Consider the following 60,948-nt stretch of genomic DNA (forward strand, 5'->3'; position numbering starts at 1 on the left):
CATGACCTTCCGGTCAGTAGGTCATGTTGTAGAGCGCTGCCCCGATTAAGCAGATGGATTATGGTTGGATTCGGTTAGGAGAGGGTTCCTGGCATTTATTTTCCAGTTAAATGGGTTAATGGCTGCATCTGCTGGCCAGCGTTCGAGCACATTCATGCAACATTAATGCAAACTGACCTGCTTGTTATTTCCATCACACAGGAGCGCTGAGTAATGACGCTCATGTGGCTTCGGTGGTAAAAACACCTCATCATGGCAGGTTTGATTACCTTTTTAGACGTAGGGAAATACCCCTATTTGGACTTGCACGTAAAGGCGAGTTGTATTTGAATGCCATGATTGTGGCGTGGTTCAGGTCTGCAATGTTCTGTACTCCGTATCGCAAGGGAACGCACACGCATTCGGTTCGTGTCTTACTCTGGCGCTCGCATCGCTGCAGATGCGGGGGCTGTGCATTGTAAATAATCTGGACGACTGGCTGCTTTGTGCCGAAACCAGAGACGATGCTCTCCGAGAGACATCTGTTATTTTAGAGCATCTTTACTACTTTGGGTTTTTTTCTGATGTACTTCCAACCAGGAAAAGTGCTCTCTGGTTCCCCGGTAGACTTTTTTTTTTTTGCCCTTCGACTTTCACACAGGCCACAAGAGCACATGTTGGAGTCAGAGAATCGCTCCGTTTCAGACAAGATGATGCGTTTAATGTAAATCCAAAGGGTTCTGGCCCATATGGCTGGCGCTTCAGCTTCTTCTCTAACATGCATGAAGCTTTTACTAGGTCGAGGGCAGAACGCACACTGCGGGGGGGCATTTACCATAAATACATTTTTTCGTAAATCGTTCAAATCATTTGCATAGAAGATATGGTATACAGTTAAATGTTCGTGTTCCATGCAGGCTTTTAAATCATTCATTTATTCAGTATATGGACAAAAATGTTGTGGAGACTTTCTGGAAATCCTAGTTCCTATCTTCTGGGAAGATGTTTCAAAAGTTTTTGTGTTGATCTGTTTAAGTTTCATTCAGCCACCAGAGTGTTAGTAAAGTAAGGTATTGATGTAGGTGAGGAGGACTGGGGTGCAGTCAACGCACACATTCATCAAGTTCAAGAGAATTAGAGTATATATAGAGTGGATGGAGAGTTCTATAGCAGGAGATCTTCCACTCCAGCCCTTGTAAAGCTTATCTTCATGGAGCTAGCTTTGTGGAAAAGGGGCAGTGTCATGCTGGAACAGGTTTGGGTCTCCTAGTATTCAAGTGAAGGGTAAATTTCATGCATCCAAAGACGTCCTATACTGTGTCCCTCTGACTTTGTGCTAAAAGTTGAATGTAGATGCACAAATGGCTGGAAAAGTCAGGCGTCCCGATACTTTGACTATTTGGTGTTAAAGCAACAAAACAAATCCGTAAATATGCACCAATAAGAAAAAACATTTCGGGTTAGTGATGCTCTGCAGTGGCTGAGCTGCTTTATTGTATGTAGTACAATACAATAAATTTGAGGGTTTCACTCATTTGTTGTTGTTTTTTTTAACATGTACGCAAGTATATCCATCAAATCTACGTGAGAAAAAATGTACACACACTTCTACTCGACCCTCTCCGTCAAGCAAAAACTCGGGATTGTAAATCGTAGAACTGAATCGCATCTGATTTTTCACACTTTCTTCCAAGTGGAATTTTACCTCTTCGCTGGCTTTACCCTTCACAGCGACGTGAGATAACTTCTCCATTCCGGTTCTAGCTAGATGCTGACTAAAAGGGAATGATGGGTGACTAATGTAAGCCGTTCCCTAAAGGAATGTCGCTCGGCCTTGTTATTAGCTCGGTAACCGCATTTCCTGGTACGAAACCTGCCGCATATTGCGGCACTTATTTATGCAGATGGAAAACAGCGAGTTCCCGTGCGACGAGCGAGCATGCTAATGGAAATGTTCAGCTGCTCAGAAACGACTCCTTTTCGGCAGAAATTAATGGTGTTGTCGTGACATACAATAAAAAAAATAATAAAAATGTATAAATAAATAAAAATGGAAGAGAAGAGAGGCTGTTCGTGAAAACGCAAATTATATGCCAGGGAGGGTTTTAAAAAAAAAAAACCTGACGGATGAAAAAGTGAATCGCAAACAAATGAAAACGGAAAATATGAGAAAACTAACGCGGCGGATGTTACAACACGGACAGGCTGCAAATGAGCTCGCGTCCGCAGCTGTCTGCTAAACGAGTGCTAACTTTGAAAAACGTGTCATCCGGAAGGACCGTATACGGGTTCTAAATGTGAGCTTGCTAACTAAAACACGCGTTACAATCCGCATGACATCGACACGTTTTAATGTATATACGTGGAGCGGCTGTCAAAAGTGTGGCGTGTTTTATGGTTTTTCCGACACGTGCATGTTCCTTCAGTTTCTATGCAGCAAAACCCAAAAACAAAAGAAGTGGACAGTGACTGAGTGGATAAAAGTTCTGAGAGACAAAAATGTCTCATTTGGACGCCAAACAGAAGAACTTGTGTAAAACGGAGAACAGGAGAGAAGATGTGATCAGACTCCTTCACACCCACACTCACACATGGAGGTAGAAGTTTAATGGTTCGGGGTTGTTTTGGAGCAGAGAAGATTCTGGAAAGTGGAAGGAATCCTGATACAACATGTCCCCCATTCCATACTTCAGCACCATGCAGTTCCGTCTGGACTCTGGGTCATTGGAACCGACTTCACCGTACAGCAAGACGATTTAGAGAGCAAACAGTCGTCTGGACCTACTTCAGTCCTACTGAACTGCTCTGGGATGAACTGGATCGTAAAGGAACCATCAAGAACATGTTTTACAAGAAGAACTGCAAAATATTTCAGCTAATGTTTGGAAAAATGAACCGTTTCAAGAGTGTGTAAAACTGTTCTTCACGCTAAGTAATTTTTCAATGACGATAAAGTGGAACATTTGTACATTTTATATATTTGTTTGATCAAAAGATAAATACACACTCGACTACACACATTCCCAGGCCAAAAATACACCCTTCATTTCTAAGCAAAACTCACTTTCCTTCCTTCATCTTGGCAGATGTTTCACATTTGGTGTTGAATGAAAAATGCATGTTTGACTGCATCTTTCCTACTTCTCATTAACATGACATGCCGGATTTACTTCAAGAGAGGAGGAGAAAAAAAAGAGAAGCAGAGCGGCTGCTGAGGAAACGTGTTTCTGACTGATACAGGCGAGAACCTAATGTTATTGGGTGGACATTAAATGTAACAGGAATAGAATAAAGGTTGTGTTGTTGCTTGTAAAAAAAAAATTTTAATGTGTTTAAAATAATAAAAAAAATAGTTGTAGGCAAAATAATCATCTCAATCATGGAGTCATCATGGAGTCATTAGTTAGAACACTTCTTTTCCCCTTTTGTGCATTGGAACGGATTCAGATTCGACACACTTCCACTGGAACAGAGAATGTTAACAAGCTAAACTTCTGCAGGAACTCGGTGTACGTTCTTATCGTCATCGTTATCACATTTAACACACAGAAAAAAACACTAAGATATTTAATATATCAACTGCTGTTTTGTATTCGGCTTTAATTGCTTAAATACTCAGGAGGACACGGTGTCATTTTCTCCGTCGCTCCATGCAGCACCTGCAGCACATCATCTCCGACTCCTGAGGCTCTGTGTGCAGGCTGAATAAAAAACGACGATTAAACAAGAAATTTTTCCTTAGGTTTCATCCTCACTGATTGCTTTTGTTTGGCGCCGATTATGACGATAAAATAATGATTTATAGCACCGGTGATGCTCGAAACCTTCAGTGAGCGGAATCTGATCTTTACACTATATGTGAACCCCTAACAAACCATTAGACAAACCTCCACTCCTCTGGGAAGATGTTCCCCTGTTTTCCTCCCCTCACCCACATCACCTGACTTTACTAACATCATTGTGGCTAAATGAGCACAAATCTCCACAAAATGTATCGAAACATCTTCCCAGAAGAGTGAAGAATCCGATGTTCAGCACAAGCTTTAGCTTGCTGAAAGAAAAAAAAAGGAAACGCACAGCCACGACGCCACTGCTTCTAATATATAGGTGGTGATATAACATCACAGAACGGCGTTAATTCTGTTTTTGTGGATAAACTCAGGAAAAAAAAGTTTTTCTCTCTCCCTCTCTTTTTTTTTCAGACCAAGAAATCTACACAAAAATCTCGGAAGGCGTCTCCATCGTAGTCCCTTTGCATAACTGGGAAAGCAGTGAGAACCGTCTGTCCACATTTCAAACCATGTTCAGATGGGAAATCAGTTATTAAAACAGGCTAGCTTCGAGACAGGCACGTACCTCCGAATATGTGCAGCTCGGAAGGAAAGCGGTAACTGTGTGTGTGTGTGTGTGTGTGTGTGTGTGTGTGTGTGTGTGTGTGTGTGTGTGTGTGTAGGCCTCATCCCATCCAGCACTCAGATGTTGTCTTTATGTTGTGTTTGTGGATTACAGCAGTGAGCAGTTGGGATTTGTGTGTGTGTGTGTGTGTGTGTGTGTGTGTGTGTATATGTGTGTGTGTGTGTGTATATGTGTGTGTGTGTGTGTGTGTGTGTGTGTGTGTGTGTGTGTGTGTGTAGGCCTCATCCCATCCAGCACTCAGATGTTGTCTTTATGTTGTGTTTGTGGATTACAGCAGTGAGCAGTTGGGATTTGTGTGTGTGTGTGTGTGTGTGTATATGTGTGTGTGTGTGTGTGTGTGTGTGTGTGTGTGTGTGTGTGTGTGTGTGTGTGTGTGTGTGTGTGTGTGTGTGTGTAGGCCTCATCCCATCCAGCACTCAGATGTTGTCTTTATGTTGTGTTTGTGGATTACAGCAGTGAGCAGTTGGGGTGTGTGTGTGTGTGTGTGTGTGTGTATATGTGTGTGTGTGTGTGTGTGTGTGTGTGTGTGTGTGTGTGTGAGACAGAGAGCGAGAGACAGAGACAGGGAGAGAGAGAGAGAGAGAGAGAGAGAGAGAGAGAGAGAGAGAGAGAGAGAGAGAGAGAGAGAGAGAGAGAGAGAGAGAGACGGACTGGTTTCTCCTCACTCAGTCCGAGAGCCTGTTTTTGTTCATACACCAGACTCTCTGGAAAAACATGCACCAGTAGCACAGATGAACATGAATATGAATATAAATATGTGTATGTGTGGGGAAATGTGCACCTTTCGAATGTGCTGACGCAATGTTATTCCTCTCTCTCTCTCTCTCTCTCTCTCTCTCTCTCTCTCTCTCTCTCTCTCTCTCTCTCTCTCTCTCTCCCAAATAGGAATCTTCAAAAAGAAAACAGAAAAGTTCAAAGTGAATGTGAGATGCAACAAAAGTACACTGTATGAACCAGAGATTTGTGGACACACCACCATAACATTTTCTTGGACATCACTTTCCACACTAAATCCCCATTTGCTCTTATAATAAGCTCCACTCATCTAGTGGGTTAGTAAAGGCAGTTACTGGTGTAGGATAAATGAGGTTATGGAGCTCTTGGATGGAGTTCAGAGCACTATAGCAGTAGATCTCTAATCCCTGTCAAGCATATCGTCATGGAGCTGGCTTTGTGCTGGAACAGGTTTGAGTCTCCTAGTCATGTTACATCATCGGAAAGCATACTATTCAATTGTGTGCCTCCGACTTTGTGCTAACAGTTTTGGGAAAAAGTAGATATGGGTAAAAAAATTAAAAGTTGTGTGCCCCAGTACTGTTGGCCATATTGTGCATTTCTCGTTGGCTCATTTCATGTTTGATTACATTGAATATGTGATATGTATATGTTATAATTCTATTGGATTCTGACCAATGTTTGCAAAAATGTCATATTTTTATATAACACGTCGATTTTTATCTGTTCGAAATGTTTCTTAAATTAAAACTTTACAAGTTTTTTATACTCGAATCAACATGGAAAAATAAGCCTTTTTTTTATCGCAAATGTATTTTTATTATTACTGAAATGAACTTAACATAGAGCATTAAGACAAATATATTCTTGTAAATGTTTTCAAGTAATTATGGCGGTCGAAATGACGTAAATAATCAGGATCTACTTTATTTTAATGTTTTATTTATTTATTTATTTTTTTTTATAATTTTTTATATCCTTACATTTTATTCCCTTTGTACTTAAATGCTGAGCAGTTGTTTAAAGCATTTCACTGCATGTCGTACTCTGTGTGTATGTGATGAATAACATTTTTATTTGAATTTTGACACCAAACAGAATTTTTGCTATGTTTCCACACGGACGGTTTTAATTGCCGGATGTGTGAGTCGTGGTGGATTTTGGTGCGCGATCGTTAAAACAAATGTTTAGTGATTCAAAATTATTTTTCGGTGTAGTTTTAAATTTTTATATATATATATCCGACTAAAGAAAGGACTTCGTGAATAAATGTATGTCGCCGCCTCTTTTATACTCATTTATTTATATTTATATTAAAAATGGTGCACTAGTCGCACGTTAATAAAATTTGTGCCGTTAAAATGAATTTGCGTTAACGCTTCATTTTGACAGCCCAATCTGACATATACTGTATATAGGCAGAGGTTCATTGGTCTGATTTTTGGGGCGTTATGGGACAAACAGCTTTAAATGGCCGAGGTTTAAGCACAAGGTCAAAATTTGCTAGAGGTTTCCAATGGTGGGGGAAAACCAGGTTATTCAGTTTTCAATCCAGAGAGTAGCATGACTATAAACAAACTTTATTTATTTGTTTGTTTGTTTGTTTTTACAATTCTCCAATCGAGTCGTTCCAATTAAAAGCTAAAAACAAAAAAAAATCTAACTACGTCCCAAACATTGTTTCCTCAATAAACTCTGCTATTCATTATAATATGTGCAGCATCACCTCACACTAACCTTCATGCAAACACAATCAAACCCGAAATAAGCACTTTTGAGGAATCTCATATTTATGTTTACAAAAAAAGAAAGAGAGAAAAAAAATCAATGATGCATTTCTCAAGAGACTCTATATTTGCATCTCGCCTTTGAATTCGTAAAAAAAATTACTCATAATTTAATAATACGAATTTGACCTATTTTACATTCAATTACCATACGCCACTTCTTCCAGCTTTTCGGCTTTGGAGAAGAAAATAAAAATGAAGCTGCTGTGAAAATAACTTTTTTTTTCTTTTTTTTTTTTTTGGGCTGGTTTTATTTTAATGGAGTTTTTAGAACGATACAAATTAAAATAATGTCCTGCTGCTAGCAGGCTGCCTCCAAACAACATAATTAGCTGGAACATCTAGAAATCAAAATTATTCAGTGTGTTTCTGTTCTTCTGGTGGGGACTAATGAGATACAAGGGAAGATGTAAACTATATTTGTGCAGCGAATAATTTCTCCAATGACTCATAAAGCATGCAAGCGATGATTTTTTGTGTGTGTGTGTGTGTGTGTGTGTGTGTGTGTGTTCTCTTAAGTGCATGCTATAATGCAGAAGCAGGACTGAGCAGTATACGCCTTGAATCTGTAGTGTACATTGTCTGTATATTTAAAGAGTCCTCACATCTGCTTTAGATTCAGGGGAACACTACTGAACGTCTTTCAGGAGAAGAATGGATGCGGAATATCATTATTGCACTGTTGAATATATCTATAGCAATGTATCATTTTCCATAGTAATTGTTACTATAGTAACTGCTAAATCGCACTGATTCACAACCGTGTTGTTTAACAACTGATTCAAACATCGATGTGGTTTACGAGATGTTTATTTAGGATTCATGGAAGGAGTCTCCACTCTTAAAGCTTTAGAATTGTCAGAAGGTTTTCTTAAGTGAGTTCTGGGTTGAGGTAAGAGCTCCATAGGAGGAGATCTTCCACTCCAAGAAGAAGAAATGGGTGGAAAGGTAGTGTCCCAATACTTTTGGAGTTGCCTCGGGACAGAACCTTGTCTACTTTCATCCGAATGTACGCTCACACCTGTCAATCAAAGCTACAGAGCAGCTTGTACCCTCTGGATCTTATTAAGAGCCGTAAGATGGACATTAATCTGAACGTGAGAAGAAAAGAGACTTTAGGAATTAGACAGAGATCTTCTCACTTCCTCAAGACGCCTTACATTTTGAGGTCTGCTCAATTAGAAACCACAATCTGAGAAGGTTCTTCATATGAACAGCCTAAAGAACCATGAAGAGGAATTGGACTGTAAGTAATACAAACACTATGCTACAGTGCCTCAGGGCTGCAGTGGACATGAACAGTTTTGAGTCTATCAGCTGATAAACTTAACAATGAGGAATTATAATGAATAGACATTTGGGGTCTCCTAGATGAGAATGAGGTTCCATTTCACGTCTGGTTCCTCTCACGGTTTTTTCCTCATACCATCTTATGGAGTTTTTCCTTTCCACTGTAACTATTGGCTCCTCCTCAGTGAAGAATTTATAGAGAAAATATTATAGGTTTAAAAAATGTACGTTTGTAATCTATGTACTTCTGTGCAGTTGCTTTGGGACTGAGTGCATTGTTAAAGGTGCTTTACAAATTCAAATGAATTGAATTTCAACCACTTTAAACTTCAAACAAAGACGAATGTAAATACTAAGCACACTGAACTCTTTGATGGAAAATGCTCTTGGCAGAAATTTCAAGGTTTTTTTCTGTAAAAATGCTGAGAACTCTTAACCAGTCATTGCTAAAGCCTGCTAGATGGATACTCTGTTAAGGAGATGCTTTATGTTTAATCTTTTTATTGAAAGTTGTAATTTGTAGTGTAATTTAGATTATTTTGTTATGTTAGTTTAGGTTACTTCATGGGCTCAGGTTTGGTTATGTCATGGCTTGAGTTACTTTATTCAATTAATGTTAGGTTACTTCAGAAGATTGAGTTACTCATTCAGTTAGCTTAGTTTAGGTTTGGTTAGATTAGATTATTTCAGTAGGTTAGGTTACGATAGGTTAGGATAGGTTAGGGTTACTTCATTAGGTTAGGGTTAGATTACTTCGTTAGGTTATTTTAGATTACTTGATTATGTTAGGTTAGATTAGTTTATTAGGTTTGGTTAGATTAGGTTAGTTAATTAGGTTAGATTAGGTTAGTTAATTAGGTTAGATTAGTTTATTAGGTTTGGTTAGATTAGTTTGTTAGGTTTGGTTAGATTAGTTTGTTAGGTTTGGTTAGGTTAGATTAGATTAGATTACTTCATTAGGTTCGGTTAATTTATTAGGTTTGGTTAGATTAGTTTACCTCATTAGGTTAGGCTTGGTTAGATAACTTCATTAGGTAACATTAGGTTAGGTTATGTTAGGTTAGATAAGATTAGGTTAGATTACTTCATTTGGTTAGGTTTGAGTACTTCTTGGGGGAGTGGTGGCTCCAGCGGTTAAGGCGCTGGGTTGCCGATCGGAAGGTCTGGGGTTCAAGCCCCGATATCGCCAAGCTGCCACTCTTGGGCCCTTGAGCAAGGCCCTTAACCCTCTATGCTCCGGGGGTCCCTTACGAGGGAAATATCAAGGTCCGTGACGTCAGAGTGACGTAGGGCCGCCTTCCCGTGGGCTCACCACCTGCAGGAGGGACTGTAAGGGACGGTGCTGTGAGGATTGGGCAGCAGTCAAAGGCGGGGGCCTGCTTAGACTGCTGCCCCCGCGACCCGAATTACGGATAAGCGGAGAAAATGAATGAATGAATGAATGAATGAGTACTTCTTTATCTTGGGCTAGATTACTTAATTCAATTACATTAGGTTACTTTATTCGGTTAATTTACTTAATTAGGTTATGTTAAGTTACTACATTAGGTTAGATTAGATTATTTTCTTAGGTTAGATTATTTCATTAGGATAAGTTACTACATTAGGTTAGTTTCAACACGAGTCATCGTAGCTTCTGTAGCAGAGCCTCTGTTCTGTTTGGCCAATCACATCTATTCATGACGGATATTTAGTTGAAGGCAGTAAAAATATTTCTAGATATGAACCAATCACTAATTGCAAATTCTTGTACATCAAATGTAACTCTGAACATTGAGGTTTGAGTGATCAGATCAGTGTGATACACTGACAAGGTTCCTTCTCCATTAGCAATCGTCTGGTCGGTGCTGTGGCTGTTTAGATGAAGCTGTTTGCTAAAAAAAAAAAGAAGAAGAACTAGCAAGAAAAAACAAAAATCACATCGAGATAGAAACAAACAAGCAACAACAAATTATCAGTCCCATTCATGTTGAGCCTGATTGCTGAAAGTATTTTGGTGATGTAGCTGAGGTTCAGGAACGGTCACATTTTTTTGTTTTGTTTTAAAAAAGGTATTTTTTTATAATGTTTCAGTAGATACAGAGGTGGGGTTCATTTTTTTTTATATTAAATACATTAATGGATATCTGGAGAAAGACACAGACAAAAAGTGTACCATTGCATTAATTTGTACTGTATGATCTTTTTATGCACTAGAGGTCTTTTTGGTAAAAAAGGATGATCATGATTCATTTCCCATTAACAAAAGCTCTTAGAATCTCTGCTTCTCAGATTTAGTGACGTGGTGAAGCCATGACCTAACCAAACTTGATGCATTAAAATCGTCTAATGTATTCTTAATACCTTAAGAACTCTGATCAGGAAGCTTCAGGAAATGTTATTTTTTTTTATAGATGGAAATAAACAAAGCCATAAATCACTTTGCTGAAAGCTTCTCCTGCCGAATATGATTAAAGCCGAACACCAGTAACACATTGAGGCAAAACTGTATGAGCAGTTGCTCTGCTGGTCATTGAGAGGAAAAAAAATGGGCAAATCACTTGAAGATTCTTTGCTGGTGTGACAACATAATGGACCACTTCCTTCCTTCCTTCAAAAAACCCCCCAAAAAAACACAGAAATTATATTTAAGTAACATGACAGATTGCAGAATAAGTTACGTCTGAATTCCAGGTCTGGGCGAACAAATGATGTCATTTGATATCATTACTAGTAGAGATCACCCGATTCATCGCTTTTGCCAATTACTCTGCACCAATAGTTGATTACTGAAACTATCGACTATCAGTAAAATTCATACAGATAGTTTTTCCAGAACGCGTCCGACATTAAGAAGGTCCGCTGTAATTACGAGAGCAGCCTCTAGAGGGAAATCACTGATGCCACGTGCCGTTTGTTTCCGTGCTGCACGAAGAGCGCTGTATTATATTTATTCATTATAAAAGTATTATTTATATAAGTATATTTATTAATATAATTAATATATTTATTTTATTTAGCGTCCCTTACGAGGGAAAGATCAAGGTCCGTGACGTGGGGCCGCCTTCCCGTGGGCTCACCACCTGCAGGAAGGACCGTAAGGGACGGTGCTGTAGGATTGGGCAGCAGTCGAAGGCGGGGTGTGCCTGCTCAGACTGCTGCCCCCGTGACCCGAATTACGGATAAGCGGGAGAAAATGAATGAATGAATTTTATTTAGCACATTTTCATAACATTTTCAGTTACATTTTCAAATTTAATATTTTATTTTTGTAATAAATTTCAGTACTAATATACATCGTGTTACTTTTGTTTTTCTATTCAGTTGATTAATAGTTTATCGGTAAAATGTACTATCGGCTGACCTCTTGTTACTAGTGTAGATTAGTGCATTCATGGAAACAGTGAAACACATATATATGCATTTCGGAAAACATTTTTGGTGATTGTTTCACTTATGAGGCTGCAGTGTTCTCTCCTTGCATGGCAAGTTCCTGTCTGCTGTCTGGATCTTCCTGATCCATCCTCCTTCTGGTTGGAATTTTCTTCAATTAGAGGAAACCCACTACAGCTGAAGATGGTTCCACATAAACAGCCTGAGGATCCATGAGGTGGCTGTCAAGGGTTAAACTCAAAGAGCATGAACCTGGATTTGGAATGCGGTTAGTGTGGAAGGTTTGCTACAATGGTAGAGTAGAGTAGGTTTTGGTTGAACATCATTGTAACTGTCACAGTACAAGCACTGAAGCAATGGAATGCAGTTAGCCTCCAACCAGTAGTGCAAACAGCAGATATTGTAAATTAAATAAATCAGGTTATGATGCAAAAAATGTAAGATAACCACATACAGGTCAAAGGGAAACAGCATGATTCGGGTTCAATCAAATAAATAAGAATTATGGTGCAGTAGGTTGAGGCAGAGGTAAAGCGCATTATGCATGCAATACAATGCAGTGGATTACAGTAAATGCAATTGTGCAAATGGCAATAATGTTCAAATAAGCTGTATTTATGCTCTAACATCTGCTAGAATTTCAACTAATTGCATTAAAGTGCAAGCGTTTGTTATTAGCTGGAGGCCAGCAGTTAATATACAGCAGAAAGGGAAATGCTGTTCATGAGTCTTTTAACGCCCTGGATAGACCGCTGGTCCGTTGCACATGCAATCAGGGCAAAATATTAGCATAGCCAGTCCTGCTCATATTCTGGTTAGGGGCTGTGAAGGAAACAAGAGAACCTGAAAGACATTTGCAATAACGTTCTTTTCGAATTTATTACATGGGGGGTTTTACAAGGGGGGACTCCGTAAAATGGTACGATTTTGGTTGCATGGTTAAAGAGATATTTTTGAAAATTTGCATTTAAAAATGTTATTGTAGGGTTTAAAAAATATATTTTTTTTCACTTTGCTAGCATAAACCCATTAGCATTAGCAGCACATTGGCACACTATGTATAATTCCTCCTTGAAACATTTACTTAAATACTAAGTCCTCGCTATGTTCTTTCATACATGGCTCTATACTCTCATATACATCTGGCAAGGAAACAACCTTGTGAGCTACAGTACATGCGCACATCTGCAGTCGGAGCACGTCCCGGCCTTGCGTTAGCACAGAGCTCAGTTGGAGCCAAGGCTAATTACATCGTGCTGTTAAGTCGATCTCTTGTTTGATCTCCGGCTCATTGGATTGATTATGAAGACGAGACGAGGAAAGGTGAACTTACGGGTGTCACATTGAGGCCACGTCACCTCATACCTCACCTGGATACTTGAAAAACTTCAAATTCGAATGTATTGTGGCAAAGGGTTCTAAGACAAACCGGTGGCTGTTTATCGAGACGCTGTTACAGACAAACTCAAACTTTTAACTTGCGTTCACGTTTAGCTGCTTGGCTTAGCCGCTGCGTTTCTGCTTCTGAATATGTCTCTTTAAAATCTCATAATCCCTCGCCTGCTGAAGCACCATGTGTGTGCCTTCTCACTTTGTCAGTTCGGCAGTGACTGTGATCGCAGCTGGACCGTCGCATCAGGGTCTGAGAGTCAGCACGCCTCAGCAAAGGCAATGACCCAATTAACAACAAAGTCAACTCATCGGGTGGCCAAACAAACCGCTTTAACAAAGAACAAAGGAGGCTGGAAGCTGGTCCACTTCCGTTTTTACGTAGGGAGATTAAACACGCGAAAGAAAAAAACTGGACCCTTCCCGTTTCCATGGCAAAGACACCCCATGCACAGCGCGAGCCAACTCCTTTGTGTGCTCTACCTTCGCAGGAATTAGTCGTAATTAACGAGGCTACTCGCGAGATTATTTTCTGGGCAAACATTTTAATTAAAACTGTTCCCTCTGTCATGTGCATGCTATATTTCCACTTAGCGCCAATTTCCCCTGCTCCGTCCTCAAAAAAACAGACGGACAGGAGAGCAGAAACCAGATGGTGCCAAGCGGAAAGAGAAGGGTGGAATGGAGAGATGATTCTGATGATTCCTAGTCGGATGTCTTCAGGCCTGTATGATCAACCAAACTAAGGGCATCAGGGCATTTGGGTCGAATTATTCCTGATCCACATTACAGGGCAAGTTGCAGAAGAGGTCCCAATATAGTTATAACTGAGCAAGGAATTTATCAAAAGTTAGAAAAAGTAGAAGATTATATGTTGGGCTATTTCACTGTTTTCTGATCATTCTGATCATTCATATGAATCTATAGGAAGGAACTTCAGGCTTTCCTTCTCAATACATTCCCTAGTGGTGCTGTTATGTTTCCAAGATTCCAAATTTTTTTTAAATATAAGATGGTTCCCAAAATGCACATTTTCTCAAAGCCACTAATATTCAGGTATATTTAATCCGATGTCAAACAGTCCAAGTTTTTCTCAGGCTTAGGTGTCTATCATCCAGGTAATTGCTCACCCGAGTGAACTTCATCCAGTGTCAAGGAACCGGGAGCAGAACCAGATTTTTTTTTCCCTCTCTATACCTGTAACCTTCACACTATATTCAATCCTGACTTTACACAAACACTTTGCTATTAAACAGAACATAATGGCTCTGTAAGGCAGTTATTGATGCACAAAGCCCACTTGAACGGCAGCATGTCATCAGCTTCTGAGCTGCTGAGAGTTTGGGGCCAGCTGTCGGAGTTTACAGTATTTGTGCTATAAATGTAGACTAATGAGAGACCTGGTTGAGAGCTGAAAGCAATTAGAGGCTGCGGAAATGAATCTGTCACCGCTTATACCCATGAGCCTCGTCAAAAACTCGTCGAGAAAAATTTGACTGCCAGACACAAAGTTAGCAAAAGTCCTTGATGAAAACAAGTTTGTTTTTTTTTGTTTTTTTTTTTTGTTTTTTTTTGTTTTTTTTAATGATAAGGACGGGACATTATGGGGGGTGCGAGGGGATGCTGTTCCTCCTGTTTGACATTAATGACAAACCAAACTAATGTAAAGCTGTCATCTCATTTTCTTTCAATCCTCTTTGGGTTCATGTTGTTACCGATGTCTCTACATAATGAATGCCACACCAAAGACCTGTTCATTTTCCTTAACATTATACATAAATGTAATTTACCCATATTTCAGTTCTTCGTAAAGAGAGCTCAAATATCACAATAATACCACCGTCAACATCATCATGCTCGTCATCTCATACATAAATTGCTAAGAAGTCAAGCTATGGTTCTCATATACTGTACTATACCACGTGCTGTTGAATTCACAAGTCCAACATTTTTTCTTACTTTCCATTACTACTTTTAGTTAGACTTTTCCAACCTGGGAACATGCATGTGGCACAAAGTCACTTACTTCTCATAGAAATGCTAAAAAGAAATTGGCATATTTAGGTAGTAAAGCTTAAAGTTAGTTCTTTTACCTGCAAATTACCATCAGGGACTTCATCTGTGGCCTTGTATCTTTTAAGACTTTATTTATGTAGCATCTCAGTCCTGGAGGGACGTTGTTTCATTTCACTGTGTTCTGCACTGCAAAAAATAACCGTCTAAATATAAGAAATAAAAGCATGATTTGAGAAGGTACAGACAAGAAACAAGTCAAATGTTCTGCCAGTGCAGAAAGATAATTTCACTTGGTAAGATTTCTTGAAATCAGAAAACATATCTTTTTAAAAACAGTTTGCTTTTTTTAAATTTGTGTAAAAATTTATTTTCCAGAAAACAAGAGAATTCCTCTTAATTTAAGAATCACAATCATTATATATTCTGTCTTAAAATGAGACCAAGCATTTAAACTAAAAACACGATTACTATTTAAATCGAGACCAGGCATACATGCTTACCGTCAACAATTATTCATTCAAATGAAGACGTATTGCAACATAAAACATAATTGAATGTATTTTGTCGTTACTGAACACTGAAAAACATATTCAACATAAGAAATTGGAATTAAACTACAGAACAACTTAGTGAAAAGTTAGACAATCAAGTTTGATTTAATAACTATATTGGATAATGTTTGGAAAGAGTGTGGTGACTTAATATTGCAGCCTCTATAATTTGCTATTAGGTTGTAAATAAATGTGTTGGCGTTAACATAAAACAAGCATTTGGAATAAATAATACTAAATTCTAAGTCCGATTACTGAGCATTTTTACTGAGCAATGTTAAATCCAGTTATTACAGCTAAAATAAAGTTTAAATAAAGATAAAATAACTAACTTTAAGCTTTATTACCTAAGTAAAAAAAAAAAAAAGATAAATAATCTTAAATCAAATCAAAATAATTTTCACGATCTGCTTTTGCCTAGTATTTTATTCTTAAAATTAGATTAAGATTTTTAGGGCTAAAAATAAGATTGTATGTCTTGACTAGATGAGGAGTTTTTGCAGTGTGTACCAACTGCTTTTGGTTGAAATGACAATAAAATAGACTTGACTTGACTTTTGACTTGACTTGACTTGACTTGACTTGACTTGACACCTTGTAATCTTTAGCCCACTAAACTTTTTCTACCTCTCTCGCCGTCTCCCATCGTTTCCTACTTTCTGCTTCATTTGTAATGAGTCTTAAATACCACACTCTGCTGTCTGTGCATAGTAGTTGAACAGATGGAACACACTGGTCATTGTCTACAGGTTGACTCTGATCTGAGTAAGGCCAAATACTCTTGGCCTCAGCTTGGGTTTCATGTCTTCAATGCTCTTAGACTTGGAAATGAAATGAAACACACAGATAATCACAGTGGTGGATGAAGTACACAAACCATCTAGTTGAGTAAAAGTAGGGACCCACTCTGTAAAATATTATAGCAGTAAAAGTAAAAGTGTCCCTTTAAACATTTCATTTATCTGTGTTTGCCTTCAAATGTACTTAAGTATCCAAAGTACTATGATTTTTAATGACTAGGATGTTTCTATTGTAATTTTTGTCACAAGACTCTTCACTTAATCAACTCAGTTTATGTAAAAAAGACTCTTAGCACACAAACATGTGAAAATTTTGTCCTAAGTTGAGTTATGTAAGAAGCAGGAAAAATGGGAGTAAGAATTTGAGGGAGTTTGATGAGGGACAAATTGTGACGGCTACACGACTGGGTCAGATCATCACCAAAACTGCAGCTCTTGTGGGATGTTCCTGGTCTTCAGTGGTCAGAATCTATTAAAAGTGGTCCAAGGGTGGAACGGTGGTGAACCGGCGACTGGATCATGGGCGGTCGAGGCTCACTGATGCACGTGGGGAGCGAAGGCTGGTCAATGTGGTCGGATTCAACAGACGGGCTACTGTAGCTCAAACTGCTGAAGAAGTTCCTGCTGCTAACGCTCGACTGGTCAGGACTGTTTTGGCAGCAAAAAAGGATTAGCTCAATCAGGCAGGTGGTTATAAAGTTATGCCTGACCTGTATAGTTTAACAACGTACACAATAAAACGGCCAAATGTCCCCAGTAAAGGACTAATACCACCACTGCATGATCACAAAATCTCACAAACATTCTCACAAGAGAGATGGATGAAGATGGAGGAGCAGAAATTTGAAGAGATATGGAGAATTTGTTCTGGGGATATTTTCAAAACCCCGATCCAGCAGTAGACAAAAGCCTCATCAGTGGAGTAGAATGAAGAATCAAGTGGCTCTAGTTGTGGGTGGGAAGTTGGCAGAAACGACCAGTGTAAGTGTATCTCGTCCCTCAGGCCTAACCGCACAAGCCTCAAAGAGAAAGGAACAGATACTATATATACACCCTGCTGGCTCCTGGGTAATCACATCTCACAGTCGCCCAAAAGAACTCCAGTTTTAATTGAACCCTTATTAGGTCCGCCGCCAAATCAGCATGAAAATGAGTGTCTCCTCCCAGATGTGCTGTCAGTTGCCACCAACAGCTCAACTCAACCCCCCACCATCAAGTTAGTGCAAAATGAGAAGGGGGGCCCCTGTGACTGTGTGATCAAATGACTTGTATAATCATGCATTTTCACCTTGGCATCAGCATCGCCCAAGGAAGACGATCCCTTTTTTTTTTCACGGACAGGGAAAGGTGTGTATATGTAGCAGAAAGGAAGGAGAGGAGGGGTATACTTGATTCTTTGTAATAAGACTTTCAAATGCTTCCAACAAACAGAACAATTACAGTTGCATTAAGTAAGCTTTGCGCCTCAGTGTGGAAAAATGAGAGGAAACTAGAGATCTCAGTGTTTGATTTCTTTCTCCTTTTTCGATTGAATGAGAAGGAATTTATTAGGATGGATAGAAATTCGATTTCAGGCCCAAAAGTTCCTGAATTAGGAGGTAATTAGTAGTGTGTTCAATTCACCAAGGAGGACGAGGAGAATATCTTGAACAATTAATGAGCTGAAAGACGGAGATCTCGTGTAATCTCTCATTCACTATCGTGTTTCATCCCTTCATCACATGTATTCCCTTTACTCTCGATTTCTCTCACTCGCTAGCTCTTGTGGATGCCAGATTTTCATTAAGTGGTTGTATCCTGGCAGGGTTCAGTCTCCACCTGGCATTCTGCCAGTCGCAATGTCTGCATGTCTGTTTGCCTTTGTGTGCACGCTTGTGTCTTTGTGGAACTGCGAATTCTATGGCCACAGAACTCGAACGCTTGCATGGCTGAAGCTAACAGTGCCAAAGACAACCATAATTAAACAAGGATCATGTCCTGCGGTCTGTAAGTGTGAAGATTTGTGTATGTGTTGTCATTGTGAGTGTGTAGGTGTTTGTGTGAGCGATACTATCCTTCCTGATCAAAACATCGATGTTATTCTGAACATGAGGAGAACAAAATCAAGGCCTGGCCTCTGTTTTTTTATTTTGGAACCTCAGCTATCACAGTGAATTAGTCGAGACACACACAGACTCGAGTGGAACTGATAGAAAATAAGAGACCTGCAGTCAGATATTCCAGTGATTGGTGGCATCCTGGGGTTCAGAACTAGGAACTGAATGTAGTTTGTACAAAAAAAACCTCCTTCTGTTTATTTAGACTATTAAACAACTCTCCTTTGGCAACGAGAGTTATATCAATTTTGATATAAATAGTAGTCAGACAACAAATGCAGTAAGATTTCTGAGATTCATTGGGAGAGAACACTGGAGAGCCTTTACCTGCTGGAGAGACTTTACCTTCCTGGAGTTCTGCTTCTGGAAAAGTGGCATAGGAACTTGTTAGGGAAGTGGTGGCTCGGTGTTTAAGGCTCTAGCTTACTGACCAAAAGGTCGGGGCTTCCTGAATGTTATTCTTGGGGGCCATGAGCAAAGCTCTTAACCCTCTGTCCTCCATGTAACATGGCTAACCCCGCATTCTAAACATTGCTGCAAGTACATGTAACAAGTATAAAGCATAAAGTATATTTTCTTTTGTTCTTTTTCTTTAGAGGTAAAAGTCTTTCTTAAATGAGAGATGGCTTGCAACAAACATGTCCTTGAGGTACCTGAATGCCTCATTGACAGCACGAGAACCTGCCTCTTATAGTCTTGGTCTTTAGTAAATTGGCATGCGCAGAAAGGTAATTGGCTGCTTTATGTCTGCCTTATTCATCATGTTATCAAGAGCCACACCTTCACTGCTGACACTGTGGAAGAGGACTTCACACTGGAGGAGATTGCCCTTTATAGGGTTAATGTATTGTAGTGTTTTGGTGCAAATACTTTGGTGCAAATACTGACACCAGGGGTTTGTACAAATAGGTTATCCAAGTACACCAAATAGCTGCGTTCCAGGTGGTTGAGCAGAACCCATTCCATTAGCCTTTGGTGACACCAAGTCCAGAAAGCTCAGTTCCATGAGACAGACCAGTGTTGACTGCCTGTATCTTCCTGCTATCACGTGCTATGGCTAATTTATTTTTGATTTGCCCAAGAACTAGACTTGAGAATAGTACTTTGGATTACATTAAATAGTTTCCCAAAGAGCACCTCAACAAAACTGTGGGCTAAAACAGGCCATCCAAGTCTATATAGCAGTCTTTTGGCCAGCACCTGCTCACCACATGATCCCCATGTCACACTGTAGAATGTCAGTTGTCATAAAGTCATACTGTACGTCAGTCAAAAACTGACACACACAAGAAAAAGACTCGTCCGAATTTTTATGTCCTCAATCTGTGACACGTTCAGACACGTGTTCTCTCACTAATGGAAGCTAGCAGCAAACAAAACTTTAGCGCCTAATTAAAAACAGAAAAAACAAAGAGCAAGTCATGGCTAGGCAAAATAGACTTGCAGGTCTACAGAGCAAACTTTACGTCATTGGGTTTGGCGCTCCTGTTGGTTTTTGGTTTGATGGTAGTCAGAGGAAAAAATGATCGACTCAGCCTAGATTTTAGCCTAGGATTATAGAAATAAAAATTGCACAATTTGTCTCAGATGATCAAATCGTGGCCAAAATCGCATAGTGTGAACCTTAGACTTTAAAGGGTGTCTGTGGCATTATAGAGCCCAAATGGTATGACCTAGAACTGCTACAGCTTGCCCTCAAGGTAAACACTGTCTTTTCATTCACCTCAGTCTCAAGGACCTTGTTCTAACAATCACTTTGAAGGTCCAGGGAATGCAATCACGTTGAATGGGACAGCATGTGAGAGATCTTTTGTTTGACAGCATTCAACAGTGTGTGTGTATGTACAAATAAAGACTTCTTGGGTGATGTGGCAGGAGTTTTTGAGGTGGAGAAAAATAATGCTAAAGTATTGATAAGTGACGCCTATGTGATGGGGAAGCATCTGTGATGAAGTACTTTATCACTCATTCATGCGTACGTGTGTGTGTGTGTGTGTGTGTGTGTGTGTGTGTGTGTGTGTGTGTGTGTGTGTGTGTGTGTGTGTTAGCTCATTAGTCATTACCCTAAGCAGCTGTTCACAGAGATGCATGACTGCCCATCTGTAATAAAACTGCAAACATACTCATATACAAAGAGGTCTATTAGTGATATCTGGGAAGGGAAAAGAAAAAGAGCCTGAGTGAGAAAAACGAACAGCATACCAACATAAAGATTTACATGTGCCAAAATTCAGAAAGGAAAAACCGAGGGAGGAGAGCAGAACAAGCAAGTAGAAAAACTGCATGTCTCTAAGGGACTCATTTGCAATCTGATTAAATTCAATAAATTCTTTAATTATATTATGAGGAGTAAAAAAAACCAAACAAAATAACCTACTTAATATTTGGAATAAATGTAAAGGAAATATGAGAGTGAACCTCTGGTGCTTTGTAGTTACTCTGCCTGACACTGATAAACAAAACTGGAAAACAACTCATGCTGACGTTAGGACTCTACTGAGAATGTCATTTCAGGAAATGGTTTTGCCTTCTGTGCAGCTGCAGATCCTTCACACTGCTTCTACTTGTACTGTGTGTTCCTTGTGGGGTTGTGGACAGCTAGATTGTTGGTGAACATCCAATTTGAAGATGCCCAGGGGTCATACTGAAGCTAAAAAAAGAGCACAAGCGGTACAAATGGAAAAATTAAGCTGTAAGGTGTGCAAGTGATCCATGAAGTCACTAAACAACTCAAAATCTTTTGAGGAAGGATTTGGACTGTACAAGGTGGGATCAAAAGGTTTCAAGACTTGCTCTGATTACAAAAAAGTCTACGCTTACACACTATTAGCTTCAAAAATAATTTGAACCCCTTAAACAGTAATACAGCACTGCGAGAGATCCTGCCACTTCTAGAATGTGTTCTGGAAGTCTTATTTAAGCAGCATTTTAAGCAATTCGCACCGGATGTCCGCATTGGTGTCAAAATGGTGACCTTTGAGCTGGATCTTTATATTCAAGAAGAGGTCTGCAGGAGCCAAATATGGCGAGTAAGGTGGGTGTGGAAATGAGATCATGTGGCTTGTTGTCTGACGATCATCATGCACAAGTTAACAACATTTTCATGGGTTGAGCTTATCAAAGGTCTTCCTGATCTCTTGTCATCTTCTAGTGAGGTTCTTCTGCTCTTTCCACTCAAAAACACCTCAAAAGAGTCATTGCAGCATTTCATGTCAAACATCTGGGAAGATTTTCCCAGTTTCATGCAGAATTACACGTTTGCTCTTTTGTTCTAACTTGCTGTTCATGATAAAATGGCAGACGTGGTAACGCACGTGGTCAGAATAGCACCAGGTACCACAATGAATCACCTGAATCAAGATCAATAATCTACTAAAATGGCTCAGGATCACAGGTTTGCATGAACATTTCTGCATTTAAGCACCTTTTACTGAACAGTACACCTCAACAATGATGGTACTATAGTGAATTGATATTCAGTGTTGAGAATGAGGATGAGTTCCCTTTTGAGTCTGGTTCCTCTCAAGGTTTCTTACTCATGAATTCTCAGGGAGTTTTTCCTTCACCACATTCACCACTGCCTCGCTCATTAGGGATCAACTTACAATTATAAGGAAATTACAATAAACTTAAACATTTTAACTTCATAATAAATATATTCAAAGTGGTGATTTAATGATTTTAAGGTGTGCAACCTCCATACACTGATGAGTTCCTTGTTCTTCAATAGTGCTTTTAACACCTTTCTTTCGGTTTCTCCCATTAGGGGGCGCCACAGCGGATCCTCCGCATGATTGATTTGGCACATGTTTTTAACACTGGATGCCCTTCCTAACGTAACCGTCCTCATTTATCCGGGCTTGGGACCGGCACTAAGAGTGGCTGGGGTTGGTTCCCTGACTAGGGATCGAACTCGGGCCGCAGCGGTGAGAGCGCCGCATCCTAACCACTAGACCACCAGGGGACCTCAATAGTGCTTTTAACAATGGATGTTATATACTTTATTATATCAAAACAGAAACAGGATACACCAAGATACTTGGAATGAATATAAATGTAGTCATGTGCAAGTTTTACACAGCCTGTACCCACCAGTACCCACACCTCCAACACCCAACCCCACTCCCCCACTGAAAACCCCCACAACTCTGACAGTTCCCCTCCAAGTACAGTTTATTCCAGAATGATGTACACCCACTATAACCTCGAAATATTACTAATAACACCTATTGCTCATTTCCGCTCACTTTCCTGGCAGGTGTCATCAATTCGGAAGTCGTAAAATGTGTGTTTAAAATAAGTAACTCAGAAATTCGGAAGTTTAAGAATTGCTTTACTTCAGCAGGATTTAAGCATTAAAGATTCTGCCAGATACACGTTTTTAAGTAAAACGTAACGCAGGTCTGAATATCTTCATCAAGTTGTTTTCTGATTGCGATATGTGTAAAAGGACCAGGGTTTCCAACAGCTACCTTTGCTATAAAATGGTCTGGATACGTGAGGAACATGGCCGAATTGTGACAACACAACGTTAAAAAAATGGCATCTATGCAACTGAGAATGCAGTCAACGTAGCCAAAATGCTCCACTATAACATTTTCTAGGGTAAAAAAAAAGAAAATATGCAAATAGTATGTTTGCTGCTTAAAAATGAGCATCTACAATACTGTGTAAAGTTGTGTGGCAGTGGAGGTCTTACTTGTACAAAATTGCTGTTAGCATGACCGCCTCAAAAAGGATACTGCATGAAAGCAGATGAAATCAAGAGAAATTGCAGGAAAAGGCAAGCAAGCTATAAAGGTGGAGTCCTGTTTGCTAGCCCACATTATAATTGCTAGACCGTGATGCATCTTGCTTTGTTTGTTTACCACTAGCGCATGCTAATGATGCCTATTTCTTCTATATTCATAGCCTACGATCCAACAGCTGTCACCTTCATAATCATTGTACAGTCTGTATTTATGTTGTACCAGTGTTTATTAGCTCCATGTCACACAGTGTGATTTGTACTGACCTCATAAGACTCCTTAAAGCGTATTGTGTGTAAAAAAGCATGCGGTTGTAACCAAAAATATGGCAATATGGCATATTTTGAAGGAGCAATTTAATAAAATGTTCTAGGATGTCATAGTTAATAATCAAGTTATTTAATTAATAAAAGTACACAACAGAATTATGTTCGTTTTGAGATTCGGCGTAAATGATCATCTGTTTGCTTGGGTTTTGGTGAAAACAGTGGGATAATACAATTTATTTCTTGTGGCCTTGATGTATTAAATGGTGGTGACCTGAGCAGCTGTGAATAAATGAAATTGGCAGATCTGCTACAAAAGCCATGTTTATACTAAATAAATGAATTATGTACTAACATAAAGATAAATTACATAAATTACATACATACAAGGAAGAATTAGTATTTAACGGTTTTTGAGACACGTTTTTAGGGTTTCTGCAGGTTTAAGATTTTTTGAAGACCTATATATTGACATCGATATAAATCGATTTTTTGTGCAACCCAAGTATCGCTAGCTGAAAGTCCCGGATAGCTGAAAAATAAAACCGTTTTACGTCTGTGGTACCATCCAAGAGAGATTTGCTCCAATAACGGAAAGCTGATTAGCTGTTGCATGTTTGTTTTATTTGTAGTTGTAATACAGCGAATTATATTTTGACTAACGAAAGAAAGAATTAAACCACCACGGGAAAAAAACAAAACAAAGAAAAACATTCTAAAGTGCTGCGGGAGCACTTTAATGAGTATTAGAGGTAGCGTTACATGGGAAAATTACACTTATTTTAGACCTCGAAAACTCGAAATCAGACTTTTTAAGGCCTAAAATTCAGATTTTTTAAATTTTTGACTATTTTACACTCTGCGGAATTCCTGTACTTTGTCATGTGTCTTGTAAAACTTGCCAAAGATCTTCTTCACTAGTTGGAGATTCTTTTGTTCATCCCAGAGCAGTGCAATAGGATTTAGATGCGGTGACTGGGCATGCGATTCCGTGATAAATATCACTCCAGACGACTGTTTGCTCTTTAAATAATTGTGTAATAAATAAATGAAGTATAGAATGGTGAGCATTTCGGGTCAGGATTCCTTTCACCCGAGCAAATCTCTACACTTTGAATGATAAACGGTGGCGAAAGCAAAATTATGAATCTTGTTTTCATGTCGGTTGTTTGACCTTCACTTGTATATATTTGTTATCTATAATAGCATACTTTACTGATTAGCATTAAGTCGTTTAACGTTACACTGGTTCCACCGGGAGGTACCATGGGAATGTGTGTTTTGATGGAAGGGTCACTCCTGGGACATGAAAGCTCCTAACCTTAACACATAGCATGCAGTAAGTACACTAATCCCATCACACATATGTATGAACACACACACACACACACACACACACACACACACACACACACACACACACACACACTCAAGCACACGCACACCTATTCTACTCATGCATAATCAAAGCACAGTCTCGTATGGAGTGGCCTACATCCTAAAATGCACTAATCCATTGTGGCTAGTCCCCTAAGAGTCAGTCAAAGTGGGTCTTATAATAGAGCACATAGCTTTTCATTAACACGTGTGTGTGTGTGTGTGTGTGTGTGTGTGTGTGTGTGTGTGTGTGTGTGTGTGTGTGTGTGTGTGTATATACGCTGCTAATGGCAGAGTCTGGGCTTTTAACACTGGTGCATTCACAGAGGACTCGGGCAGATGGCTGTTCTGGCACTGACTGACTCCTCTCCCTCTCTGCCACTCAATAATGCGCCCGTACCGACAAGACAATGCATTAACTCATATTTTATTGTATTACCTGCAGGCGAAAAGGCTCTGCCTCCGAGGCCCGACATCATCTCCGCCTTGCGCTCGCGCTCTCCGTTTGACAAACCGCCGCAATTTATTTTGCATTAAATCCTTGCATTTTGAATAATTGATCAGCGAGACCTAAAGCTTTAAATATCCTGCGAGAGTGCAGACAGATGAGAAGGTGGTGGTGGAGGTGGTGGGGGTTTGGATAGCGAAGAAAAAAAAAAAAAGTTAAAGAAAATGCCAATGGCAGCCCATCTCTCCAGGCATAAAGAGACGTAAATTAACGGCATCAAAATGTCAGAAAAATAGCAGCTGTTTTGTGTGAGAACGCGGGGCTTCGCCTGTTAAAGTAAACTTTCCCCAACTCCCCCACGCTGTGTCTGGGTGGAGGCAGGGATGAGATTGTGGAGGATATCGTTATGAACAGTCAAACTGTCAGACGGAGGCAGCCAGACGGAACAAAGACAAAGACAATTACGACCGAGCGGCAGGAAAAAAAAACCTTACGTGTACTTCACATTTGGCACAAGAGCTTTACTGAGATCTAAATATGCATTCACTGGCCACTTTGATAGGAACACAGAGACCCCTGAGATTATCCGAGGAGTTGATGAGGAATGCGTAAAACTATGCAGAGCTTCAATGGAGGTACGTGAAGAACATCAGGATGTGGATCAAATCAGTGTTCTTTGGCATCAATGATAGTATTTTCCAAGCTGTAGATTCTCTCTTTTTTAATTTACTGAAGAAGAAACCTCAGAAGACGAAGGCTGATTGGTTGAATACACCTCAGAGGACAAAGTCAAGATGATCGGTTTAAAGAAACCTACAATAACAATAATAGTTACTCTTTACATCCGTGGTGAGCAGAAGAGCATCTTGAAAATGCACAAACATCACCACATCCAAATTCCACTCTTTTCAGACAAGATGAGGAATCTGATGCAACAATGTGCACAGGCTTAGTAAAGTATCGCCAAGTTGCCACTATTGGGGCCCTTGAGCAAGGCCCTTAACCCTCAGTGCTCTAGAGGCACTGTATCATGCGCTCTGACCCCAGTTTCATAACATTGCTGTGATATGCAAAGTAAAAATGTCTCTGTGCTGTGATGAGCATGTGACAAGTAAAAAGCCCCCCTTTACCATTCACATATTTCCCTGTAATAAAGTGGGAGAGTAGATGACGTATATATCTACATATATATATATATATATGTAGATGTGTAATTAAGCAATTGCCCTATAATTTCTAAGCAATATTTTACATGTAGATTGCTAAACAGACTGAGGCGTGTACTGAGAGTCACATAGAATATAGATTAACATGGCAGAGGTAGAGCTGCATCTTTCTAGAGCCATGACAGGAAAAGAACCTCTGGCCTTATTTAAGCTTTTTTCTACTCTTTTTTTTGACACTACAAAGGCGTGTTTGTGAAAAAAAAAAACGTGTAAGAAGTCAGAAGGCACTTAAGTGATATGTTGATTTGCTGTCTTTCTGAAAAAAAAAAAGTATTGCATTGTGTTAAATCGAATCGAAATTGGATCGCACTGCATCGTAACTGGGGTGAATCGTATCGTATCAGTTGCTGATTCGTATCTTTAATGTATCGCATTGTTGACTGCTTCGAGATGCGAATCTCATCGGCCTCAGTTACGGAGATGCACATCACTAATATATGTGTATGCATTGTGTGTGTGTGTGTGTGTGTGTGTGTGTGTGTGTGTGTGTGTGTGTGTGTGTGTGTGTGTGTGTGTGTGTGTGTAATGTTCAAATAGAAATCTGACATTTATGAAACAATATTTTCAGAAACCAATTGTAATAAATAGATTATACACACTCCTCTCTCTCTCTATCGCGCGCTCTCTCTCACACACACACACACACACACACACACACACACACACACACACACACACAGGTGTAACCGATGTGCAACATGCAACACTCAGTCAATGCACCTTCCAAAAAATGCGAATGGATAGAGGAAGACATGCTGACAGATTGCATACACAAACACACAGTAGGTTTCCACTAGCAAAAAAAAAAACCCACAAGAATGACTGCTTTGCATCTCACACATTCACAGAGTTTCTGCAGCACTCCGTAGGGAACACCAAAATACTCGCTCTAAAATTACAAAGCAGTCCTCCGTCTGCATGGAAACAAAATGGAGAGAGAGGACAGGAAAGACAGAGGGGAAACAACCCAGACTCGTCCTCCTGTCTCTCAACTTGGGTTTGATTGTTGCTTCGTGAGTTGGCTTGTGTTTTTCTGGAAATTATTTATACTGCAAAATCTTCACGTTATATGATTGACTTTATAGGATTTTAACTGGACGTGTAGCTAAATATTCCTGACAGCACTTCTCCAGAGGTTTTGAAATCACTAAGTGGGTCAGATAGGAGATTAGGACTGCATCATTATCTTTTTGACCCATACAGCATGAACTAAACCTAAAAAATGTCTTGAAACGGTCCAGCGAAAGCCTTCTACTGCCCTCTAGTGGCAGAACGAGTTATTTAAGATTTGTAGGTATGGACAAAATGATTGGGTACAACAGACTTTCATGGTTCTTCCTAAACTATTCCGTTCATTTGAACTAGGAGACCGATCATGACAATGTTCCTGGTGGACACCTGACCATAAGATTGGTTTGTGTATCTTTTTAAACATCCCATTCCACCTCTTATCCCTATTTGCTGTTATAGTAACCTCCACTATTTTGGTTAGATGTTCCACTAGATTTTGTGGAGATTTGTGCTCATTCAGCCACAAGAGCATTAAAGTCAGGTGGCTGATGTAGGTGAGGTGAGGAGGTCTGGGTTGCAGTCATCGTTCCTCATGTCCAATAGGGTTAGAGCACTATAGCAGTAGATCTTCCACTCCAACCTGTGGTTCCACATTTACCTGCATGATATTAAAAAGCTGGACTGAGGGCAAAAAAGTCGTGTGTTATGATCTTCAGAGGTGTACAAATCCTTAATTCCCCTACTTCCTGCTTTTATATTTTGTATTCATCAGATGATTTTTTCTTCATATTCTTCACATTCCTGGATTTTGCTCTTGTACATGGATGACGTGTGTGTGTGTGTGTGTGTGTGTGTGTGTGTGTGTGTGTGTGTGTGTGTGTGTGTGTGTGTGTGTGTGTTTGGGTTGGGGGGGGGGGGTGTTATCTCAGGACATGTTTTTTCTGATGTCTAATTTCTAGACCTGTTCTAATTCCCAGTATTCCCATTATAAAATGTGTTGTTCTGTCTGGTTATCTCATTTAAAGATGTCATTGATTCTCATTATCTCATTTCAAGATAGATATTTATTCCTGGTTATCTTGTTTAAGGCTTGGTGTTGTTTTAGCTGATCTCATTTCAAGATATTCACTGTCTAGTTCTCTCGCTTTGTTATATCTGGTTATCTCGTTTCCAGATGTTATTTCTTGAAATCTCATTATTCAAGATTTGTTGTTTGGTTATCCCATTTCAAGATATGTCATTATTTCTGATCATCTAATTTCAAGGTAGGTCTTTTTTTCTGGTTATCTCGTTCCAAGATATCTCGCTTTTTCTGCTTATCTCATTTAAGGCATGTTGTTTCTGGTTTTCAAGATAGATTTCAAGATATGAATTGTCTGGTTATCTCTAAAGATATATTGTTATATCTGGTTATATTGTTGCTAGATATGTTGTTATTTCTGATGATCTTCTTTCAAGATGTGTTGTGATTTCTGATTATCTCATTTCTAGACGTTTCTATGTCTGGTTATCTCGTTTCAAGAGTTTTGACTGGTTATCTCGTTTCCAGATATGTTATAATTTCTTTATTCGTTATTTATTATCTCATTATTAGACATGTTTTGTCTGCTTATCTCATTTCTAAAAATGTTGCTATTTCTGGTTATCTCATCTTTAGACATGTTTTGTCGAGCTATCTCAATTCAATACTTGTTATTTATGTTCATCTTGTTTCAAGAAATGTGATCTGGTTATCTCATTTTTAGACATGTTTTGGTTTCTAGTTATCTCATTTCAAGATTTGTTATTTCTGGTCATCTTGCTTCAAGATATGTCATTATTCCTGGTTATCTCATTTTTAGAAAACTGGTTATCTGCTTACAATATGTGCCATTAATTCTTTTTTTTTTTGTCTGTTATCTCGTTTTATGGTGTGCTTTTACTTTTCTTACGTTTTAAAAGAAAAGAATGTCAATTTGTCCCATAACACTCCCACTTATAGCTGAAACATTGACCAGTGACTCCTTCACTCTTTCTCATCGATCTGTTATCTAAATATCTCACCAGACTTCACTGCATGAGTTTAGCTACCACTTTGTTAGCCAGTTTAATTACTGGGAAACCAGAACGTGGATCAGGCAGGACACTTTTACTTGTTCAGTGGTTTGATCTGTGCACTCTTAATCTGTCTGTCCTAAACTTTGAGACTGATTAAGGAGGTGAAGTGGTGATTCTGAGTTTGGAGCAGAACACATCATCCCACATGCAACACACAGCTTGCACCAGATACCATGTTGCTGCTTTTGTATGATGGAATGTGTCTTTAAAGAGGTCAAACACTTTTAATCGCTCTCTCTCTCACACACACACACACACACACACGCACAGATATCGGAACATAAACTGTAATACATTTTTTACTTATTTCTGAGTTTCAGGATTTTCCCAACACAAATAGGAAACAAATGTGAAGGGCTTTACAAATATTTCGTTCAGTGCCAGGATGCAGACCTGCGGCCGGCTGAATGCGACAAAAACAAACAAAACAAAAAATAAGCAAGAAATTAAGCATTTCCGAATATCTCTCCGACTTTGCAATGAGGTTTCAGTGTATAGAATATAAAGGACATATTTCCCATATTTGATAAATATACAATTCATTAATGTGCACTATAAGAGGAGCTCTATACACTATATAATGCACCAAGCATATTACTCAGACTAGTCACCAGGCTAAAGCATTTAAAGCATTGCTGATGCATTGTAGTACACAAACACACTGCAAACACACTTGATGATGAAGCTCAGGGAGTGGAAATGATCTTTACATCATGGACTTCGGTGCAGATTTAGCTTCGCTATACATGTTCATGATTGAGTTTGGAAAACAAAGTTACGTAAGCTGAGTCAGACCATCGATCTGGAAGGAGGGAGGGAAAGGTGAATAGGTGTACGAGTGGCCGCAGTGCAGACAGAGTCAAGCCGAGCAGGTTGGTCTGATTGGTTGAGTCCGGTTCGCCACGTGGTTTGTTCACAAGCCAAAATCAAAGGTGAGATCAGACTTCCCCATCTTCTGTCGGTACACGCCATCAAACTTGTCGTTCATGGACACGGTGAAGATATCCTTCCATAGGCCCACGCGACCTGAGGCAACATACACACCGTTCATTAGCATGCTAAGCACGGGTTATAGAGTAGAAATATATTTCTCACAGCACTTTCAAATTCTCGATTCTGATTGGCTGAGAAAAAGCATACATTCTCTATAGCAGCAGCTGTTACAGCGAGTATCAAGCGAGTCTTTTTTATGGTTTTTGAGACACGTGTGTGTTCCTTTTATTTATACGCAAAGAATTGGACAGTTCTGTGGAGTCCAAATAGGACATTTTTGTCTCTAACAGAAGAACTTGTGTAGAATGGAGAGCAGGAGAGAAAATGTGATCAGACTCCCTCACCCCCACACTCATACATGGATGTGGACGTTTAATGGTTTGGGGTTGTTTTGGAGCAGTGAAGGTTCCAGGAAGTGAAAGGAACCCTGAACCAATATGTCTCCTATTTCATACTTCAACACCGTCTGGAGCCGAAACTGTGTGTAAAGTGTGTAAAGCTGGTATTCATGCTAAGAGCGTTTGGTCAAAGTAAATCTTCATACTGTTACAATACCAAAGTTGTTGCATAAACCCAGAAGAAACATGCACGAGTCTCTCAAAAACCATAAAAGACAAACTATTGGCAAACACTGTACATGTTATGGTTTCTAGAGTAACATAAGATCCTCTGAATTAAAAATTTTAAATAAGTAAAAGCCTAGAAATGTTTTTAATGAATTGTTATTGTTACCCCTGACAAGAAGGAGAGACAAGAAGGAGAGACAAGAAGGAGAGACCAGAAGGAGTCTCCACCTTCGTGCTTCATAACAATGTTTTTACTTTGTCAGGTTTCATGACGTTTCTGTTGACATGCAGGTTTTTTTTGTTTTCTTTTCACCTTCTTAAGTTCAAGATAAATTCGAACACAGGTCCGTGTTGGTTGCGTTCATTGCCTTTTTGGTTTCTTGCCATCTTATTTTTTTTTGGGAGTTTGAGTTATGTGGGTTTGTGGGACTCCTGAAAAACCTGGATGTAAAAGAACTGTAAAATCGACCAAAATGCATCATCCAAAGTTCTGGTTTCACTCGGAGAAGTTTGTATGGACCACTATGTGCTACACTCAAAAGTGACAAGAGAGTGAGAGGAAATGGGATCCTCATTAATGTCCTCCTCTTAAAGTTTTACGCCGTACACAAAATCTTTCCACGCTCAATGCAGAATAGCTCCACACTGCCCCCCTTTCCTCCAACCTGCCCCACCCCACACTTAATTCTCTGAATCTCTGAACATGTTTCTCTAGTTTGGATCATCTAAAGTATTGTTTGGCTCCAGAGTGGACATTAATAACTAAGAAAAGAGTTCATGATGGCTACACTCTGTGTGTTAATGCTAGTAAAGGAAATGAATGAATAATTGTAATAAATAATTGTTTTTGTAATTTTTTTAATAAATAGCCGTTTTTTTCTTCTTTTCAATAAAGGTGCCATGATTCGCAATCTGCTTTTTAATTGAGAACGAAAAAAAACCGAATGAACGCAACCTTCCCCCTGTGTAAGGGAGCTGCCATAATGTAAGTGATAACAGGACCAATATACAGAGTATATACATATATATAATATTTATCTATATATAAAATTGTATTTCAATATAAAACGTGTCCTGGTTGAATAAATGAATCTAAAAACCACCTCAGAACATGATTTTATCAGTAAATAAGACTTCGAGTTGTCATCAAGCAGCAGATTCGAGTATAGACATTCTCACGTCTCGTTTGTAAAGAAGAGGCAGGTTTTAGTCTGCGTTTCCGTCTCGCCCGCACTCACCTTGATTCTCACTTCACCTCGCTCTCTGTCTCACTCTTTCTCCATGCTCATTGTTTATCTAAGGCCCTACTGCATGCTTCTCAGCACTTCTCACCATCAAGACAAGCAAAGAATCCATGCACTAAAGGAAAAACAAAACTGAAACATAAAAAAAACAACAACAACACAGGAAATGATGAAACAATAAATGCAAATAAAAGCAACACAAATAAAGCATGTCGCATGTGCTGCAGTTCAGGGACTGAAAATAAACCAAAAAAAGAGCACATACGCTTTTATTGGAAAATCAATGTGAACTCGAAAAAAAACAACAATAAGGTACAAAACTGGATAAAGCAATTCAAATAAAAAAATAATACTATTATTATTACTATCAATTAAAAGCACAAAATTAAAAATATGGCTTACACTATAGAGCCAAAAGTTTCTGAACACCTGAACATAAGGTTCCTTTGTGCTTTTTGAACATCCCCTTCAACCTTTAATCTCCATTTGCACTTATAATAAGAATCATCTGGGAAGATGTTCTACTGGATTTGCTATGCTGAAGCAGGTTTGGGTTTCCAAGTTCAAGTAAATGCAAAATTGTATTATTGCGCCATCTAAAGACGTCCTGTAGAATTGAGTGCCTCCAGATTTGTGGTAACAGTTTGGAAAAGAACCACATAGAGCAGGAAAGAGCAGGTGTCCAAATACTTCTGGCAGTGTAGTGTATATATAGGGGTGTAACGGGACACAACGGTTGGGGGGGGGGGGGGAAGCAAAACAAAAATTACTCGTGGTATTTTTTTATTAACGCAGTTTATTATTATTAACTTTTGTGAACTTCGACATTTGAACAGCTTACTTTTTTTTTTTTTTTATAATTGTAAATAAAATACCTGTTTGGTTAAATAATATATAAAATAATATTCTAAAATGTTTTATCAAAATAAAATGTAATAAATCAAATTAATGCAATATTTAATTAAGTAATCAAATTGGCAAATTCAATTAAATAAATGGAAATTGAATAAATGGGGAAAAAAATTATTTAATAGTTTACATTTGTTAGACCCTATTTGGGTAATACAGATATGCAAGTGTGTGTGTGTGTGTGTGTGTGTGTGTGTGTGTGTGTGTGTGTGTGTGTGTGTGTGTGTTTCACATCTACTGCTTTATTTACTTCAGCGGACTTTAACAAATGTTTTCATTCCCTCCATCCTTCATTCATTCACTCTCTCGACATGCAGAATTGTCAGGATGTGTGTGTGTGTGTGTGTGTGTGTGTGTGTGTGTGTGTGTGTGTGTGTGTGTGTGTGTGTGTGTGTGTGTGTGTGTGTGTGTTTCACATCTACTGCTTTATTTACTTCAGCGGACTTTAACAAATGTTTTCATTCCCTCCATCCTTCATTCATTCACTCTCTCGACATGCAGAATTGTCAGGATGTGTGTGTGTGTGTGTGTGTGTGTGTGTGTGTGTGTGTGTGTGTGTGTGTGTGTGTGTGTGTGTGTGTATATATATATATATATATATATAAAAAGTTATTTGATATTGCTTGCATTGATGACCTTATTGTTTGTTTGTGGTTGTTTTTAGTGTCTAAACTTTATTTTCAATAAAGGAAGCCCATAAATGAAAATTAATAAAGAACACACAAAAAAAATCCTCTTCGTTGCGCCTCACCTGTCATGTCTTTATACGCCACTAGAGGGCAGCCCCATACTTTGAGAACGTCTCTAGGTTACGAAGTTCCCCGAAGGAACGAGACGCTGCGTCTCCGTGCCACACTCCCTGCATCCCTGCGGCGCTTACCTTCTCTCTTTGCAGAAGCTAATGTCGCTACCACCGCACAGCCACCTTGTAGCTTCCTGGTTTACGCGACGTCGCCTGTCTATATAGTTTACGTCTGCCATTACACTTTGTTACCACTCGATGGAGCTGAAGAGCAAAAATCTTAGATCCACTGCTGTTTGTTTGTCAAGAAGAACCTCTTTCATTTTATCAACTTGTGGATTAATATTTGATTATAATAGACGTTTGTTTGATGAGCCTGAAGGTTCTACAGTAGATGGCATCCTCCTCCTTTTTATGTTATGTGAGTATTTTGATCTGTAAATGCTGAGCTGTTTTTTTTTTAATGTGAATGGTGGATTCAGGACACTCAATCTGTAGCCAATAGAAAGCTGAAAACAAATCGCCCCTTATAACAGCTCATAACAGCTCTCATATATTAAATATGATATGAACAAGGAGCAGAACCTGAATTTATCCACTGCTTAATAGCATCATTATGACACCATGGTTATAGAAACCTTCAGTATTACAGGGAAGCGCAGTAGAACAAAGTGCTGCATCACAGACAGGAATCTCATACAGTGAAAATGAATGTCATTACTAAAGCAAGAAAACACAATAAACACAATTCAAAATGTCTCCTTTCACTGGAGCCACAGCAGCACCGCATCATCTCTAGCAGAAACATCGATATTAGCCTCATAACATGACTTTAGGTTTTCCCTGCATTCTTTCTATTCATCAAGGTTTTCCCAGTGATTATTATTTTTTTAAATGGAGGCAAATTATGTATTTGTGCAAATAAAAACGTTTAAACAGTTCATAAAAAAAGCTTTTCTTTCAAAACTGTTTTGTATTCTTTGATCCGACCTGTTCTTTAAAATCCATCTTGTAAATGTAATCAATTTATTCTTCTCTGTCAGTCATTATGGGATAAAAAAAAAAAAACAGTCATTAATGCCACACAAAAATTTTATGAGCTTGTGCAGTTTGCTACAGATGTGGGTTGAGAGTTTGACTAGTGGTGATGGGAACGATTTTTTACTGTGACTCAGAAGAACGAGTGGTTTTAAAGAGTTATTTGTTGATTTTCATTCATGTTCTCCCATTAATGCTATGCAGTGCATTACACTGGAAACAGAATTGAGTCGTTCGTCTCATGAGTCCTCAGATCCGAGTCATTCTTTCTTTTATCACATGACTCCTATAGACGCTACACAATGCAATAGATGAGGTTTTTTGGTCTGTATCCTGACATGACAGAAGAACTAACAACACGGACCAGAAGATGAGAGGTGAAGCTACTGATTGATCATAATTCCTGCATTGTTATATTTTCATTATTGGAACTTTAATTAAAGTTGGTGTATGTAGACGTGTTGGGAATCTACATGGACCAAAACCCTGTTTAACAGAATCCTATTGAAAGTCTGTGTGGTTGTTGGTGTGTTTGTGTCTCACCCCTGCAGATGGACAGAGCCTCTGAGTTGCAGCACTGCTCAATCAGCTGATTGCAGTTCTCCACCAAGCTCTCCAGCTGAGCCTTATCACAGGAGGTACCCAGGAACCGTGCCAACTGTTCAACCAGGTTACCCAAGTCCTACAGACAGTGAGAGAGATGGACAGAAAGCAAGACAGAATGAGACAGAGGAAGAAACGCTTTTTGAAGTAGTTCGGTGGGATGCTAATTAAAGGTTGCAAACATTACTATTAAACACAGAGAAGCTTGTATCTGCACTGAATGGGCAAAAGTATTGGGGCACCCATCTTTTCCATGTGTGTGTGCTTCTTCCTCGAGCAGAGCTAGAGTGTGTCTATGAGGTACAACGCTAGAGTGTGTCTATGAGGTAAAATGCTACAGTGGGTACAATGCTAAAGTGTGTTTATGAGGTACAATGCTAGTGTGTCTCTCTATGAGGTAAAATGCTACAGTGGGTACAATGCTAAAGTGTGTTTATGAGGTACAATGCTAGTGTGTCTCTCTATGAGGTACAATGCTAGAGTGTGTTTATTAGTAAACAAAGCTAGTGTGTCTCTCGATGAGGTACAATGCTGGAGTGTGTTTATGAGGTACAATGCTAGAGAGTGTTTATTAGAAAACAATGCTAGAGTGTGTTTATGAGGTACAATGCAAGAGTGTGTTTATAAGGTACAATGCTAGAGAGTGTTTAATCGGAAACAATGCTAGAGTGTGTTTATGAGGTACAATGCAAGAGTGTGTTTATGAGGTACAATGCTAGAGAGTGTTTATTAGGAAACAATGCTAGTGTGTGTCTATGAGGTACAATGCTAGAGTGTGTCTATAAGGTACAATGCTAGAGTGTCTCTCTATGAGGTACAATGCTAGAGTGTGTCTATGAGGTACAATGCTAGAGTGTGTTTATTAGGAAACAACGCAAGTGTGTCTCTCTATGAGGTACAATGCTAGAGTGTGTCTATGAGGAACAATGCTAGAGTCTCTCTCTATGAGGTACAATGCTAGAGTGTGTCTATAAGGTACAATGCTAGAGTGTCTCTCTATGAGGTACAATGCTAGAGTGTGTCTCTTTATGAGGTACAATGCTAGAGTGTGTCTATGAGGTACAATGCTAGAGTGTGTCTATAAGGTACAATGCTAGAGTCTCTCTCTATGAGGTACAATGCTAGAGTGTGTCTATAAGGTACAATGCTAGAGTGTCTCTCTATGAGGTACAATGCTAGAGTGTGTTTATTAGGAAACAACGCAAGTGTGTCTCTCTATGAGGTACAATGCTAGAGTGTGTTTATGAGGTACAATGGAAGAGTGTGTTTATAAGGTACAATGCTAGAGAGTGTTTAATCGGAAACAATGCTAGAGTGTGTCTATGAGGTACAATGCTAGAGTGAGTCTCTTTATGAGATACAATGCTAGAGTGTGTCTATGAGGTACAATGCTAGAGTGTGTCTATGAGGAACAATGCTAAAGTGTGTTTATGAGGTACAATGCTAGAGTGTGTCTATGAGGTAAAATGCTAGAGTGTGTTTATTAGGAAACAACGCAAGTGTGTCTCTCTATGAGGTACAATGCTAGAGTGTGTTTATAAGATACAATGCTAGAGTGTGTTTGAGGTACAATGCTAGAGTGTGTTTATAAGATACAATGCTAGAGTGTGTTTGTAAGATACAATGCTAGAGTGTGTTTATGAGGTACAATGCTAAAAAGGATTGTATTGTCTACAAGGTCCTACTGTTAGAATGTACCACAGGAAATAGAAGAAATGATAGTTTTTTGGTGTATAAGTCTCGTGTGGTTTCAGAAAGGTTTTTATGCTGCAGTTTTGCTGTTAGCTCCATGATGTTAGGTTTTCTGTGTTATGGGAAACACACCTGTTATTTTGAACACAGGTGAACTGAGGTAAGTTTGCGGTATTTGTGAAACTGTTGGACTTTGCTACCATTAACGTGACTGTGACATCCCATTGATAAATCTATACTGATAAAAGGCGACATATAGCATGTTATCATCGAATTACAGCTCTTTCCCTCTCTTTAGGAAACTCCCTGTGTATAGTATAGAGTTTTTACAGTATAGAGTATACAGACTTGCTATCAGATACACCAAGAAAAACCTAAGTGTGAGGGTTTTCCTGCATATACTGTACTTTATATTATGTAGAGTTCATTAACCTTATAAAAAACAGATAGCATCCCTGTGGTAAACAAAAATTATAATCTGTGTGTGTGTGTGTGTAGTGTGTGTGTGTGTGTGTGTGTGTGTGTGTGTGTGTGTGTGTGTGTGTGTGTGTGTGTGTGGGGCAATAGACATATAAGACATGTACCTTGTACATATCCTCGTATTTTAAGAAGAGCACATTGGAGTCCATGCGGTGTTCCCAGAACTCCTGCACATGCTCAAACCAGGAACCGTATCCCACTAGAGAGAGAGAGAGAGAGAGAGAGAGAGAGAGAGAGAGAGAGAGAGAGAGAGAATGTTCTGTCCATATTTGGAATGACAATAAATCAACCTTTGAATTGAGGAGATTGTGTGTGTGTGTTTTTTTTCAGAGCTTTGTTTTGACTCCTGCAGAGTTTGCGTTTGCATCTCTCTCACTCACGCTTGTCGTTCATGAAGCGCCTACAGAACTCCTGGAAGGTTCCACGGTAACTCATTGTTCTTAAAGAGCGGTGGAACTGGTAGTAGGAGACCACCAGGTCTTTAGGATTCCTGGCCATGTAGATAACCTGCAGCACACACAAATACACACACACACACACACACACACCAGGATGAATGCAGGATCAGCAGTGTTTATTCTTGCGATGGTAGACGGATGTGTGTTTGTACCTTGCCCTCGCCGTTGTGCATGGCCGTGGGGAGGAAGCGATACGGCAGGTGACTTTTGATCAGACGAGGTGACGTCAGCTCCTGTGAACACCAAGACGTTAAAAAAAAAGCGAAACCAAATACCATACAAACGTTCCATTTTATAGGAACGCTTGCTATCTATTCACGCTTGTATCAAAAGTATTAGGACACCTGACTTTCCTAATCAGATGTGGTTCTTCCCCAAATTACTTTGGATGCTGTAGCATGAAATTTTCCCTTCACGTGAGTACTAGGAGACCCAATCCAGATCCAGCAGGATAATGCAAGCCCTGTGTGAAGCCAGCTCCATGAAGATATAATGGGAGTCAAAGATCTCCTGCTATAGAGCTCCAACTCATTTGAACGTGAATGTGAATGCTGGCTGCACCCCAGGCCTCCTCAATTCGTCATTACATACCTGACATAAGTTGTGACTGAATGAGCACAAATCTCCACAAAATCTAGTGGAACAACCTCAGAGAAGAGTGGAGCTCATTATAATATCAAATAGAGACTAAATGTGGAATGGAGCGTTCATAAAGATTCAGATACCCAATCGTATGGTCTGGTGTCCACAAACTTTTGTCCATAAAGTGCACTTCTATTTTTTTATTGAAAGCGGTCTTCATGCTAATGATGTCTCATGAGGTGTTATGAATGCTATTCACAGCATGTTAATAAATCATAATGCGTCCTAAAGATAACTACACAATGATGTCTTATGAATGCATTATAGCATGATACAATTATATGGACAAAGGTTTGTGGACACCTGACCAATTTGTTAATCCCAGTCCTTATTTGTGGTATATTAAGCTCCACCTACGGAATGCAGATCTTCATGGAGCTGGTTTTTTACACAGTGGATCTGTCATGCTAGAACAGGTTTGGGTCTCCTAGTTCAAGAGAAGGATAAATGTCCTGCTCCCGCATTCATAGACATCCTTTAGAATTGTGTGTTTTCAACTTTGTGGGAACAGTTTGAGGAATAATCAGATATGGGAGGAAAAATCTGGTGTCCCAATACTTTTGCCAATATAATTATTGCCTTGAACTTTGTTTTCTTCTGTTTGTACCCTGGCCTTGTTTTACATTACTGCACTATTCAATGCACCTGGATGGTCTGACTAGTTGACTTGACTACTTGATCAACTTTTTGAATTTTATTCCGGCTATATGTATATATTTATTTATTTGTTTGTTTTAGCTGTGTTTTGCTTGTTGTTTTCCACAACTCTTGTTTGCTAATTTGTGTGTGTGTGCGTGTGCGTGTGTGTGTGTGTGTGTGTGTGTGTGCATACCTGTATAATTTCTAAACCAGGCTGAGGATACTCCAAGACTGGAAGCTGCTCATCAATATTCATGAGTCCAATTTCATCCGGGTCCACCCCCTGGCTCACAAGATAAACCACCTCCTGCAGCAGGCTTGTACCTTTTTAACAGGAAAAGAGATATATTTGTTTTTATATATATATATATATATATATATATATATATATATATATATATATATATATATATATATATATATATATATATATTCTAAAGATTAAATATAGATGATATTAATGTATTAATGCATGGTGAATGAATAATAAGGCTTAAGGCTGCACATGTCTCAGGAGCGATGTATTATATAGAACACATTCCAAACCTGAAGCAGCTAAATATTAAGTATCATGCATGTTATTAACACATAGAATATTAAGTATCATGCATGTACAAAGAGGCGGTGGGGGGAAGCAACACATCTGTGGGATTTGTGTAGACTCCGTCTTTCCTATGAATTCAATTAATGTTACCATGGTTTCCTTCATTCATGAATTTGAAATATTTAGGAGTAAATAAAGAGCGAAAATGACCTGTAATCTGCTACATGAATGTACTTTTATTTTCTAGTTGTTTTCTAGTTGAAACTTATAGTGAAAACGAAATGAAATCCTAGAAACACTTCTATTTATAATACAATCAAACACAATACCTGATACAGATTTCTAAGGTATAAGCAATACAGCTATGATTCGAGATATAATTCTGGTTCTTATTTATTCAATATTTTTCCAAACTAAGCTGCAGCTGATTTACTGACAAAGTCGAGATATTATGTAGGTGAGAGACAGATTTACTTCTTGGTTCGGTCGAGTTCATCTGCTCACAATGGGAGGAAGTGCTGAAGTTTTAGCAGCTTCAAAAAAAAAAAAAAAAAATCTAATATATTACAACCCTGAACTTTCAGACTTATTCAGTAGAAATTATCAGTGCACTGTCTCACTTTACATCCCCTGAACAAACTATATAGTTGATGTCTTTATCTTTGTTATTGTATTATTTTATTTTCTAGTTTTTCATAATTTTATATATGATGGCAATAAAGATAATTTTGATTCTGAAATGAAGATTTTTGTTAATGGCATTTAAAAAAAATAATAATAATCGGAAAAAAAAGATGCGATGCAATTTAATATGTTACAGATAGTTCAGTGTGTGTGTGTGTGTGTGTGTGTGTGTGTGTGTGTGTGTGTGTGTGTGTGTATATATATATATATATATATATATATATATATATATATATATATATATATATATATATATATATATATATACATATATATATCGCTGAGAAACACGGAGTTTGAGCTCCCTCCAAGGATTCTCTATTGGGTTTAGGTCTGGAGACTGGCTAGGCCACGCCAGAACCATGATATGCTTCTTACAGAGCCACTCCTTGGTTATCCTGGCTGTGTGCTTCGGGTCATTGTCATGTTGGAAGACCCAGCCTCGACCCATCTTCAATGCTCTAACTGAGGGAAGGAGGCTGTTCCCCAAAATCTCGCAATACATGGCCCCGGTCATCCTCTCCTTAATACAGTGCAGTCGCCCTGTCCCATGTGCAGAAAAACACCCCTAAAGCATGATGCTACCACCCCCATGCTTTACAGTAGGGGTGGTGTTCTTGGGATGATACTCATTATTCTTCTTCCTCCAAACACGTTTAGTGGAATTATGACCCAAAAGTTCTATTTTGGTCTAATCTGACCACATGACTTTCTCCCATGACTCCTCTGGATCATCCAAATGGTCATTGGCAAACTTAAGACGTGCCTGGACATGTGCTGGTTTAAGCAGGGGAACCTTCCGTGCCATGCATGATTTCAAACCATGACGTCTTAGTGTATTACCAACAGTAACCTTGGAAACGGTGGTCCCACCTCTTTTCAGGTCATTGACCAGCTCCTCCAGTGTAGTTCTGGGCTGATTTCTCACCTTCCTTAGGATCATTGAGACCCCACGAGGTGAGATCTTGCATGGAGCCCCAGTCCGAGGGAGATTGACAGTCATGTTTAGCTTCTTCCATTTTCTAATGATTGCTCCAACAGTGGACCTTTTTTCACCAAGCTGCTTGGCAATTTCCCCGTAGCCCTTTCCAGCCTTGTGGAGATGTACAATTTTGTCTCTAGTGTCTTTGGACAGCTCTTTGGTCTTGGCCATGTTAGTAGTTAGATTCTTACTGATTGTATGGGGTGGACAGGTGTCCTTATGCAGCTAACGACCTCAAACAGGTGCATCTAATTTAGGATAATAAATGTAGTGAAGGTGGACATTTTCTTTTTTTTTTTTTTTTATTATGTCTCTCACAGTGGACATGCACCTACGATGACAATTTCAGACCCCTCCATGATTTCTAAGTGGGAGAACTTGCAAAATAGCAGGGTGTTCAAATACTTATTTTCCTCACTGTGTATATATATATATATATATATATATATATATATATATATATACAGGAAACAAAGATTTATTTATACAATTTAATGCAGTTTGTAAACTTGCAACTTGCTACAGAAAATGCAAAATCCTCCATCCCCAAGTCTTGACTGAAAGCGTACTGTAGTAGTAAAAGTTACAGGTTTATTGTTGACTGCCACAAAAGCACTGACATGGAAGAGTCCTTCTGAATGAATCCAGAATAAATATTTCCTTGTACAAATGTTAGAATTCACAGCAAATTGTTTTTCTTGACTGGTGACACCTTCAAGGTTCAAGGTTCCTTTCTTGGGAATGCTGTTCCTGGAATAAGCTTTGCTCTTTATCCCAGGTATTTTATCTCCACATAAAGACCTTGTGATCTCTATGCACAAATCTCCGATCTCAGCTTAAGTCTCTGCACCCAATTTTGGTGTAACCATGGACAATTCACTTTCAATTTCTTCACACGTTGCTAATAGGTCCATTTAGGTCCATTTTTCATTTACAACATAAGGAAAATGTGTCCATTTCTGGTTGTGAAACAGGAAATAATTAAGGGGAAGTTATCTTTTGTTATCTTCTAATCAGAAGGACCCTTAACCCACAACCGCGATAAATGTAAGTCTTTCTGGATAAAGGCATCTGCCAAATGCGTTCGTTAAAAGAATTCGAAAGTCTCTTTGCTCTTTGAAGACAATATGCTTTCGGTCCAATCAACACATCTAAATAGTTTCTAGAGTCTGATTTAATGCACCCATTCAAGCCTACTGCCAAAAAGCATCTTATAGCCATCTAGTGTGAGCTTCAGGAAGCACGCTCGTTTGTATCTAATGGCTAATGGAGAGGCTTTCTATTTCCCCACGCATGACTTCACAGCTATCAACAAGGAAACCTATTTCTTCCTCAATGACACCAATGTTATTTGCTCTTTTCTTGGTCACACACACACACACACACACACATATACACTCCTTAATTACAGAAAACATATGCGTCAGTCTGTAATTCCCAATTCTGGTGCTGGTGTGAGACATTTGGACAATGTCTGAACAATACCATACTCTTCAGCATCTTCTATTCAAATGTGTATAACAGTGTAATGAACAGGACCATGAACCACTGTAATGTTTTAGCTTACAGGATTTTCATTACAAACAATGGTGTAAAGCAGCGTAAAGTCCCCAACATGTTTTTGCGCCACGGACCGGTTTAATGTCAGACAATATTTTCACAGGCCGGCCTTTAAGGTGTGGCGGATAAATACAACAAAATAAAATGATTCGAGCATATAAACTGGTATTTTCTAAATAGAATAATAAACGTGAATTCACTGTGTTGTTGTTTGCTCATTTTGCTCGCTTGGGGGTTTGAATTTAGCAGTAATGTATTATGTGTTAGCAACCGGATCCCCTTTAAGAAGGTAGCGGATGGAGGTAAGTCATGTGACCGAGGCATCATGACATGCATCAAGAGTGAGTCATAGCTAAGCATCCGCCTAACTGGCTTCAGAGGCAAAGCAACCCACCTCAATCTTTTTAAATTAATTAATCTCTTTACGCTTAAAGACCTCCCCTATCTGGTCTATTAGGGGGACACTGAATACCAACAGAACCGCTTGCTTTGAACAGGGAGATGTTGAGGACGTATCTGGCCTGAGTTTTGTCAGTGCAATGTGTTCCAAAACTTCCAGCTGCTTCCTTCTGTCAATCTTAAGGTTAGCAGCCCAGCGGAGCTCCGTAACTTACTCAGAATACGCAGGTGAATGAATTCCTCAGTTGTAGGTAATAGATTTCTCATTAGATATATAGATAAATGACAGATATACACCATTGCATAGAATACACAGTATATACCAGAAGAGCAAATAATAACATTGTGCATATATATACACTATCCAAATCCAAAAGTATTGGTTCACCTGATCTTTCCTGCTATATGTGGTGCTTTTCCAAACTGTTACCACAAAACTGGAGGCACAGGACGACTTTTGGCGGTATAATATAATTTTACATTCACTTGAACTTGGAAACTCAAAGCTGTTCCAGCATGGCGATGCCTTTGTGCACAAAGTGAACTTCTTCAAGATCTGCTTTACATGCTTTTGAGGGAAAGATCTAGTGCTCTGATCTCATCCCTACTGAACACTTTTGGAATAAATTGGAATGCTAACTGCACCTCAGGTCTCCTCACCTACATCAGTACCTGCTTTTCGTGGCTAATGAACACAAATATCCATAAGCACACAACAAAATCTAGTGGAACATCTTCCCAGAAGAGTGGAGGGAATTATAAGAGCGAATTAGGACTAAATGCGGAATGCAATGCTCAAAAATCACATACCGTACTTATGACCAGGTGACCAATACTTTTGTGTATATATATATATATATATATATATATATATATATATATATATATATATATATATATATATATATATATATACACACACACACACAAAAACATGCTGTAGCTGGAAATTGAACTCACAACCTTCAGATTTACTACCATTTCTCCTGGAGCAGATAGGGTTGAATGCTCTGCTCAAAGCTCTAAAAAGAAAGTGCTGAGGCATGAACCTCCAACCTTATGATCAGTAAACCAGAGCCTTAACCACTGCTGCTCAATACTTCATCTTCTTGAATCCTCATGCTCTTACGAACACAAAACACTAAATGCAAGGGTGCCAATACATTTGATACTGATCACGATATACAAGTAACCCTGAGATCATTTGATCTTCGTCCTATCCATCTGATATTTTTGTCCATCGCTGGCATGTTGTTTTTTTTGGAGTCTCTCGGGCTGTCTTTGCGTCTCACATGCTCTCGGATCAGATTGTAGCTCGGCTGTAGATGATCTGACTGTGGTTATAACGAGTCTGTATTGAAGTCCCCAGAGAAACCAGGCTGCTTCACTTCCTGTGTAATTTTCCCATTAAACCTGCAGCTAGTGAAAGAAGTGCTGAGAGTGAATCTTCTTAATGTATCTGCCACTTCCTGTTTCTATCATGTTGCATGTCTCCTAATGTGCAAATGATGATTGTATATATTACATGGACAAAAGTTTCACCATAAGATCTTTTTGAACATCTCATTCCACATTTAGTGAGGGTTTACTCCTAGAATAAACTCCACTCTTCTGGAAAGAAGTTCCACTCTATGTTGGAGTGTAAAATTATTTTTTAATTATAATATTAAATAATCTAATCTAATCTAATCTAATGATCTGAAGACGTCGTCACTGGTCACGTCTGGGAACGCGTCGGGTTCATGACGCACACCAAGACAACAGAGTTGCCAGGTCTCAACCAGACTCGCTTTGGGAAGAAAGAGTGTCATTTTTCTCACACACAACTCTGTTTTTTTCATCATCTTTTTGGAGAAGAAATAAACTTTTACCATCGTTTGCTTTGGAGTTTAAAAGTAAACGACGCAACAAAAAAAAAAGCGTTGCGCAATAAACGCGCATTAAAAAACACGCACTAGACGTGTGCGTATCGATTTGACATTAGGATAGCATTCCTTATATAACTGTTAAATTTTTTTATTATTATTATTATTATTATTATTATTATTATTATTATTATAATATAGGCCCCACTGCGTCAGGGTTTTTATATAAATTTCATAAAACTATAAAAAGGCTTGATGGACATTATTCCAAACGCGAGAAGATGCAAATTCGTTGCCGCACGAGTGGGTGGTTGTAAATTCTCGGATTTTTTTTAACACAACCCAACATCATCCACCCACATAAGAACCAGAAAAATGTCCTAATATGGTTGATTTCATGAAGCCACCACTTCATCCTGCACGAGAAAAGACATCCAGGACGCAGGACGCATGCCTACCTGATTTGGGATAAGTAACAATCCATATGTCGCTACTTCTTAGGGAGAAGTTGGCGATCTCGTCCATCTTCCCTCGGCAGAAAGGAGGAAGGCGAACTCCATGATGCTCGAAGTATTTGCTCTCGTACTCGATCGGGGTGCTCGGCGTGTCCACCTCGCTTTCTGCCATACTTCACAGCCAGGCAGTCGGATATCCTTCCAATTAATTCTTTGTGGATTTTTGTTTTTGTTTTGTTTTTAGACAGAATAAAAAAGATGCATTTGCGATCACGTAGCTGAGACTGGGTTGTTATGGCAAAGACGTGCAGGACTGCAGGCGCCTGGATCTCCAGCCAATCGCATGCTCCAGAAGTGATGTAATGCTCAGCATCAGCACCAGGCTGAGGGGCGGGGCCTCAGCCACCCACGGGCTTCAACCCGGAAATAATGATCTTGGATTACAGCAGAAGATGCAGTTCTCTGATACACTGTTCTCATCAGTGATGTTTTCCTCCACCGACATTATTATACACAGCAATATCTGTACATACAACATACACGAGTACGTGTACTGGATACTGTATAATACCGATAATCATTCATTTATATACTTATTGTTTTAATGTACGCTGTTGTGTGAGGATCATGTACAATGCTTTACACACTGTCATTATTTTATTTATTTATCACCCTTTATTTCAGTGTGTAATCACTGAACAAGAATAAGGAGCCTTTGCAGTAGGGTACAGTGCAGTTGAGTACACATTACAGTACAGTACAGTAGTATACACAGTAGAGTGCAGTAGAATACAGTACAGTGCAGCACAGTGGAGTACAGTGCAGTAGGGTACACATTACAGTACAGTAGAATACACATTACAGTACAGTTGAATACACAGTACAGTGCAGCACAGTGGAGTACAGTGGAGTAGAGTACAGTACAGTAGAGTACACAGTACAGTACAGTTGAATACACAGTACAGTGCAGCACAGTGGAGTACAGTGCAGCACAGTGGAGTACAGTAGAGTACACAGTACAGTGCAGTGCAGTAAAATACACAGTACAGTACAGTAGAGTACACATTACAGTACAGTAGATTACACAGTACAGTGCAGTACAATACAGTACAGTGCACCACAGTGGAGTACAGTGCAGTAGGGTACACATTACAGTACAGTAGAATACACAGTACAGTACAGTTAAATACACAATACAATGCAGCACAGTGGAATACAGTGGAGTAGAGTACACATTACAGTACAGTAGAATACACAGTACAGTACAGTTGAATACACAGTACAGTGCAGTACAGTAGAGTACACATTACAGTACAGTGGAATACACAGTACAGTGCAGTTGAATACACAGTACAGTGCAGTACAGTAGAGTACACATTACAGTACAGTAGAATACACAGTACAGTTGAATACACAGTACAGTGCAGCACAGTGGAGTACAGTGGAGTACAGTGGAGTAGAGTACAGTGAAGTAGAGTACACATTACTGTACAGTAGAATACACAGTACAGTACCATTAAATACACAGTAGAGTGCAGTACAGTAGAGTATACATTACAGTACAGTAGAGTACACAGCACAGTACAGTAGAATACATAGTAGAGTACTGCGCAGTGCAGTAGAGCACACAGTACAGTAAAGTATAGTGCAGTACAATAGCATACAGTACAGTGCAGTAAAGTACAGTTAAATACAGTAGAGTGCAGTGGAGTAGTGTTCAATACAGTAGAGTACAGTAGAGTGCACAGTGCAGTACAGTACAATGCCATAGAGTGAAGTTGAGTACAGTGGAGTAGAGTGCAGTAGAGATGAGTACACTACAGTACAGTAGAGTACTGTAAAGTGCAGTGCAGTACACAGTGCAGTACAGTACAATGCCATAGAGTGAAGTTGAGTTCAGTGGAGTAGAGTGCAGTAGAGATGAGTACACTACAGTACAGTAGAGTACTGTAAAGTGCAGTGCAGTACACAGTGCAGTACAGTACAATGCCATAGAGTAAAGTTGAGTACAGTGGAGTAGAGTGTGGTAGAGATGAGTACACTACAGTACAGTAGAGTACTGTAAAGTGCAGTGCAGTACACAGTGCAGTACAGTATACAGTGTTAACACCGTAAATTAACAGAATATAACACAAGACACAAATACCTTAAAAACCAACTAAAGTGCACATGTCCAAACACATTTTGTTTTTCTTTTCATTTGATATTATTTTTCTCTCTACATTTCATACATATATGATTGTTTGTTTTAAATGAATCAATTAATAAACTTTAGACATTTAACATTTTTGACACTTATTTGCACTCTATTCATTTATTTCCACTTGTTTTTTTCTGCCCCTACCTCCCACTATTCTTTTTTGTTGCTTGTAAAATATTAACCTAATTTCCTAATTAAATGTGTCTAATGTTCCTTTTTTCACCAAGTAGTTACAGTGGATTTATATTTCATCATGTTTGTTTAATGTTTACTGCATTTTCACTTGAATAATCAAAATATTTTAGATTTTTTCATTTTACCCCTCCATTTTCTTTTAACACAAAATCACATATCATCTCCATGACACCCATGTGTTTACATAATCTCAGGGCATAACATGGTGAAACATCTGAGTAACATAATGACCTGTCAAACACGTGTGATCAGGTGAAAAGTCCAGTTCGAATTTCTTTCACTTTCTCTCACTCGAATCATAAATCTTTTATTAGTTTTTTATCAGGCAATGTAAAGTAATGTATATCCCAATATCTTTTGAATGTGACCTAAGATTTCTCGAGTTTTAAGAGACACAGGGTCATTTTATTACATTTTATTGTACATTTTGTACAATGTGTGTGTGTGTGTGTGTGTGTGTGTGTTCAGTCCAGTGCTTATGCACTCAAAAACAGCAAACATACACGCCCCATAAAGTATAGGATCATGTGATGATTTAAGCATGAATGGATTTTTTGCCCTGCTGGAGTGGGGTGGGGGTAAGAAGAGGGTGGGGGTGGAGGTGGAGGAGGGAAGGGCTCATTGGCGTCTTCCTATTGGCTGAGAGGTAATAAGGCGATGGGGCAGAAGGAAAAAGAGAGAGCGGCACCAGCCAGACCGGGTTCTCACTCTGCGGGAATGCTGGACCTGAGTGCGGGATGGAGCCTTTCGTTCGCCGGCTGCGGCTTTTTAGGGATTTACCACCTCGGGGTATCCAGTTGCCTCCTGGAGCGCGCGCCTTTCCTCGTGCACCAAGCCAACAAGATCTACGGAGCTTCAGCTGGAGCGCTTAATGCCGCGATGCTCACCAGCGGAGCGTGCTTAGGTATTGTACACACACACACACACACACACACACACACACACACACACACACACACACACACACAGTGAAAGACTAACATCTACAGTATAAGGGTCTTCTGCATGCTTGTTCTAAAGCCATTGAAGAAAATTCACCCACGTGATCCATCACGTTTTTTTTTCACGTTTTTTATAAATATTCATTTGGATGTTTTCATTTTTCAGGTTTTTCCCCCAATACTTTCACATGTCATTTAAATACTTGTGTTATTATTTTCACTTATATTTACACCCAATTTCTCTTTCTTTCTTTCTTTCTTTCTTTCTTTCTTTCTCTCTTTCTTTCTTAATTAATTTGGGGGGGGGGGGTTTGTTCATAACATGTATGTTATCAGATATATATATATCTGATCTCTTCATCCTCTACCACTGATCCTTCTATCCGCTACCATTTCTCTACTAATCCCTTTATCCTCCACCACGTCTATGCTGATCTCTCTATTCTCTATCACTGCTATATTAATCCTTTCATCCTCGATTTATTTTCCACTGATCCCTCCATCCTCCACCACTGCTCCACTGATCCCTTCATCCACTACCACTGCTCCACAGACTTCTTCACCCTCAAACACTCCTTGACTGGTCCCACCATCTCTCAAGCTACAATGATGACATGCTTCCAGACTCTTTTCTGTTCTGGAACCATGGTGATGAAACAAACGTCCACTTGATGTCTGAACAGCAAACAGTCTTTAAACCTTCCATTAGTACCTAAATTAGATTGTCTACTAAATGCCAGAAAAATGTGATTGTATATATTGACAAAACCCGTGTGTGTGTGTGTGTGTGTGTGTGTGTGTGTGTGTGTGTCTGTGTCTGTGTGTGTTGTTGTTGCTCTATGAATGCTGTATTTACACAATGCACATGAATAAAACCTATAATACGATTGTATAGCATTTCTGAAACTACTGTTACAATGCAGTTTTATGGGAATACAGATGTAAATTCAAAGACTCTCGTCTTCTCGGGGGGGTTTACCTATAAATCATTATAGTATACAGATGTAGAGGAGTAAAGACAAGCAGTTTGGGATGATTACAGGAACGTCTTTAGGATTACAGCAAATCTACAGTTGAGATTATTCACTGTAAGGAAGTAGTAAGATTGAGATTTGGATTTGAAAATACACATTGTTATATATTAAGTGTGGATGTTGTGTATAACAGATGTGTAGCAGATGTAAAACCAGGGGCAGAGAAGTCACTTGATGGCTGCAATGGTGTCCTCTAATCTCAGTGAGGAGATTGATAGGAGGGTTATACTATATACAACTAGTTCATTCTGTTTACATTTCACCTTACATAAGTCTGTCAGGATGTCTGGACTCTTGTTACCGCGCTCCCTTCACGTTATCAGTGAGCGTCGGGATTATGGAGAGGACTATGTTTCCTACATCACACAACACATCATATGACCTCCAGGTTATCACTGTGTGCACTTTATTCTTTTGTGTTTGTCACTTTGCAGAAAAGTGCTGCGAGAACGTGATCGAGGTCGCAAAGGAGGCCCGGAAGCGCAACCTCGGCCCCCTGCATCCCACGTTCAACCTCGTGAAAGTGCTGCGCTCTGGCCTGCAGCGAGACATGCCCAGAGATGCTCACACACTCGTCAGTGGCAGGCTGTGTGTGTCTCTCACACGTGTCAGCGACGGAGCGAACGTGCTGGTCTCCGAGTTCAGCTCCAAAGAGGAGCTCATTCAGGTGAGGGAGAGAGATTTCACTGTAAAGTCAGGGGGTTTGCGTACAAAATGAAAAGGACAACGAGGCTTCATTTCTAGCATCAGTATATACTCACAATACATTTCTCATTGCTGTATGGCCTAAAGCTTGTGGACACTTGAGAATAAGATTTGTATACACTTGTTTCTGAACATCACATTCCCCACCGAGTCTCTATGTGCTCTTATAATAACCTCCACTCTTCTGGGAAGATGTTCCAGTAGATTTTATGGAGATTTGTGACGATTCCTTCAGCCACAAGGTTGTTAGTAAATTTGCCATTTTTTAAACTAAAAAAATAAAATAAAAATAAAAAACTTTTTTTCCCGCCATGCTGACTGATTATAGATAAGCGTAGGGGGCACAAACTTTTGCACTCAACGAATCCTGTTTGGGTGCCCTACTTAAAAAGGAAATCTGATTTGGAGCGAAATGTATGTATGTTGTTGCTAAAACGGGTCATTTTTTTTTTCATTTGTTCCCAGGCGCTCATCTGTAGCTGCTTCATCCCAGTCTTCTGTGGTCTGTTTCCTCCTGCCTACCGTGGAGTTGTAAGTGCCCATGATCACAGCCAAACCCATTTCAAAGTGAAAGTCTCCTGTGATTGCTCTCAGTGCTGTTACACTCATTTGCTTCATGAGGATTTATGTTCATGATAATAAGAGCTTGCAGTGTTGGAGAAATGAGTCACTAGGGTTTGTGCATCAGGCCACGTGGCTTGGTTTGACTTGCACGCTCGGACCAGCTTAGTATGCTAAGTCGGATTTGTAGCTATGAGGGCTTATGAGTTCAGAACATGCATGTTGGTCTCTCAGAGCACTCCATCCTCTCCACCGAGTGTGTCCTCGCTGGAAATTGTGTACTAGAAAGCATTAGAACACAGCCAAGGTCATTTTTAGGACTCTTCTGCTTAGATGTTCCACTAGAATCTTTTGTGGAGATTTGTGTTCATTCAGATACAAACTCAGTTACTGATGTAGGTGAGAAGGTGAGGAGACCTGGAGTGTGGTCAGCGTTCACAATCATGGTGTTCAAAAGGATTGGAGCTCTATAGCAGGAGATCTTCCACTCCAACCCATGCAAAGCATATCTTCATGGAGCTGGCTTTGTGGACAGGAGATTTGTGATTTCGAGAAAAACTTCATGTCTCCAGTTTTGTGGGAGAGACACATATGGCTAGAAAAGTTGGTTGTTCCAATACTTTTGATTATATACTGTAATGGATGAACAGGGTCCAGTTTTATACGTGGACTTTACACAGACACACTGCTGGATATCAGTGCCATGTTGCGTGATAACCCCAATGCCAGCATGTCTTTATGACCGGGGACAACATGGAAATAAAACCAGGATAATTCCTTCTCTAGAAAGCAGGTACACATTACACAACCTTGATAAATGTTGATTTTCTTTTTCATTCCCAGAGCTGGACAGACTGTTATGTAATAGCGAATTGAGGACAAATTTATTGATGTGTGTAACAGTGAGCGCTGGCACTGAAACAGCTGGCTCATAATATACACACACTAACACAGGGCCAGTTTGAGATTCAGGGGCAGAGAAAACAGTGTTGTACAGTTTGGACTGTACAGAGTTTATATGTATATACCACATATAAACACTGTATCTGTCCAAACTGTTATATGTACAATGGTACCTCGACATACGAGTTTAATTCGTTCCGTAACCTTGCTCGTATGTCAAATTGCTCGTATTTCAAAGCAAATTTCCCCATTGAAATTAATTGAAATGCCATTAATCCATTCCAGCCCCCAAAATTCCACCCCAGTTGTTTTTGTTACGTGTTTTAGTTTAATTCATTAATTAATGTATTTATACATTAATTTATACATTTAGAGGCGAAAAGCGGAGGCGGTTGGAAAACTCGTTTTTTTTACTATCACTCCTGCACACTACATATCCCTAAAATTTACAATTTTAAATTTTTCTTCTTTGCTTATCTTAATTTTCGTCACAATCTTCTTCTAGTTGGAGATTTCTTTCTTTGTTGTGATCCAGTTCATCTCAGAGCAGTTCAGTAGGATTTAGGTGCGGTGACTGGGCAGGACATTCCATGAAAGATACACTCCAGAACACTGTTTGATCTCTAAATAACGCTTACAGAACTCAGACTCAGAACTCAGTTTTGTGTCTAGTTCTAGTTCTAGACATCCACTGTACTTTGCACACACAACACACACACCCTTTTACAAACATGAATAACTACTTGCACTACGATCAGATCTACCTTCGCAGGATTTTGCACATGCATGTCTCCCATGTTTACACTGCTTCTTTACAATTGATGTCATTGACTGCAGGAGAGGATTCACAGAGTAAGAATGTCATCGTATGGTGTAACAGACAGCTTCCTGTGCATGATGATGAACTCTTGACTCCTGATCTTTACATTTTACACAACCATGTTTATTTTACATCTCCAAAACTCACACTCCTGATAACTGGAACCTTGAGGAAAACATAGGGTGGGAAACAAACTGCTTGGTGTACGGCAGCAAAACTGAGCAAAATGTAAATACGTATATACACAATATGTAAGTACGACACCCTTATCCAGAGCGACTTACAACTGAGCACCAAAGGTCTAAGGGCCTTAGTCAAGGGCCCAGCAGTGGCGCTGGGATTTGATCTTCTGAATCCAAAGTTCAATACTTTAACCATTAACGGTTTAGGAGGTTTAGGAGAGTTCTCCGATGAGATCTTGATGCCTGTGGTGTTTTTCTGATCAGTGAAGAATCAAACTTCTTGAGGTAGTGATTGCTCTCAGGTGTGTGTGATTAGAAATCAGGTAAATATAAACGTGACCCAGGATGTTGCTAGGGATCAGAGTCTCTGGTGGCCTGTGCTGTTCTGTGGTTTTTGGTGGATTACTGATCTTTCCATGAAGCCCAGGCCGGATTATAAAGTGAAAAAATCATAGTGTTGGAAAAAATACTTCTTTCTGTTAAGCGCTCTTTCCTTTATTTCTCTCTCTGCACAGAGATATGTTGACGGTGGGGTGAGCAACAATCTCCCCCAGTCTGAGCTGAAGAACACAATCTCCATCTCGCCGTTCTCCGGAGAAAGCGACATTTGCCCCAAGGACAATTCCAGCAGCTTACACGAGCTGCGGTTTACCAACACTAGCATACAGGTCACCTGGGGAAATGTGTGCCGGATCAGCCAAGTGTTTTTCCCTCCCGAGCCTAAGGTAAGAGTGACATAGGAGCGACCTTTATCCTTATCCTCTTCCTTATTTTTGTCCTCCACCTCCTCTCTTCTCTGATTGTCCCTTTACTCTATATATGACAACATGTGCAAAGTATCTGTGCTCTTATGAGTAATGCAGTGTGTATATATATATATATATAAAGTATGTATGTATATAGTATATATCTGTGCACAATGTTTTGTCTTTTACTCCAGGTAATGGCAGAGCTGTGTCAGCAAGGCTATAAAGATGCGCTACGATTCCTCGAGGATAACCGTGAGTCATTTCCTGAAAAAATATTAAACACCTAAATTGTGTATCGCATGTCGTTTGCATGTCGTTTTAATGGTGTATTAGTTAAAAATTGTACACATGAACAAAACAGGACTGTGAAATAGATTTTTAAAAGAGGCTACATAGATGTAGAAATAATAAACATCCGCTGCTTCAGGCGTGATTCCGGTGGGATGCAGATCCAACATGAACAGCAGGGAAAACTGTTCCAGTTAATTATCCTGAAGATAATTCTTTTAAAATTTTGATGACAGATTTTTTAAAGATTTACTTTTTTACATTTATTTATGATTAAATTCAATCTATTGGAAAATATAATAAAAAATAATGATGATAATAATGAGAAATTTAATAATACATTTTATGGGCACCTTACATGACTCTCAAGGACTCCTTATGCCAAAAACACAAAATAATTAACAAAAAACATTGAAAATTATGAAACACCATACAACCAATCAGACGTACACAACGTATACAATGTCAATGATTTGCCTGCCTGAAAAGATGCTCTCATCTGACATCTGTCACATATTATACATTATAGCAGTTAGACCGAACAGGCATAACATTATGACATTGTAACATTATGACTGGTGAGTAAATAACGCTGATTATCTCTTCATCATGGTTTCTGTTAGTGAGTGGATTTATTTAGTAGGCAGCAAGTGAACATGTTGTCCTCAAAGTTGACGTGTTAGAAGCAGGAAAAATGGGCAAGTGTTAGGATTTGAGTTTGACAACTCAATTGTGATGTCTAGATGACTGGGTCAGAACGTCTCCAAATCTGCAGCTCTTGTGGGCTGTTCCTGGTCTGCAGTGGTCAGTATCTATCAAAAGTGGGAACAGTGAAGAAGAAGGACCAGTGGTGAACCGGCCAGCTCATGTGGACCGATCCAACAGACGAGCTCCTGTAGCTCAAATTGCTGAAGAAGTTAATGCTGTTAATGCTTGACAGGTCAGGACTGTTTTGGCAGCAAAAGGGGGACCAACACAATATGAGGCAGATGGTCATGATGTCATGCCTTATTATTGACTATAATGTTATGGCTGGTCAGTGTATAACTATCACAGCCTCTCTCAGATTTTGGTATGAAAGAAAAGAAAAATAAATAAATCGTAATTTTCTCATTTCCAATTACAGAGAAAGTGCAAACTTCTCCATCCTGAAGACAATAATTCCTGACACTGGAGACTCCTTCCATATATGTTAAACTCACTACACCTTACAGAACATCTCATGAATAGATAATTTTAGCCATTTAAATCTATTAATTTTAATGATCTACTTTCAGAGCTGCAGTTATCGAATATTAAAAACTCTGACCAATCACATTGCAGCGCAGGGGTACAACGATGAACGATAAACAATAGATCTGGACAGTCTCTTAGGAAAGATCGAAAGTGTCACTGATTGTATGATGTGGTCCTCAGATCTGTTGCACACCGAATATCCAAAAGTAGATCTGGTCCTGATGCGGGACACACCCAAGTGCTGCTGTGTCACCGAGTCGACACGGGAGTGGATGCTGCGGAGACTCCGCCTCCTTGGGGAGCACCACTGGTGGTTGGATGAGGAGCTTGTTAATCACCTGCCCACACCTATTAAAAAAGGTATAAAGCGCTCAAGCAAGTCAATGATCTCGCCAAACGGCGTGGATCTTTTGACTGCAGTTTGATGGCTGACGGTGATTAGGTGTGAGAATGAACGTGGCTCAACGTGTCTTGCAGTGTTCTGTGAGGCGTGTAAAGGGAAGGATGGCCTGATGGCTCAGATCACTGGTTTGTTTCCGGTACGCGTGGCTTCCTACATGATGATGCCCTACACACTGCCGGTGGAGTCGGCTTACTCTGCAGTCCAGAGGTCTGTATTCAATTCAATTCGATTTATTTTTATTTGTAGAGCACTTTCAACAGGGTACATTGTCTCATTGGCTTTACAGAGATAAAGCGGTTCTAAAGTTGTATAAAAATGTGTAGTGCCTATAAGTTTGTACCTTATAACTATAAGTTGATTGTTAATAAGTGAGCCAGTGGCGACTGTGGAAGGGAAAAACTCCCTGAGACTGTGAGGATGGTCAGATCCCTTCATGATCCCAGACTCTGAGAACCACCATGCAACTTCATAAGGCCAAACCCCGAAAACTTCCATGCAACAAAACAATAAACTTTCTAATCTGAGGAGAGAAAGCCATCTGTTCAGCTGCCCACTCACCTATCCTTGAGCCCCCTCTTTCCCACCTGGGGAGAGGAACCAAGTCCTGGAAAGGTGACTTAGAAGTTCCCGGAATTCAAGCTACTTTACTAGAATAATGTAATAATTACATTTTAGGATTGTATGGATTTTAACTTTACATGTTTGGTATCATTTTAAAGGTCTCAGTGTGATTGGAAATATGATCTCAGTCTCATATCAGTAGATCAGACCTCAGGTTTGGAGAAATTCTGTCCTACTGACATAAGGATTGCCCCCTAAAAGATCCATACCAACCTCCTGTCCCAAGAGGATGGATGCTGAAATGCAGAACTGTTCATGCAAGCTGTGATCATGAGCCATTGTGGTCCTGAGAAGGAGAGAAGAGGGGTGACTGGAGAGAGAAATAGGGATTGTTACGCATATTTCATGAGTAGGGACTCCTGCACGATAAACTATGGCAGAATAAAATATAGGTACCACAGACAGGTTGTGGAGTGTGCTTGTGGAGCTAGAAAATTGTTAATAAACGTAAAATCAGGTACTGATGTAGGTGAGGTGAGGAGACCTGGAGTGCAGTCAGTGTTCCAATTCATTGTGTTCAATAGGGTTTGAGGTCAGAGCTCTGTAGCAGGCCACTCAAGATCTTCCACACACTCCAACCCATGTAAAGCATATCTTCATGGAGCTGGCTTTGTGCACAGTCATGCTAGAACAGGTTTGGCTCTCCTTGTTCATGTTATCGACCTCAGACCTATAGGTTTCTGATACACAATTAAGGTGCACTGTGGATTGGTGAATAAAATCATGAACATGAAGAGGTGAAGAAGTTACATCTTTCCACAGGCTGTCTATCACTGAGCTCACCATACAAGAGGAAATAAATCTCTATAGTGTCCCTCACGAGAACCCAGTGCCCCCTATTGGCATAGTGGTGTAATGCCACAATAATGAGTCTTCCATTCCAACCCATGTAATGTTTTATTTTCAGAATTCTGTCTCGAATGACTTTATACTCTTTAAATTTTACCAACCTTGTGCTTTTTTTTTTTTTTTTTAAGATTTGTGGAATGGATTCCAGAGGTACCTGCTGACGCACGCTGGCTTATTGAGATGGCAGGAAGTGTATATAAACAAGCCTGGAAAGGAGATTCCTCAAAAGGGTAGGTTAAAAAGAAATCCAGACTTCTCAGGTGATATTTGTATTCTCAATTTGTGAACACGATCATTTTCAGAAGAATAATTAGTGATGAGCTGTGAACAAGAGCATAGTGAAGGTAGGAGATACAGAGACGTTAAGGGATTTTGGTCTGATATCATCATGGAAGGGATCTTTTTTTGAGAATGGGTATAAAAAATTGCCATGCTGAAACAGATTTTGTGTATCCAAGTTCAAGTGAATGCTAAATGGTATTATAGCGCCATCTAAAGACGTCATGTACAATTGAGTGCCTCCAGAATTGTGGTAAGAGTTTGGAAAAGATCCACATATCGCAGGAAAGTTCAGGTGTCCCAATACGTTTGGCAATATAATGTATATTAGGGTTGAGGTTTAGCGCTCTATAGTAGGAGATCTTCCATTCCAAACTCTGTAAAGTATATCTTCATGGAGCATCATCATGCAGGGAGCAGGTTCGGGTTTTCTAGTTCAAGCAAATTGAAAATTTCATGCTACTGCATCCAAAGACGTCCTGTACAACCTGTCAAGTCAAGTCAAGTCAAGTTTATTTGTATAGCGCTTTTCACAACAGACATTGTCTCAAAGCAGCTTTACAGAAAACAACAGTGAAGGTGAATGGTGTGCGTTTGTCCCTGATGAGCAAGCCGTGGCGACAGTGGCAAGGAAAAACTCCCTTAGATGATATGAGGAAGAAACCTTGAGAGGAACCAGACTCAAAGGGGAACCCATCCTCATATGGGTGACATCAAGAGTTTGGTCATAAATCTTTCAACAATACAGAACAATTTCTGATCATCATAGATCCAGCATCAGCTTCTCCATGCCAGGGCCTTTAAACACTCGGCATCTACTTCTCCATGATCATCCATAGGTCCATAATCTTCACGAGGTGGGACGTGACTGGAGCTGGCCAAACCTCAGGATGCCTCGGGATGGGGAGAGAGAGAGAGAAGCAGTGGAGAGGAATTAGCGTAGCTGCTGTTCATGATATTAACAGCACAAGTTGATAATGTGCATGTAATCATATATTCTGGAGCACAAGGTTGTGATGTGATGTGTGTGATGTGTGTTATGTGTAGGCTTTGCTAAAAAGATATGTTTTTAATCTACACTTAAACTGGGAGAGTGTATCTGAGCCCCGAACACTGTCAGGAAGACTATTCCAGAGTTTAGGAGCTAAATGTGAAAATGCTCTACCACCTTTAGTGGACTTTGCTATTCTAGGAACTACTAGAAGCCCAGAGTTTTGAGATCTCAGGGAGCGTGGCGGATTGTAGCGTGTTAAAAGACTGGATAGATACATGGGAGCCAAACCATTTAGTGCTTTATAAGTGAGTAGCAGTAGTTTGTAGTCTATTCGAAACTTAATAGGAAGCTAATGTAGGGACGATAAGATTGGGGTTATATGATCGTATTTTCTTGACCTAGTAAGAACTCTTGCTGCGGCATTCTGAACTAACTGAAGCTTGTTTATTAATGACCTGGGTGCCTCCAACCACCGGAAAAGTCAGACGTCCTAATATTTTTGTCCATCCAGTTGATTTATATTGAAGTATTTGTTGTGTTCAGCTGTTTGTAGGTTATAGTTCATGTTTTGCTGTAAATGTTTGTTTGTTTTCTTTTTTCCTTTCACCACTGTTGAACATCACACTGATGAGAAATCCTATGCAGAATAATGGATGATAATGGATTTTTTACTAAAAAAAAAACTGCTGTTTGTGTCTTTTACAGCGGTTTCCCGTTGCGGCGCTGTGTAAGCGGCCCACCCTCGCTGAACCTGCAGCCGCATAACATGCACAAGCGACACGTCCCTTTTTCCGCCGTTGATTTGCACAAATACAACTGGGATTACTCCGAAACCCCAGACTACCCCGACAGTTCGTGCACCTCTCCTGAGAAGATCAGCATGTATGTCGGATTGCCGGACAATTCCGAGAGCTGAATACGGAAAGACGTGGACACAAATGGAAGTCTCGAAATATTACCACGGATCCATAAACGTAGAGTTTTGTCACCTTCACCTTCTATGAGATGAGACTGATTCTCCCAAGTGCACTTAAAACTAGAACACAAATGTAAATCAAGAAATATTACGTTTTTGTTTACATGATGTCATGATTATTTTAATCTATAAATGGCTGCCATTTCTACATGATGCACCTTAAAAGAGAAAACAAGCATCTCGGCATAAACCAAATGCTGGGGTGGAATAATGTTATTCAAATGAATCGAATGAAACCTAATTATAATCCTGTGAATAAATATAACACTCAGTCAGCCCCAGAATGTGTGTATTTTTATAGGCGAGGTTATTGTTTATTGTTCTTTATACTGTCAGCATGATAGTGATCCTTCCTGTGCATAAATACAGCTACATGATAGATATACTTCACATTGGTTGAAGTGGAAGATCTCCTGCTGTGGAGCTCCGACCCTCAATCCAGTCGAACAATTAACTTCAATTCAATTCATTTTTATTTGTGTTGCACTTTTAGTCAAGTTTATTTCTATAGCGCTTTTCACAACAGACATTGTCTCAAAGCAGCTTTACAGAAATCAACAGTGAAGGTGAACGGTGTGTATTTATCCCTGATGAGCAGCCGTGGCGACTGTGGTGAAGGAAAAACTCCCTTAGATGTCATGAGGAAGAAACCTTGAGAGGAACCAGACTCAAAAGAGGAACCCATCCTCATTTGGGTGACATCAAGAGTTTGATCATAAATCTTTCAACAATACAGAACACTGGAGAGCGAGAACTAACATGAGTACTGGAGTATAAGATTATAAGTAAATGTTCTTTCTACAGTCTTTGGTATAAAAGTAGGAGTTGCTGAGCTCAACATTTGTGATCAGACTTTTAACAACGAGCATTGTCTCAAAGCAGCTTTACACAGATAATGTGGTAATAAAAGTGA

At 39.5% G+C, this 60,948-nt stretch overlaps 2 protein-coding genes and 1 long non-coding RNA gene across 4 annotated transcripts; 1 reads left to right on the top strand and 2 right to left on the bottom strand.

Moving 5' to 3' along the window:
- Positions 1-29,808: 29,808 nt before the first annotated feature.
- Positions 29,809-46,471, bottom strand: sult4a1 (sulfotransferase family 4A, member 1). Of its 2 annotated transcripts, XR_014531442.1 has the most exons (8): positions 46,103-46,440; positions 39,804-39,934; positions 38,482-38,562; positions 38,252-38,378; positions 37,976-38,070; positions 35,640-35,778; positions 32,402-32,522; positions 29,809-30,630 (listed from the first exon to the last, which is right to left on the bottom strand). XR_014531442.1 is itself a non-coding variant. In XM_083528946.1 (7 exons), the coding sequence occupies exons 1-7, from the start codon at positions 46,269-46,271 to the stop codon at positions 30,518-30,520; spliced, it is 855 nt and encodes a 284-aa protein (XP_083385072.1). In that variant the 5' UTR covers positions 46,272-46,471; the 3' UTR covers positions 29,809-30,517. The 2 variants fall into 2 exon arrangements, 1 of the variants encoding a protein (XP_083385072.1); XM_083528946.1 differs by lacking the exon at positions 32,402-32,522 and having other exon boundaries at positions 46,103-46,471.
- Positions 46,472-49,141: 2,670 nt separating this feature from the next.
- On the top strand, positions 49,142-60,310 carry pnpla3 (patatin-like phospholipase domain containing 3). The gene is made up of 9 exons (XM_083527746.1): positions 49,142-49,398; positions 50,904-51,136; positions 51,640-51,705; positions 54,156-54,365; positions 54,581-54,641; positions 56,094-56,273; positions 56,391-56,523; positions 57,915-58,016; positions 59,765-60,310. The coding sequence occupies exons 1-9, from the start codon at positions 49,152-49,154 to the stop codon at positions 59,973-59,975; spliced, it is 1,443 nt and encodes a 480-aa protein (XP_083383872.1). The 5' UTR covers positions 49,142-49,151; the 3' UTR covers positions 59,976-60,310.
- LOC310718757 lies at positions 58,059-59,765 on the bottom strand. The gene is made up of 2 exons (XR_014531263.1): positions 59,515-59,765; positions 58,059-58,553 (listed from the first exon to the last, which is right to left on the bottom strand). It is a non-coding gene; the product is annotated as an uncharacterized lncRNA (long non-coding RNA).
- Positions 60,311-60,948: the final 638 nt, after the last annotated feature.

The sequence above is a fragment of the Silurus aristotelis genome, assembly GCF_946808225.1.
Source record: "Silurus aristotelis genome assembly, chromosome: 24".
In the NCBI taxonomy this organism is placed as follows: domain Eukaryota; kingdom Metazoa; phylum Chordata; class Actinopteri; order Siluriformes; family Siluridae; genus Silurus; species Silurus aristotelis.

Bases quoted from the DNA above. Each gene is read 5' to 3' on its own strand.
- sult4a1 (XM_083528946.1), bottom strand. From the start codon at position 46,271: ATGGCAGAAAGCGAGGTGGACACGCCGAGCACCCCGATCGAGTACGAG. The intron at 39,935-46,102 runs GTAGGCATGCGT...CCTGTTAAAAAG, and splicing joins TGTTACTTATCCCAAATCAG to GTACAAGCCTGCTGCAGGAG. The intron at 35,779-37,975 runs GTACATGTCTTA...CACTGTCTGTAG, and splicing joins AATACGAGGATATGTACAAG to GACTTGGGTAACCTGGTTGA.
- pnpla3 (XM_083527746.1), top strand. From the start codon at position 49,152: ATGGGGCAGAAGGAAAAAGAGAGAGCGGCACCAGCCAGACCGGGTTCT. The intron at 56,274-56,390 runs GTATAAAGCGCT...CGTGTCTTGCAG, and splicing joins GCCCACACCTATTAAAAAAG to TGTTCTGTGAGGCGTGTAAA. The intron at 56,524-57,914 runs GTCTGTATTCAA...TTTTTTTTTAAG, and splicing joins GCTTACTCTGCAGTCCAGAG to ATTTGTGGAATGGATTCCAG.